At 44.8% G+C, this 67562-nt stretch overlaps 8 protein-coding genes across 14 annotated transcripts; 3 read left to right on the top strand and 5 right to left on the bottom strand.

The window, feature by feature from the left end:
* Positions 1 to 1400: 1400 nt before the first annotated feature.
* On the bottom strand, positions 1401 to 3982 carry bloc1s6 (biogenesis of lysosomal organelles complex-1, subunit 6, pallidin). The gene is made up of 6 exons (XM_062472057.1): positions 3842 to 3982; positions 3436 to 3578; positions 3006 to 3174; positions 2829 to 2916; positions 2320 to 2406; positions 1401 to 2144 (listed from the first exon to the last, which is right to left on the bottom strand). Exons 2-6 carry the CDS (start codon positions 3500 to 3502, stop codon positions 2025 to 2027), a joined length of 531 nt encoding a protein of 176 aa, XP_062328041.1. The 5' UTR covers positions 3503 to 3578; positions 3842 to 3982; the 3' UTR covers positions 1401 to 2024.
* A 41-nt stretch (positions 3983 to 4023) lies between these two features.
* On the top strand, positions 4024 to 9066 carry slc30a4 (solute carrier family 30 member 4). Of its 2 annotated transcripts, none has more exons than XM_062472049.1 (8): positions 4024 to 4164; positions 4710 to 5226; positions 5539 to 5685; positions 6458 to 6611; positions 6945 to 7170; positions 7414 to 7519; positions 7735 to 7869; positions 8133 to 9066. In XM_062472049.1, the coding sequence occupies exons 2-8, from the start codon at positions 4833 to 4835 to the stop codon at positions 8285 to 8287; spliced, it is 1317 nt and encodes a 438-aa protein (XP_062328033.1). In that variant the 5' UTR covers positions 4024 to 4164; positions 4710 to 4832; the 3' UTR covers positions 8288 to 9066. The 2 variants fall into 2 exon arrangements, with proteins under 2 accessions (XP_062328033.1, XP_062328032.1); XM_062472048.1 differs by lacking the exon at positions 4024 to 4164 and adding an exon at positions 4188 to 4345.
* A 2426-nt stretch (positions 9067 to 11492) lies between these two features.
* On the bottom strand, positions 11493 to 13584 carry c10h15orf48 (chromosome 10 C15orf48 homolog). The gene is made up of 5 exons (XM_062472059.1): positions 13411 to 13584; positions 13242 to 13309; positions 12952 to 13040; positions 12473 to 12533; positions 11493 to 11941 (listed from the first exon to the last, which is right to left on the bottom strand). The coding sequence occupies exons 2-5, from the start codon at positions 13278 to 13280 to the stop codon at positions 11873 to 11875; spliced, it is 258 nt and encodes an 85-aa protein (XP_062328043.1). The 5' UTR covers positions 13281 to 13309; positions 13411 to 13584; the 3' UTR covers positions 11493 to 11872.
* Positions 13585 to 14559: 975 nt separating this feature from the next.
* Positions 14560 to 18916, bottom strand: afg2b (AFG2 AAA ATPase homolog B). Its single transcript, XM_062472039.1, has 11 exons — positions 18771 to 18916; positions 17918 to 18528; positions 17433 to 17618; positions 17019 to 17303; positions 16654 to 16839; positions 16396 to 16554; positions 16077 to 16286; positions 15610 to 15837; positions 15360 to 15494; positions 15107 to 15232; positions 14560 to 14802 (listed from the first exon to the last, which is right to left on the bottom strand). The coding sequence occupies exons 2-11, from the start codon at positions 18512 to 18514 to the stop codon at positions 14665 to 14667; spliced, it is 2250 nt and encodes a 749-aa protein (XP_062328023.1). The 5' UTR covers positions 18515 to 18528; positions 18771 to 18916; the 3' UTR covers positions 14560 to 14664.
* Positions 18917 to 19414: 498 nt separating this feature from the next.
* Positions 19415 to 30557, top strand: LOC134028467 (NAD(P) transhydrogenase, mitochondrial-like). 2 transcript variants are annotated; one of them, XM_062472038.1, is made up of 22 exons: positions 19415 to 19567; positions 20160 to 20323; positions 21107 to 21336; positions 21488 to 21705; positions 21788 to 21875; positions 21961 to 22049; positions 22193 to 22380; positions 22485 to 22618; positions 22707 to 22898; positions 23338 to 23491; positions 23580 to 23741; positions 23844 to 23954; positions 24098 to 24243; positions 24416 to 24611; positions 25352 to 25585; positions 26153 to 26313; positions 26567 to 26746; positions 26840 to 26999; positions 28338 to 28419; positions 29282 to 29400; positions 29782 to 29897; positions 30139 to 30557. In XM_062472038.1, exons 2-22 carry the CDS (start codon positions 20188 to 20190, stop codon positions 30283 to 30285), a joined length of 3243 nt encoding a protein of 1080 aa, XP_062328022.1. In that variant the 5' UTR covers positions 19415 to 19567; positions 20160 to 20187; the 3' UTR covers positions 30286 to 30557. The 2 variants fall into 2 exon arrangements, with proteins under 2 accessions (XP_062328022.1, XP_062328021.1); XM_062472037.1 differs by lacking the exon at positions 19415 to 19567 and having other exon boundaries at positions 19966 to 20323.
* dtwd1 (DTW domain containing 1) lies at positions 30377 to 32819 on the bottom strand. The gene is made up of 5 exons (XM_062472052.1): positions 32500 to 32819; positions 31918 to 32242; positions 31617 to 31760; positions 31215 to 31488; positions 30377 to 31041 (listed from the first exon to the last, which is right to left on the bottom strand). Exons 2-5 carry the CDS (start codon positions 32224 to 32226, stop codon positions 30812 to 30814), a joined length of 957 nt encoding a protein of 318 aa, XP_062328036.1. The 5' UTR covers positions 32227 to 32242; positions 32500 to 32819; the 3' UTR covers positions 30377 to 30811.
* A 137-nt stretch (positions 32820 to 32956) lies between these two features.
* Positions 32957 to 55809, top strand: LOC134028470 (protein FAM227B-like). Of its 4 annotated transcripts, XM_062472045.1 has the most exons (16): positions 32957 to 33364; positions 33493 to 33724; positions 33833 to 33876; positions 33999 to 34031; positions 34216 to 34320; positions 35233 to 35331; positions 35546 to 35647; positions 35774 to 35900; positions 35982 to 36074; positions 52201 to 52358; positions 52542 to 52690; positions 53650 to 53736; positions 54090 to 54164; positions 54249 to 54318; positions 54498 to 54601; positions 54638 to 55809. In XM_062472045.1, exons 1-16 carry the CDS (start codon positions 33293 to 33295, stop codon positions 54654 to 54656), a joined length of 1569 nt encoding a protein of 522 aa, XP_062328029.1. In that variant the 5' UTR covers positions 32957 to 33292; the 3' UTR covers positions 54657 to 55809. The 4 variants fall into 4 exon arrangements, with proteins under 4 accessions (XP_062328029.1, XP_062328030.1, XP_062328028.1 ...); XM_062472046.1 differs by having other exon boundaries at positions 33602 to 33724; positions 54498 to 55809; XM_062472044.1 differs by having other exon boundaries at positions 54498 to 55809.
* On the bottom strand, positions 38892 to 51166 carry fgf7 (fibroblast growth factor 7). Of its 2 annotated transcripts, none has more exons than XM_062472055.1 (4): positions 50764 to 51166; positions 45536 to 46142; positions 40510 to 40616; positions 38892 to 40401 (listed from the first exon to the last, which is right to left on the bottom strand). In XM_062472055.1, exons 2-4 carry the CDS (start codon positions 45819 to 45821, stop codon positions 40186 to 40188), a joined length of 609 nt encoding a protein of 202 aa, XP_062328039.1. In that variant the 5' UTR covers positions 45822 to 46142; positions 50764 to 51166; the 3' UTR covers positions 38892 to 40185. The 2 variants fall into 2 exon arrangements, with proteins under 2 accessions (XP_062328039.1, XP_062328038.1); XM_062472054.1 differs by lacking the exon at positions 50764 to 51166 and adding an exon at positions 46657 to 47229.
* Positions 55810 to 67562: the final 11753 nt, after the last annotated feature.

Here is a 67562-nt window from a genome sequence, read left to right as displayed (position 1 = left end):
AGAGGTCTTGTGTTGATTCTCCTGGACCGGATCAGGCCACAGCCTCCCACTCCTCACCATCTGAAACACTGTTTACTTAGACGGGAAGGCTGCCTGCTACGACACCAGCTGCTGCCGCATGTCTGTGGAGTCGGTTGTGGCTTCGGCAAGGAGGGGTTTGTTTTTGTCCCCGACGGCCAAGTTTCTAAAAGCAGAGGCAAGTCTCAACCAGAGCCAGGGCCTGAGAGGAGCAGGGCCCAGCCTCGGAAACCACTGCTTCTGGGTCGTCTGACCCCTCACGCACACCCCCTCAGTCATCCTTTGGATCCTCAGAGCCTTGCCCAATCAAGCACACATACCCCCTCTCCTGGACAGGATGGAATATTCAGTCTCATCAGGCCCTGATTAATCGTGTCATAAAAAAAAAAGCTTGACCAAAGTGTTTACACATATAAGACAAAAAAACACACATTTGTCTGGTTTTGATTGTGTAAGGCTCTTGGTCTGGGCCCTTCAGTGGTACACACATGGTGGTGGCTGCTGGAAATAGCAGTGGGAAGGGGGCGGAGAACATAATGTTGACTTGGGATGCGTTTCCTGCCGTAGTAGTAAGAGTAAAATTAGAGTTTTATGTGAAGTCACGCAGGAGGTGGAGCAGACTCATGGGTGTCTTGAGGTGGTGAAGAATTTCACCTACTTTTTGTCAACAAGCTCTCTTGTTTGACGAGTTGATGTGACCCATAAAACAGTGATGACATGTTTATTATAATGACCATAAAGGATAAATCGCTCTAAATAAATATGCGAATAGTAGTCCACAGATTATTTCAGAGTACACTATCATGAATTAAAAATTGAATTTGTCATAATAAGAAGTTAGATACTGAGGTTGCCTACAGCAGGTGGCCTATTAATTGCCGGCAGAAACATATTTACAATGCTTTAAACGGCTTTTAACCTACATTTTTATTTTAACTTCCTTTCTTCTGAGATGTCTGCTATGACCCTGCCTCAATGTTCCAGGGTGAAAAAACATGTTACAGAAATGTCATGTTCATGTGCACTGGTAACTCCATATCAGTGAGGTTATGATGTTTATAGAATGTAGGAAGTCAGGTGGCTGAGCGGTTAGGGAATCGGGCTAGTAATCTAAAGGTTGCCAGTTCGATTCCCGGCCGTGCCAAATGACGTTGTGTCCTTGGGCAAGGCACTTCACCCTACTTGCTTCGGGGGACTGTCCCTGTACTTACTGTAAGTCGCTCTGGATAAGAGCGTCTGCTAAATGACTAAATGTAATGTACATGCTGGGGCAGAAACAAAAGTTAGAAGAGATAGTATGATTCTCTCCTGACATCTAGTGGACAACATTCAGAGAACAACTACGTTCTACAAGGGGAATAATGTTAACGCATGGGCTTAAACACAAGTACAAAGAAATATTTTCGATTTATTCAAACGTCTATATTCTCACAGCTTTTCTGTATCTTTCAATAGAAAGATACAAAAATGGCAGTGGACGACTCACACAGGTTCTCTAAAGTTAGTTGTAATAAAAAAAAAAAGGAGATCTAACAGGAAGATACAGACCTACATGTGCAATGATAGGATGATGTGTCAATCCTAGTAGTTATGACATTAAGATCTTCGGTACTTCTCAAATAGTGCTCAATAACCTATTGACAATGACCAGATATACAAGAGCAATATAACCTTGACAGCCAGAGCACATGACTGTTAAAGACCAAATCATTAAGACAGTTTGATATGAAAAAAACCCTGCTGGTCTACAATACTGCACAAAACTCCAGACTTAATTCAAAAATGGACACCATATATGCACTGATGCTCTTTCTGAACACATTCCATACTTCCAGACAGCAATGTTCTCTTCGGCATTGCCAACTAGGTCTCAATGGAGTATTGTAACCTAGTGGTCTTCAGAGGTCAGTGTGAAATGTTAACCGCCTGAAGTTACAGTCTATTTATTTGGTCTATAGGACTCTTAGCAATGACATAACAGATCCAGTTATTTGTTAATAGTACTGTTACAATCTTTTAGCAGGCTTCGCGATGAGTTGTCTCTCTCTCTCAAGTTCCTTTTCTCGTTGTTGCTCTTTCTCCAATGCCTCCTTCTGTCTCTGCTGCTGCAGCTTGAGCGCCCTCTTCTGTTCACAGAGAGGAATCACGTTCATACAAAATCAGCTCAACAGTGTCCAAATTTTCCACTTGAGAAAATATTTTCCAAATTGTGTCTTAATATGAGCTAAAATGTCTTTACACCATACTGCACTGTTCAGACATTCCTCCCTGGTGATGACGTTTGGGTTGTTTTGTACTCACCTTTAATTTGGTTGTCTTCTCGTGGAGCATAATCATCTCTTTCCGGATGTTTATCAGCTTACCGTGGTAAATCTTTGCCTCTGTAAACTGAAATAGACATTCCACAGTGGTGTATCAAGTGAGGTGTTTCCTGTGCCCCCAGCAGTCTGTTTTAGACGTGCCCAAACAACATAGACACGCTGGTAAAGAGATAGCACCCCACTCCAAACGAAAGGGACAGGACATTAAGGTAAAATACTGAGATGATGAGCTCTGATGCTACAGGTGGAGACAAACTCAGACACCAAAAGCAAACCTACTGTATGTACTGTACATACCCTCAAAGCCATCAACACTTACCAAGGACTAAATTAGTATATAGATGTATCACTTTTATTTAGGGTACTATCTAACAATGTGACGGCAACCCATGTAACTCAATAACTATTATATGATGAATATATTATATGAAATCACAATGTACTGGTATTCTTCTTTTAAATTTGGTTTTAACCAGAATAAAGGCTTACCAGTGAATTCAGATCCAGCAGAGCATTGCACTCTCTGAACTTGGTTACTTCCTGGTCCAGTGTTTCAAGTAAGATGACTTGGTTTTGCCTTGTCAAAAAAATACATTAAAAAAGGTATTAAAACCAAAAGGCTGCAGAAATCAGAGACAAAACGTAATCTGTCAAGGGAATACTAACGTGAGCTCTTGAAGAGTTTGTTTAGAGTTTTGTAAATCCGGCAGGTAGTGAGAGAGAAGTCCCTCTGTGAGGTTCTCTATCGCTTGCCTGTCCACCAACACAGCCTCCTCTTCATCTACAGGCACTGAGTTTACAGGTGGCAGAGATTCTTGAGACATCAATCTGTGATCTATGGAGGAAAAGATTTTAACACGGCTTTGAGTACACAAATTCCAGTTCTATCAAGCTACACATCTGCACTATAAGACCACTGAAGCAAGTTATATTAAGCCATATTGTTCTTCTTTTATTTTACATTGAAGAGTTGGCGGGAAGTGTAATTGCTCTTAACCAGAAACGAATCTGGCTGAGCATACAGTTGTCCCATAAAGGTACACAGCTCTTGAAAGAGGGCGATGGCGATGGTAGTAATACGGGAAGTTCACAATACCTATGTTTTGAGGAAGATTATTTTGAGAAGAGGAACCTTCCTCGGCTTCCCTTCTCTCTGCCTCCATGTATGACTCCACTTTCTTTATAACCGACGAGAAGAGGAGCAAGTGATCTCACAATACTGCACTATCAGCAAGTCATCTGCAACCAGAAAACCAAACTTAGTGGGTAAAGGGATAAACAAGAATTGCTGCAACGAGCAAGAATAAATTTCGTTCAATCTGGTGGGAGTAGGGTACACATTGGCTAGCACACAGTCCCTCGTTAGCAAATGGCTAGCTGTAGTTAAGTCCAGCTATGGCATATTTCGATGCTAATCAACCCCATGTGAGGTAGAAAAAGCGTCTATAAATTGCGACTGTGTAATGTTACTGTAAAATGGCTGATTACCAGATTGCATTTACCTTTTGACTATGACTGTCCATCAAGAATTGTTGGAGCGTCTGGAAAACATCATGTGACTCTTTCTGGCACTCACTCAATCATGTGATTGTATATATCTCCCGGCACTAGCTGTAGTACCCCAGTATCCCACACGTCCTGAATCAGGCTTTTGCGGTGACCAAACACTTAAATAAATAAAATAATGTATTTTAGACTCGGAGATCTATAATATTTGATAAGGTCGCTGCTAGTCCGTCTAGCAAAAGATAGCAATGTACGCAACAACTGCAGTGGAGGTTCTGTGATGTCTGTGCAACCAAACTTGCTACCACTAGCTCCCAAGGTAGGTAGCTCTAGCTGTCATGTCAAACCGGCTAGCTGTTGTGGTTATGACAATGTTATTACTTCCTGTAAGAGGAAAATAGCTGTGTCTGGTCTCGCAAACTAGCTACACAGTAGGCTACACTCTGTTTTGAAAACATGCTAGGTAGCTAGGTTAATAACGGACTGTATGGACAGTATTGGTAAGTATCTAAGCTAAAGCTAATTTTAGGTCGTACAAAATAGTTAGAGCTAGCTAGTGGAATAGACATCAATAGACTAGTGCTTGTAACAGTGGCTAAAGAAAAAGGTCGCCACAAACTAGCTAGCTTGTTACACCCTGCCTTCTAGTTTATGCTTCAGAGTCTGCTAGGAGTGACTCATTGAATGCTAGGAAAACCATTGGGACGACTTAGACTAGTTTAAAACAGAGTTGATGTATGACTAGATACCAGTTAGTAGCAGGGCAATCCACCTGGCTACGCTAGTCTAGGTACTTCGTTTGTAAAGTTATTTGGACAGTCAGTAGCTACTATTATTTGCCGTTTATTCTATTATTATCTACAGGTGTCTGAAGAGGACTGCGTTTACTGACAGCACGATGTCCTCTCGCCTGATGCGATGTATATGACGTCCACATGCTAACGTCAAATTCAGGTTTAGTTAGCTATACTCCTCCCAGAATTAATAATGTCAGGTGCGAGGATCATGACCAAGTTGCGGTCAGCCTTCAAGAAGGAACGTGATGATTGGGACCTGAGTGACACGGCACCGTTTGACTTTACCGACGAGCTGGTAGACGACGAAATCCCCAAATTCAACAAGCTGAAAGTGGTTGTTTCGGGGGATATGGAGGATTATTCCGCCGGAGCCTCGTCCAATGGAGTAGCTGTCAACACGCTGGTGGCAGACGACGACGACTCCTTGCTGGGCTCTTCCTCCAGTCTTGGTAGCCCTGGGCTCAACATGGACCCCTGTGAAAGTTGCATCAAGAAGAAAGAACAGATCAAAAGGAGGAGAGTGATGAAGAAACTGGGCTGCGCTGCTGTGCTCTATTTCCTTTTCATGATAGGTGAACTCATAGGTAAGATGGAGAATACAGGCCATTATATCTCCACCTAGGTCTGGCTCAGTGATTTATAGCTCTGGTCATTGAGAGTCTAAAATGTGAACACTAAGCTTGTTAATAATATCTTTAGTCGCCCGAAACATTACAGAAATGGTACTGTCTCATCTGCACATGCTGTAGTATGCTCTCATGTATTTGAGTATTACACCAATATGTCACACTGTCCACATCTTGCCCTATGTAGCGTATCTCACATGAAAAGTTTTGTAGGCTGTATGATGCTTTTTCAAGGTTCCAGAATTTTAACAACATTGTATTTGTCTGTAGGTGGTTATTTTGCTAACAGCTTAGCCATAATGACTGATGCCCTGCACATGCTTACGGACCTGGTGGGCATTGTTGTGTCTTTACTGGCTCTGTGGCTCTCTGCAAAACCTCCCACCAAGACGTACACCTTCGGACTGCATCGGCTGGGTAGGCCTGGCTTTTGTTCCTCACCAACACTCTGTCCCTCTCCTCTTTCACTCATTTACATTTGACGTTTTATTCATTTAGTAGACGCTTTAATCAGGGGGTCAGATGGCTGAGTAGTTAGGGAGTCAGGCTATTAATCAGAAGGTTGTTGGTTCGATTCCCGGCCGTGCCAAATGACATTGTGTCCTTGGGCAAGGCACTTCACCCTACTTGCCTCGGGGAGAATGTCCCTGTACTTACTGTAAGTCGCTCTGGATAAGAGCGTCTGCTAAATGACTAAATGTAATGTAAATGTAATCCGAAGCGACATACAAATAAACAAAAGCACAGCAGAAGTCCTGCTTTCACCTCCAGACCTGGAGTTGTCACAGGCAGATGTATTAAAATCTATCTATAGGAGGGTGTGTCCGGTCAGCAGGCAATGTTCTTACAGGTTACTGTAGCGGACACTATCAAATTACTGCAATGTTTTAGAACTGACTTGGGAGAAAAATGGGTTTCGTATTACGATCACCTGTAGAATTGACATGGTACACCCAACAGCACTAGATCCAGCTGTCCAGTAAATGTTTTGATTCAATGTAATCTGGTATATTTACTTGTAATGGAAAAGGTGTTGGGTCTTTTGATGTTCACAACGGATGCTAAAATTGTTCATCTCTTTGATAATACATGGTTTGAATAAGAAGCTGCTTGGTGGAGGCATGTGGTTTTAGTAGACTATTAGCCCCAGATCTTTGACATTTTGCCGTCTCCCATGTCCTCATCACAGAGGTGGTGTCTGCTGGCATCAGTGTGCTGCTCATCTACATCCTGACGGGAGTGTTACTGAACGAGGCGGTGCAAAGAACTGTACACCAAGACTTCTCCATAAACGGAGACGTCATGCTCATCACAGCAGCCGTAGGAGTGGCTGTCAACTTGATGTGAGTGAAATTCGCCAACGTAGGCAAATGCAAAGGAGTTTTTGTTTCAAAAGGTTCAAAATGTTGTAAACATCTAACCATTCAGTTCAAAGTTATTTTACTGCCCATCAAGTGACTTGGTGAGTTAGCTTGGCCTTCCTCTGCAAGTTAATCATAGTACAGGTGAGGTGAATTGACAGAATCTGTTACAACCCAAGTTGTACTACAACCCAATTCTTCATAACAAATGGAAAAATGCTTCATACAACAACAACAACACATACAGCCAATGCTAACTAATCGTCAAGTACAATCACAAGTTCTGTAACCGTGTGTTCATGTGCTCTACTGTAGAATGGGCTTTTTGCTGAATCAGAACGGCCACCTCCACTCCCACGGGCACGGGCATGGGCATGGGCACTCCCATGGTCCCCCCTCTTCCTCCGGCCCCCAGTCCTCAGGCCAAGGTCAGCAGAGGAGCCATGGGAGCCTGGCTGTCCGGGCCGCCTTCATCCACGCCCTGGGAGACCTGGTACAGAGTGTAGGGGTACTCATAGCAGCCTACATTGTTCGCTTCAAGGTAGGCTGCATTTTTTTCCACAAGAATATAATCGTTTACATTGAGATCTCATGTCATGACTGGAGCCTGTGTCTTCTACATTATAAATGACCAGAACATGACACCTAGTCATTTGCAACAAATAGTCCTCCCTTAGCACATGTATGTGGATGAGAAAGTTATTCCTAATCATGTCACTGAGATGAAGACAGTCTTCCGTCAACAGCAGTGATGCCATTGAGTTTGATACGTTTGACCCAACAGCCAGAGTACAAACTGGCGGACCCTATCTGTACCTATGTGTTCTCCATCCTGGTGCTTTTCACCACCATCCGCATCATACGAGACACAGGAGTCATCATACTGGAAGGTACGTATCACACCATACAGCACAGTAGTTATCAGTCATGATTTCTCTTCTGTCACGGCTGAACCGGTTTGACCTGTGGCCCACCTCTTCTGGTCCTGAATGTTGCATCAGTTGATCCCGTATCTCTGAATCAGTCTGTGTCGAAAGAGATGTGTGTTGCCGTGCTGTAAGTATATTACATCGGAACGAGGTGTCTGTTTTTCTGCCATGCTTAGGAGCCCCCATGCATTTAAACATTCAGCGAATCAAAGAAGACCTTTTGAAGATTGAAGACGTCCAATCTGTGGATGAGCTGAACGTGTGGGCGTTGACATCAGATAAGACCGTTGCGCTAGTACACCTACAGCTCCGTGAGTTAGCCTGACTTTAGACAAACTCCTCCCACTTACCAGCAGACAGGCAGTTAGAGGGGCACACATCTTGCATCAGTTACCTGGCAACATGTTTGTAGCATTGATGCAGTGTTTATAGTTTCACTTATAGTTGTCTCACTTTCATATTTTAAGAGACACTTTGAAAAGATATAGTCTAGCCTTTCGGCGAAAATGCAGCTTCACATTTTATGATGATTCGTATCTAAGGTCTCCAAAACCATGTGTTTGTGTGTTGATAGTGCCCTCTAGTGCCAGTGCGTGGGAGGACGTCCAAGCCAAGTCTAGGCACCTGTTGCTCCACACCTACGGTCTGTCCAGGTGCACCGTGCAGGTCCAGACATACAGACAGAGGCCCGTAAACACCTGCGGACACTGCCAGCTGCCCAGCACCTGAGGCCTAACACACAGGCCTCGCCTCACATACCTGCTTCCAGGTGAACCAAGTCCAAGACAGGCACAGCAGCATTCAATGGCACCAGTTCATCACAGGTCAGTGTTGCAGGATATGCAAGTAGACTGACACTTAGGTTTGTGCCAAAGGAAAGTAAACTGAACTGACGGTCAGCGGATGCAAATGTCTTACTTAAGGGTGGCTACTTCCTCCAGAGACTTTAACCTATGCCTGCAAAGCTCAAGCTTAATCTTTAATCACCATTAAAGCCTATGTTTAACTTTGTTCTTTTTTTTGTACTCATTTATTCAGTTGTTGGTGTTGAACTAAGCAAAAGCTTGTCAGATGTCATTTTATTGTTTCTCTTCCTCTTCAAACAAACTGTATTTGTTTTTAATTTTTGGTATTGAAATGAACAGGTGCCTCTGTCATGATATTATGTAATATGGTCTACAATGCATCCTGGGGCCTGTTCCATACAGCGAGTTTACTAAATAAGATGGGCTTATGTCAGGGAAAGTAACTGACATAAGCCTGGCTTATTTGGTAAATGCGTTTTATAGAACAGGCACCAGGTGTATTGAACACATTTTCATTGACTTGGATGCAGCAAGTAGTATACTCTTGTTTGACTTCTTCTTCTTGTTATGTATCCGATTCATATCATATCCACATGCTTTTGTTGATGTGTCTGAAAATGGCTGAAACTCATTCTAAGCTTTGCATGCACCAATTTTAGAGAGGGGAGTCTTTTTTGCCTCAGTAACCACATTAAAACAAAATTAACGTACATGTTTATTTACCAGCAGCTCAGTATGATTGAAAAACAGGAGACAATCAAAATTTGGCAGTATTTGATTTGTGTTTCACACAAGGGTTAAAGCGGATCATGCCTGGTCCTAATCTGTGCATAGGAGATGACATGAGTATGTGATTTGAATGTCTCGTTTTAACGTAATCTCTTTTCAGCAGACAAGTGAAAAGACATAAACATGTCAGAGATGTAGTATTTTCCAAAGAAACTCTACTGAATTGTAAGGTGTAGAATGTGCCATGTCATGTTATGGCCTACAAAAGGTTTGGTTTGGTTTCTTAAAGGATCAACAAACAAGCCTGAGATCATTGATATTGGGGTTATGAGATAAACTTTTTTCCATATGTTTCCCTTACTAGAGTAAAATCAGCTCATGCCTTTTTTGTGTTATTTAGTGATTTGCACATTCCTCCAACTTGAAACTTTTATGTTGCAGTATTTTTACAATACTAAATTGACAGTTTAATATTCTGTATCTACTTTGAACTAACATCAGATAATGAGGCACTAAACTGCCTATTGTCATGGTTCATTTTACTAACGGCACGAATATCACAATCTCTCAACTGGAATACTGATTGAATGAAAAAACAGTTGTTACATGCAGAATAAACCCTTTTGAACAATCAAATTGATTGGCCATTTTTGCTCATTTTTTTGTGTTATCCAGACATACTGGTGCTGCTGTCAGGAGAGTTTAACCCTCGTGCTGCCTTCGGGTCACATGACCCAAAGGTTCATAACGAACCATCGTTGTGTTTACCCAATTTTACCCAATACAAAAACAAATAAAAATAATTTTCTTTTAACCTTGGCAATGTGGGGGGTCTGAGACAGCCCAACGGTTAAAAGAAAATGCTTCACTTTGTTTTTGTATGCGGTAAAGTTGTCGCAATACGACGGTGGGTCACAATGACTGATGGGTCAGAACGACCCGAAGATAACACAAGGGTTAATGGATGGACATTGCCAATTTACAACCTGGTCAAGTTATTACAATTTACAACCTGGTCAAGTTATTACAATAAGTACAAGTACATTACTTCATTACTGTACTTAAGTAGATTTTTCTGGTGTCAACTTTTTACTTTAACTCCCTACATTTTTACACAAATATCTGTGCTTTCTACTTACATTTTAAGACTCATTGCATTAGTTTGAATATGTATTCGGTGGCATCAATATTATTTATTGTCATTGCGCATATTTTTGAAAAAATGTTGACAAAAAGTTTCAAAAGGTTTACAATATATGTATATATCGCTCTGGATAAGAGCATCTGCTAAATGACAATGTATTTCGAAAAAATAAATTGAAAGGTTGAAAAAATAGTTTTCGAACGGTTCAAAACATTTTGGAGGAAATAGTTTCAAAAAAAGTTTTGCATCATTGATGTTTTGAGTCATCACTATGTCAAATAATGGGTTGTGGTGATGACAAAGTGGGAGGATGTCATTTTGCTTTTCAAAACTTCACTTACACACAGGTCCTACTCTTCCTTCCTGCCTTCATATAATGTATCACAATTACATACCACAATTTTTTTCCGTCTTGTTTGTCGCTGCTCCTTGGTAATGTACACCATGTAATCAGTCACTTCCTCACATATTGTTATTTTATTATTGATAACATGCTTGTAGTTCTATTCTCATTATGGTAACTGTGATCTGGAGCGTGAAGAACTTGCTTAGCCAAATACCCTACAGGCTGATCTTTCTTACAGGCTGTGTGATCTATGTAACTGCGGTCTCATCTGCACAGCCAGAATATACACTCAATAACAGTGTGTAATAGCAATCAACTAAGCATGATGCCTTTAGTACCTATTGATTACTTATAATGGATAATTTATTGATTACTCATTGAATTTAGTTTCAACGTGATTTATTAACCCACAATTTGGGAATTGGTCCCTCATTTATACAAAACCTCATTTATTTCTGGATATACACCTAAAACAGTATATCTTAGTCGAAATAACTTAAATATACTCAACATTTTGCATTATTCTTTGATGAGTAAAACAGCATTCTTAAGCAATATTGCTTCTCTTTGTAATCACTCTGTCTAATCACTCCGGATCCTAAGTGGTTCATGCAATTTCAACAGACCATGTCATCAGAATGGAGGATTACTGTTTGCATTTTAAACAGTCCAGTATTTCCTCAAAATGATAAATGAACTATTGACTATGTGACTGGCCAGTCCCACAGCAGAGAATACCAGGAAGCTGATAGAGGCGCCACTCAGCCCAGACTAGTCCATTAGGGCTGTCGCTGTGAGCGGAACACTTGGGGATGAACGGAAGACGGAAGCTTTCCTTCTTCCTTTCATCCCCAATACAAAATTGAAAAAAAAAAATGGATATTCAAACACTGGATTAGACACAAAGTCGCAATTTTTTTTGGTTCTCATAGCTACGGTACAACATTTATTGTTGAGAGGTGTACATTTATACAGTATATTTTACACATTTTTAAATCCATTGTATGTACATGATGTATGGCAACAACAGCTTGGTGATATTGAGCACTACTGAACAATGGAAACGTCCTTGAAGACGTCCTTGATTAGAAGCAAGACAAAGCAGATTAAAAACCACATTGGTGTAGCAGAAGCATTTCCGCACAGTAAATGTCAAAGCTTCTAGTCTGTGCAGAAAGGATTCTGTTATACTGATGGGGTAATCAGGAAATGTGATTGATGGAAGAAGGTCAGATTTAGGTCAGGCCTGTGAAGGGTAGTTCTGGCCGGTTGGGTCTCTCGATGAAACCTCACTTGGTCATACTCTTCACCAATTCTAACGCCTCTATTGGTTTCCATTGCTGGTTTAGAGTGATCAGCTGCAAGATTTACATTTAGTCATTTAGCAGACGCTCTTATCCAGAGCAAATTACAGTAAGTACAGGGACATTCCCCCGACGCAAATAAGGAGAAGTGCCTTGCCCAAGGACACAACGTCATATCGCACGGCAGGAATTGAACCGACAACCTTCTGATTAATAGCCCGATTCACTAACCGCTCAGCCATCTGACCCCCCCCCACCCCCATCTGAAGATTTAAAAAAATGTACACTGTCTTCCCATCTATCATACCATTAGTAAATAGTCATGTAGAGGCATCAACAGTGGGCTACATCATTTAGAGTTTCAGAAATATACTTTATATTAGATGCACTAAGTAATTGCAAGAAGGTGCAATGATCGACAAACAGGTTTGTTATTTTGGTTGAGGCTTGGCAATGATGCTCCTCTTATGACTCAGGTAAGAACAGTATGTACTGTTCTGGCAGATCAACAACATCCCTGTATCATAAAAATATTCTATCAATTCAAACTATCATATCTGATTTGAACTTTTAAACAACAATTACCTTTTGGGGCTTTGATGGATTGAGTCTCTCCCAAGGCTCTGGGTTGTAGGTCTTATTCAAACTGAATATTAAAAAGATAAAGTCAAGTAAAATGGGATTGCATTTTACAAGCTCTCTGTTTGATCAAATGTGTCTGTCGGTAGCTGATGTATGGAAGCAAATCAGTTTGAATTTTAAAAGGCATTGGATACTTAATATTGATATTTAAACTACATCGAATTCACATATGAATCGATTTCAATGTAAAAAAAAAATTCTGATCCAAAAATTAAAGGCTCGGAATTCAGGTTGCTTAACTACGAACAGTAAAATGTAGATCCCCCAGATTCAATGTGTGAATTCGGTGTTGTTTAAATTTCTATATTAAGTATTCAATGCCTTTTCAAATTAAAAACATGGCACTGATTTGCTTCCATACTGATAAGAACCTTGCTGTAGATTAAGTCCTAGTTACAGTAAGAAATTTCATAAAGTCTCACATGACATCGGGTTTGGTGAGAAGGAAGTAGATTCCCGCAGAGGTTGCTCCTGTCGCAGCAAACGCCATAAAGCCAATCAGAGGGATCAACTAAGGACACACGAACGACACAGATGAAAGTTATAAGGCCCCCAGAACTGAATTTCTACCATCCCTATTCTCGCTCTAACACAAATAAAGATGGTCCAGACTGAATAGACCGCTGTATTTAAATGACATTTGAAATAATAAAATACATTAAAAATAAACCCATCTCCTAATTCACCTTGGCACCATTTTCGAGTCACTCACCTCTTTCCTCTTCCTCAGCATCTGGATAAAACTTGCCATTTTTGTCGAAATTCTCTTTGGGTAGGAATCTATAGAAAACAGTAAAAAAAAGAAAGAAAAAAAAAGAATGTTGAATCGATGTTATTCATCCATGATGAGCATCAAGTAATTGGAGCATTCCATATCTCACCTGTTACTCAGAATCCGAGATACTTTTGGATAGGAGCCTTCTGACAGCAGGTCTTTTGCGGAAGAGGTGATACGAGTAGTAAAGCACGTACACAAACCCTTGTCACTTATCACAATGACATCACCCTGTATTGACATCTATCGAAGGAGAGTCCCATTAAGTGAAACTAAAAGTACCACGCACTCTTTTATGTACGCAACGCCCCCGTGTGTTTGCTGAACATAGAGCGTGTTTCATAAAAAGCTTGACAGTCTACAATTTTTCGCAGTCATGTTAGGACATTGATGAGACATTAAAACACAGTGAAGAATCATGGAGAAGCGTTCTTTCATAGGCTACGTACGTGTTCAGTCAAGTAGAGGACCAGGGTCATTAAGTCTCCAGTTTTATTCGTTTCCACTGCTGGTTTATATTGATTAGCAGCAGGGGCACAAGAGATAAACAAGTCAGATGTAGGGGCATCGTAAAGGGGGTAGAAAGGGGTGAAGAATCAGAGGCCCCAGCTTGGACACATGGTCACCACTGATGTTCAGTAGATCTTATTTTTGGTTTCAAAGGTCCTGGCAATGCCATGGCTACAGTAGAAGATCTGGGAGTCAGATGGCTGAGCGGTTAGGGAATCAGGCTAGTAATCTGAAGGTTGCCAGTTTGATTCCCGGCCGTGCAAAATGACGTTGTGTCCTTGGGCAAGGCACTTCACCCTACTTGCCTCGGGTGGAATGTCCCTGTACTTACTGTAAGTCGCTCTGGATAAGAGCGTCTGCTAAATGACTAAATGTAAATATATGAAATCATATTGAACGTAATTCACACAAAAAGCTCTTTCACTTGGACAAAAAACAATTAATTCCCCTGTTTTAGCTTCCTCTGCATCTGGAAACATCCAGATTTTATTTGAAGTATTGACACATTCAGAGGAACTAAAACTATTGACATTTTTCTGTAAACAACACCCCCATGTGGTTAGTTCGGTGCACAACTATACCAAGATGCCACTACACTGTATGCTTCTTCTATGAAAATGCATTTATATTTCCAATATTCTTTATAGCAGCACAGATTAAATGAACATAATCACTATTACATTTTTACTAAGAAATGTAAAAACATTCGGAAAGGCATTTGAAACAGCAAATAGACACACCCAGGCATGCCAAGATACTATTTTATGTCAAAACCAAAGTTACAAAGTGACTGTAAAGATTTAGATACATATACATTCAACGTCTGAACTAGCCTACCAAGTGACGGTTTTCATCTGAGCGGGAATTGATAACTCTGAATCTGCTGTGTGGTGAGAGAGGGAGTCATCCGGTGAAGAGACCTGAGGAAGTGTTCACGTTTGATGGTGGAGGCCTCCATACCCTCCTCCTGGAGGGTCAACAAAGCAGCCTGGAACAAAAAGGAAATCCTACTGGATCAGAACTAGTCCCTGACTAGGGAGTCAGGTGGCTGAGCAGTGAGGGAGTCGGGCTAGTAATCCGAAGGTTGCCAGTTCGATTCCCGGTCATGCAAACTGACGTTGTGTCCTTGGGAAAGGCACTTCACCCTACTTGCCTCGGGGGAATGTCCCTGTACTTACTGTAAGTCGCTCTGGATAAGAGCGTCTGCTAAATGACTAAATGTAAATGTAGTCCCATTAGTCTGGGGCAGGTAAAGATGAAGGTCTGGTCAGGGCCTGTGTGGTAGATCATACCTCCTTGCAGAGCATCTCCAGATCAGCTCCGGAGAAGAGCTCCGTCTGAGAAGCCAACTCCTCCAGACACACGTCAGGGTCAAGAGGCATTCGCTCACTGCACACTTTCAGGATGGCCAGACGGGCCTAAATAAACACACATGCGTCAGAGAGAGAACGCTGATCACGATTAGTTTACTGATGGTTAGCAAGTCAAAAGTTATTTCACATTAGACAGAGTTAAGTGGTAATTGGTGGTAAATTCCTGTGGTACCGGTGGATCAGGTGGAGGGACGTAGATGATGTGGTCCAGTCTGCCAGGCCTGAGGAGGGCGCTGTCTATGGAATCTGGTCGGTTAGTCGCTGCTACTATCATCACCTCCTTGTTACACACTTCCTGACAGTCTACCTGACAGAAGCATTGGATAACATGTAGATATTAAGAGAGCACTGTACATTCACACCCAGCCACAAGACAGAAGTGTACATTACCCAAAAGTGAGAGTGTATATTATCAAACCAACTTGCTGCTGTGGCTGACTTTCCTCCACTCTGTCTGCCTGAAGGACCTTCCCTGCTCCCCTCCTCTCCAGGGTCTTAAAGCCCACCCCATCGAGTTCGTTAAGCAGCACTGAGAGGAGGCGTGTCTGAACACTCTGGGGTGTGTCGCTGCCAGACCGTGAGCCAATGAGAGTGTCTATCTCATCCAGGAAGAGGATGGAAGGAGAGCAAGCCCGTGCCTGGCGGAATAGCTGCGAGTACAACAAACTCTTAAAATCAATCAAGTCTAAAACGTCTATAAAAATGTCCCTTTTATTAAATCATACTACGAGGGATATGAATATAGATATATACAGTATTTAACTAACCCTACCAAAAACATACAACACCACAGACTACTCATGTAGGATCAGTCCTATGTAAAACTTACTTACTGTAAAAAGAACTGTTTTAAATGTGTTAATATTAGAGTTAAAGCAGCCAAGTTCACCTGGGCCAGAGCCTTTTCTGAGTCCCCTACGTAGGGAGAGTAGAGGTCGGCTCCACTGACGGACAGGAAGGTGCAGTGAGAGGAGGCGGCAGCAGCCCTCGCCAGGGTAGTCTTAGCACAGCCCGGGGGTCCGTACAGCAGCACCCCCCGGGGCCGACTCAGACCAAGACGCAGAAACGCCCCGGGGAACCTCATTGGCCACTCGATACTCTACGAGGCAAAGAGAAGTAAGTTAGGCAGGGACAACCTAATGTCAATCCTGAAGAGTGTCTGTGCTGCTAATGTTACTGAATGAATCGTTTGAATGCTGCAACTACACCTGTTGGAGTTTAAGTTTCACGTCTTCCAGGCCTCCTATTTGCTCCCAGGAGAGAGGGGACAGCTCTGTCCTGCCCAGACTTCCTCTCAGACAGGAAGGTCCAACGGCCTTCAGGGCCTCCAGGAAGTGCTCCGTAAACACAGCGTGCTCTCCTGAATCCTGAATGACCCAAACCAGGAAACACGAGTGTTCCTTTTAAATACCAGTTGAGTTGTGTGGTCCAGCCCTGGGGTGGTTTGAGAGGAATCGTTTCCCTACCTGGGTGTTGTGGCGTATGGCCTGCATGGCTGCCTCTCTGCAGAGGGCACTGAGGTCTGCTCCCACATACCCTGTGGTTCTCCTGGCCAGCTCTGCCATGTCCACGCTGGGACACACTGGCATCCTCTCGCACAGAACAGATAAGATGGCAGCCCTTTGCTCCACTGTAGGAGCCCCTATGATGACCTGTGAGGGACACATGAGAACAACTACAAAAAGGCAAATGGTATAGGGCACTAATGCATTATTTGGACATCGCTTAGGATAAAATTCTGCTAAGAGAATAAAATGTAAATATATAGTGCTCACCGGACATATTACCTTTCAAGAACAGCAAGGTCGTATTTTTACACAAACGCTCTCACCTCCCTGTCGAACCTGCCAGGCCTCCGTAGGGCCGGGTCCAGGCTGTCCGGCTGATTGGTGGCTCCCACAATGAGGAAGTGATCTGATTGGTCAATGCCGTCCATGAGGGTGAGCAGCTGAGCGACCAATCGATTCTCCGGGGCGGAGGAACCTGTTCGTCTGGGACAGAGGGAGTCCAGCTCGTCTAGGAACAGCACGCACGGCCCCTCGTCCGCAGCAGCCCTGGCCTGGTCGAACACTCCCCGTAACCTCTCCTCACTCTCCCCTGGCCGAGAACCCACCACCTGGAGACCAATCGGCGAAGGCCACAAATCTTACTGCAAATGAACCGTATGCAGAAACCTTGGCGATACTGACAGACACTGAAAAAAAACAACAGGGTTGTAGTCATTAACTGAAGTAGGTTTTTTTACCTCTGGTCCTCGGACCACCACCAGGCTGGCCCCCACCTGCGCCACCACACTGCGAACCAGCAGGGTCTTCCCTACACCTGGAGGCCCCACCAGGAGCACCCCTCTTGGGCAGGAGATACCCAGAGACCCCAGGGTGTCAGGGTAGAGCAGGGGAAGATGGAGCATCTCCCTCAGGGAGGCACTCACCTGAAATAATTTACATTTTAGTCATTTAGCAGACGCTCTTATCCAGAGCGACTCACAGTAAGTACAGGGACATTCCCCCGAGGCAAGTAGGGTGAAGTGCCTTGCCCAAGGACACAACGCCATTTTTGCACGGCCGGGAATCGATCTGGCAACCTTCTGATTACTAGCCCGACAATAAATAATAAAGAAAAGGCTGAGCAAATGATGCATCTTTCAGTTAAGAGGTCCATGTACTTTTCTTACTTTTGCCATCAGATTAAACGCTACCTAGATTCTTCCTTCATTCACCCTACACTCACCTCCTCTAAGCCCCCGAGAGGAACTCTTGGCTGGTCCTGTAGCCGTCCTTTATAGTGCCTGAGGCTCTGGGTGCCGATGATCTGCACACTGGTCTTAGAGGTGACCACACCAGCCTCCGCAGAATCCAGGTTGACACTCTCGATGACAATCATTTTAAGCTCAGTCTCAAAATATTCAACGTTAATCACATGCTTCTCATAGACATAAACACCTCTCAGCATGTCTTTCACAAGTTCCTGGATGAGCAGTTGAGGCGAGTTCTTTTTAAAGTCTGCATTCTGGATGACAGCAGTTACTTTGATGCTTCTCAGTTTGGGACAGGTGACAGGCCTGAGATGGCTGAGGGGCAGGCTCAGGTGAGAGAGAGGCTGGTTGATTAGGCTGGGAGAGGAACATTTGGAGTCTATTTGTATGAAGTTCTCCGCAAGGTCAGCTCTGGGCCAGGCTGTGCACAGGCAGGTTCCCCTGAGTAGGGACACCAGGACAGGGGACCCTAGCCCCAGCCCCAGGGTTGTCATCAAGCCTGGTCCCAGTCTGCATCTCTGTGTACCGCGGTCTGCTGGGTCCACCGGCAGCACTTTCAGAGACATATTCATTGTTCTCTCACGTCCTATTGTAAAAAGGATAACCGGTTTTATGTTCACTTTTATTAGTACGACACACAGGTCAAGTTGCATGCTAGAGTGGACAAACCCTGGAATTGTATACATTTTTCTTTTCGTTTTTTTTTTAAATTCCAGCCTATAGCATGCTGGCGTCATTCAATAGCCTACGTACTACGTACGTAAAACCCTAACATTACAATAACACCCAAAGAGCAGCACTAGTTACTTAGCCAGATAATGTACTTACCAGTTAATGTGTGTTGATATTTCGGAAATTTTTAGACGTTTCAAATACATTTATCCGGATTCAAACTTCAGGCTGTCAAGACCTGTGTTTACAGCAGCCATGTGAGCCAGATATACGTTGGCCAAACAAAAACGTCTCCGTAGTTTGGTGGACGCGTCCACATTTTAGGTTTTCTAAAGTTTATGATCTCAGTTTTGTTCCTATGGTCACATGCATATCCATATTCTTTGTCAAAAGACGAGGTAAAAGTATTAAATTGTTATACTCGTAGTAGTCCTAATAGTAAAAACCATCATTTTTAGTTTCTTCCTGCATAAAAGTAATCAATGTTGAACATGGTTTAATTGTAGTCGGCCATCTTTTGTGTTTTTTTATTTTATTAAATACAATATGCAAAACCTACAAAGTATGCAACTGCACCTTAGACATTATTGTAGTTTATTTAAAAAATATTATATAAACATACATATAGTTAATTTGAACAATGAAATATGCAGACCCTCTCTTGACATTTTCCTTGAGAAATGTTTCGCATTGACAATTCTGTTTTATTCCTCATCATCCGTAAAGCTACATGCGCATCATGTGACATGTTTAATTGTCGTTGTGAGTGGGATCACATGGTCTACTATTATAAGTGAGATAAAAGTGCGATTTCGAAACTTCACTCTCCCTTCCTGTTTCTAACGTGAAGGTCGCCGTGCTGTCCTGGCCAAACACTGATAGTCTAATTTAGCTCAAGAGCAACAGCTCCAGGGCCGTACAGGTGGTGAGAAGAAAGGCTAGGGGCATACAAGGTTAGTGCGAGTAATCTTATGGCTACTGTCGTGACATTCTGTGATATCATGTAAAGTTTGTAAGTCCATTGGACAGCAATGCCACTTGTGTACTCAGACAATGAATGAAATGCTATGAATGAAACCGTAGTTTTTGCAGATATGAATGAAGTACAATACACCTGGTATGCATGTTCTGCTAATAGTTTTTTGACAGCTGCAGAAGACAAGCGTTTGTGTGTCTGTGTGTCTGTATGTCAGTGGAATTACTTTGTCCCCTGAGCTCCTGTCCTGCCTGTACTCATAACATACTGTGTGTATAATGTCTCTGCTTGTGCAGCTGTGCCCTGGGCAGCAGGAGGGTCTTAGCACATTCCCACTTCACCGTCATATTTCCAGATCTCGCGAACTTGTCTGGCGTGTGTAACCAACCCTGGGCCCCGTATGTGCTTGTCCTGGAGAGCTGAAATGTCACACTGCTGTCTCTCTAAGCCTTGCAGCAGAGAGTGTGTGTGTTAGGGCTCAGGATTTTGGGGGGGAAAGTGAAATGTGCTTTGTGATCTGAAAGCCGAAGTTGAGTGGATCTTATCTGTGTGTTTTGTGTCGTGAAAAGTTGGCAAGGGGCAGCTCCCACAGAAGTCATGTCGACCCTGCTGCGCTGTGTCTCCGGGTCCTCTGTCACCTTGTTCCAGCAGGGTGTCCGGAAGAAGGTTCACCAGACAGGGAGGAGATGTTTCAGGACATACCCTGTGCTGTGGGACCAGCAGGCTACCAAAGGTAAGTTACAGCCTCTTATCTTTTAAGTCTGCAGTGGTTCGTTTAGCTGGGAGTAGTTAGGTCTCTCCCTCTGTATCATTGTTGAGCGACGACAAAATATTCTCTTTACAGCTGAATTAAGACTGGAAATGTTTGCACAAGGCTGTAGGAGAACTCACCAAAATAGCTCGGCACTTACACAAACATGTCTAGTTTTTACTCAGCTCTATTTCCAGTGCAAACGCGAGAGGTCAGTTAAAGGTGAAATGTAGATCTTGATTCTCTGTGTTTGTTTCTGCATATAAACACTTGCCCTGCGGGTCAGAGTAGGCGGTAGTGCACAAAGCGGTGTGTCTTGTGCGTTTGTAAGTTTTGGGAGTTTCTCATGAGCTTCAAGGGTAGGTTAACACTTGCCTGGAGAGGCAATGCAGGCCTCTCCATGGAAACTGGCTCAGAGCCAATCAGCTGCTAATAATGTCACTGCACTAGCGAGGTCATCAAGCCGTGTATGGAGAAATATTTGAAACCGGATTCCACCAAGCCTGTACCCTACCACTCAGTTGTACATGCTGCCCTGTTACGAGGAGCAGCATAAAACAGGGGAAGCTCAACCAGACCTTCTTGTCACTGAACTTATGCAATGCTTCCAACCAGAGTGAATCCTTCTAATCTGCCCAAGATGGCGCTGAACAAATGACAGATTTCTAAGGGTTTATATGACTTATGTATGCCCCCGTTGCAACCAAGCTGTATGTACACATTGGCATGCAATGTGAATCTGAGGCTGCAGGTGTGTTTCCCCAGGTGTGCTGTATAAGGACCTGGTGGTTGGTGTCCCTAAGGAGACGTTTCTAAATGAGCGCCGTGTGGCACTGTCTCCCGTGGGCGTTCAGGCTCTGGTCAAACAGGGCTTCAGCGTGCAGGTGGAGAGTGGAGCTGGAGATGAAGCAAAGTTCTCCGACCAGCAGTATGTAGAGGCTGGGGCCACAATCACAGACACCAAGGGGGCGTTCGGCTCAGACCTGGTCCTCAAGGTCAGTATCTCTACCATGACCTATTCGAACTGGCAGCAGATCTGACGAAGCCAAGCTCTGTCTCACCACTCAGATTATGTTGAGACAGAAACATGGAGTTCTATCGATGATCAAAATGCCGATCTAAATTATTTGAATTGTTTTTACGCAGGTTCGGGCCCCTGTCTTAAATGAGGCCCTGGGGACTCACGAGGCAGATCTTCTGAAGCCCAAGTCCACCTTGGTTAGCTTCATCTACCCTGCTCAGAACCCTGAGCTGATGGCCAAGCTGGCAGAGAGGGAGAGCAACGTGCTGGCAATGGACCAGGTGCCCCGAGTCACCATCGCACAGGGCTTTGATGCCCTCAGCTCCATGGCCAACATCGCAGGGTAAAGGACACACCCTGGCATGCACTCACTCACGAGCACATGGGGACTTGGGCACGTGACAGTTTGTCCTTTTGTTGTGCAGGTACAAATCTGTGGTTCTGGCTGCAAACCACTTTGGCAGATTCTTCACTGGTCAGATCACTGCGGCAGGAAAAGTACCCCCAGCAAAGGTAACCACCGTGCAATTGGAAAACAAAACCTAAACATAGTTGGTAGAAAGTGGGATGTCATCATGTGGCGTGTTACTGCCGGCAGGTTTTGGTTATTGGTGGTGGGGTGGCTGGCTTGGCAGCAGCAGGAGCAGCTAAGTCTATGGGAGCCATTGTCAGAGGGTTCGACACCAGGTACAGGACACTCTCTGTCTGACTGGTCTTGAGCCATGATGAGTGTTATTTTTAACCTTTTAGTTTGACCATTTTTGAGCGCTAGATTGACCATGTTAGCTGTATGCTACTTTTGAAATATCTTTTTTTGACACGCATCTCAGGCCGGCAGCCCTAGAGCAATTTAAGTCGTTCGGGGCGGAGCCTCTGGAGGTGAATGTGGCAGAGTCTGGAGATGGTGTTGGTGGCTATGCAAAGGAGATGTCTAAGGAGTTCATTGAGGCTGAAATGGCTCTGTTCGCCAAGCAGTGCAAAGATGTGGATATCGTCATCAGCACTGCTCTTATTCCAGGTAACTAAACCCCTCCTTCTCTGTCTATTTTTCTACTCTTTTTCCTCCCTTCCCGTCTCCATCCATTCATCCCCATCTATGTTACTTTCTCCATCTGTCCACAGGCAAGCGAGCTCCCATCCTGATCAAGAAGGAGATGGTGGAGTCTATGAAGGATGGCTCTGTGGTGGTGGACCTGGCTTCAGAGGCTGGGGGCAACATTGAGACCACCAAGCCGGGGGAACTCCACGTTTACAACGTGAGGTCCTAGCGATGCTGTCACATTGGAAGAACGGGAGTTTACCCAGAGTTGACAGTCTTTTTTAGATTTCTTTGTTTGTTTCCAGGGCGTCACACACATCGGATATACCGACCTGCCCAGCCGCATGCCCACCCAGGCCAGCACCCTGTACTCCAACAACGTGCTGAAGCTGCTCAAGGCCATCAGCCCAGATAAGGACTACTTCCACTACGAGCCCACTGATGAGTTTGACTACGGGACAGTCGCCCATGTGATCCGAGGGACACTGGTCATGCAGGTGATGTTTACGCCCCTCCCTCCCTCAGAGGAAATTTGTTTTATTCTGCTGTGCCAGGGAGACCAGCCAAACTGGCACCAGATAACTCCCTCATAGTTGGAACTGTAACAAGGATTGGGAATGTTATGAATTATAATATGTAGTTTTGTACAAGTTCTGACCTTGACACATTATTGAGAGCAGAAAGCGCAGGTATGTAACATATCTGCTTACCCTGTGCTAAACTCTGCATTATTCCTGAAAGATGTGAAAATTATTCTTTGACAGAATTGTTCTCCAAATGGTTCTCAAATCTTTTAAATTAAAAACAAGAATTGAACGTTACCCAATTTGACTATTGACCATCCATTAGGGCTTGAAAACAAAATAATCTAATTTAACATGGCACAGTTCCACAACACGCTTGTTTTACCCTCCATTCCTTGTTCTGTGTATCCAGGAGGGCAAGAACCTGTTTCCATCCCCCCTCCCTAAGACGGCGCCCCCTGCAGCCCCTGTCAAACACAAGACCATCGCAGAACTGAATGCAGAGAAGGCAGCTGAGATCTCCCCCTTCAGGCGCACTCTGAACTCCGCTGGTGTCTACACTACAGGTCAGACACACACACACACACACACACCACACACACACTAGTCGCATACACGCACACAAACGCTAACTGTGCACTTTGTCTTTTGCAGGGCTGTCTACGTGCTTGGCGCTGGGTATCGTCGCTCCCAACGCGGCCTTCAGTCAGATGGTGACGACGTTTGGCTTAGCCGGGATCGTTGGATACCACACGGTGTGGGGCGTGACCCCTGCGTTGCACTCCCCACTCATGTCTGTCACCAATGCCATCTCAGGTCAGAGGGTGGAAACGGAATCCAAACAATAGATCTGGAATGAGTTTTCATTGGCCGGTAGACATTCCGCTCAGTCAGATTTGTGGTAATTGTGTGTTTCAGGTCTGACAGCGGTGGGAGGTCTGGTTCTGATGGGGGGTGGCCTCACCCCCTCTTCTCTCCCTCAGAGCTTGGCTCTGGCAGCTTGTTTCGTGTCTTCCATCAACATTGCCGGTCTGACTCCGCTCACGCAAACACATGAAATGACTGTGATGTATACAGTTGCAAAAACAATATTATTCTACCAAAGATCCAAGAGTCAGCTTCTCTTCTATTATTTATCTTTTGCCGTTTTCCAATTGACTGTGTGTGTGTAGGTGGTTTCCAGATCACACAGAGGATGCTGGACATGTTTAAGCGCCCCACGGATCCGCCAGAGTATAACTACCTGTATGCGCTGCCAGGAGCTGCCTTCATAGGAGGCTATGGAGCTTCGGTTGCAGCTGGGTACAGCATCGAGCAGGTGCTGCAACACTCACATTGGTCTTCAGACATCTTACAAGATTCATATTTGCTATGCTGGTGGTGGTGGTGGGGGTAATATTCAAAGAGAGGAAAGTTACAAATGGTTTCTCCTGTTCTTTTGCAGACCGTGTTTTAGAACCTGATCGTGTTTTTTGCGGCTTGTTTTCCAGATGATGTATTTGGGCTCGGGAATGTGCTGTGTGGGTGCGCTGGCTGGTCTGTCGGCCCAACGCACTAGCCGCTTGGGCAACACCCTGGGCATGATGGGAGTGGCTGGGGGCATTGCCGCCACCCTAGGTGCCTTGAAGCCCTCCCCTGAGCTCCTGTCCCAGATGTCCCTGGCCATGGCCTCTGGAGGAACCCTGGGTATGTTGCCTCCCTCCTGCCCCTCCCTTCTGCCCCACAGCATCACATTTAGTCATTTCGCAGACGCTCTTATCCAGAGCGACTTACAGTAAGTACAGGGACATTCTCTCTCTCTCTCTGTCTCTCTATCAGCATCACTGATGGAGAGAAAACAATAAAGGAATACTATATGAAAAGGTCAGATGTTTTCCCTGTAACCCAGTACCACTGTTTAGAACTGGAGGGAAAACCGTGATAAATCAGTTAACGTGCTAGCACGCAATTGCGTTCGTTTACTATGATTATGGAATGGGTTTCGCAGTGTACGATTGAACATCAATCACCCTGTCAAGATTTAGATGATATTGTTGATATCTTCATTATGTCTGTGAAGCACTGTATCAGGGATGTTTGATAGAAATTTGATGAATTATGTTATTCTCTGTCTGGACACACACACCAAAGCAAGTGTGTTTACGGTTACCATATCCTCCTGAGAAGTAGTAATTTTTGGGGTTCTTTTGACAACACGTTTTGAGCGTGACTCTAGACAATTTGGCTGGCTTTGAACTTAATGCCCATTATGGATACAAAGGGAATTGAAAACAGGTGATATATTTTCTATCTATATAAATATATTTTACTTTGTGTTGGTTGGGTAAAAGTATGTGTGATAGATGGGTAAACTCCTTAAACTGTGGGGGGAAAAATGAACAGAGGTTTTAATGTGTGTGTGTGTGTGTGTGTGTGTTGGTCCCTAGGTCTGACCATTGCCAAGCGTATCGAGATCACAGACCTGCCCCAGCTGGTCGCAGCCTTTCACAGCCTCGTGGGGCTGGCGGCTGTGCTCACCTGCGTAGCAGAGTACATGATCGAGTACCCCCACCTGGAGATGCACCCGGCAGCCAACATGGTCAAGACCGTGGCCTACCTGGGGACCTACATCGGAGGGGTCACCTTCAGCGGGTCACTGATAGCCTACGGCAAGCTGCAAGGTATTGGGACATTCTGGAAAACAATTAATTTAAATCACGTCTGTGTATTTTTTTATTATTGCACATGAGCATCATAGGGTACATTCATCATTCCATTCAATCCAGCGTTCACATTAACCGTTTGCTCCCAGAAAGTTTCCGAGTGCAGTGAATGCTGTACTATGCGGACATGCACTTGTGCATACACACACATTCACACACACCTAGTAAACTCTGTCCTCTGGTGCTGATTACATCCTTTGATATTGCCAAAGCTAAAGATCCCTCTGATAAATCCTGGCTTAGTTATATTCGTGTGTGTGGTTCTCTATGTGGGCTGGTCTTGAGAGAATGACTGGCTGTTCTTTGCGGAGGGCTGCTGTCTGAGTTCTGGATGTAAGACGGTGACCCCATTAGTGGGGTTGGACTGAGAAAGACATTCCTGTGAGCTCAGAGACACTGCAGAAAGCCTGAGAAGTGCAGCTGGGGCCATCTCTTCTCTCAGTCCAGGGAAGACTGGATAGAATCAGATTTGCTCTCTTCAGCATGTACTGTTCTAATTCATGTTGGGACGTTCCCTGGTTTCAGGCGTTCTGAACTCCGCCCCCCTGTTGTTGCCGGGGCGCCACATGCTGAATGCTGGTTTGATGGCGGCGTCCATGGGTGGCATGGTGCCATTCATGCTCAGCACCAGTTACACCACAGGCATGGGCTGCCTCGTGGGGGTGTCTGGCCTCTCCACCATCATGGTAAGAGCTGCAGGCCTCAAAGAACTTCTGGGGGCTCATTGGTGGTTCACTTGTAGAGTGCATACCACATGTATGCCGCACAGGCCTGGGTTTGATTCCAGCCTGGGCTGTTTCCTGCATGCCATTCTCTCTCTCTCTCTCTCTCTCTCTCTCTCTCTCTCTCTCTCGCTCTCTCTCTGTAAAAAAATAAATAAAATAAACTGAACAACTCTCCCAAGTAACATGGAATTAACATGTGATTGTGTCGCTGCAGGGTGTGACACTGACCGCGGCCATAGGGGGCGCTGACATGCCTGTGGTCATCACTGTGTTGAACAGCTACTCTGGCTGGGCCCTCTGTGCAGAGGGATTCCTGTTGGACAACAACCTCATGACCATTGTTGGAGCTCTGATTGGTTCCTCGGGTGCCATTCTCTCCTACATTATGTGTGTGGTGAGTGTACACACACACACACACACTCACACACACGTTGTGTACAAATATATTTTTTATTCTTCCTCATTCCTTGTTTCCCCCTCTTCCCAGGCCATGAACCGATCTCTGCCCAATGTGATCTTGGGAGGCTATGGAACCACCACCACAGCAGGGGGTAAACCCATGGAGATTGTTGGCACCCACACTGAGGTCAACGTGGACCAGTCCATCGAGTTGATCAAAGAGGCCAGCAGCATTATTATCACACCAGGTACACACACACACACACACACACACACACACGCGGGTCAGTAAAGAGTCTCCAGGAAGGGGGTCAGTCACCCCTGAAACACACAATATCCAATGGCCATGCGAGGAGGAGATAGAAGTTTGGATTGAGATCAAAGAGATTGTAATCATACCCACGTGTCCTGTCAGACTGTATTTCTGCAGGGCTGTGTGTACTTCACTCAGATGAAGCTGCTATACCAGTCCTCCACTGTTTTTATCAGGCTCAATTTACGAACCATCGGATTTTAGTTGTCTTTACAATTGGTTAATGACAAACGATTGCAGGCGAATGGGAAAGTTGTTTTTAGGACAGTATTTTGATTGGTAATTGTGAGAATACGATGGCTTCGGAATGAATATCGATGTACTTATTACCTTTGTTAGTGGTTAAGCCTGACCAGATGCATATGTTCACCATAAGAGGGAGCTGTTTGTCTAAGTATGACCTTAGACACACACACACACACGCACTCTATCCCAGCCAATCTCCAAAACTACACTCACATTGTTCCCTTCAGCCAAACAGTCCCAACTTCCCTGGCAGTGTTTACACTTAGAGATACAAAGCATGTCCTGCCAATCGAACTGCTTACATACTGCCAAATACGGACAAATAGTTTTGGATGTTAGGGTTAAAGTTTGGCAATGGGGTTGATATGATGCAAAAAGAGAGCAAGAGTTGGCAGCAGCGGTACGCCTCAATTGATTTATTGATTTAGAGGATGGATTTGTATTAGTTTTGCAACCAAAGGGCGAAAAAAGGATGTTCATCAAAAAAAGTCACAGTGAGTCAAAAATGACTCAGCCATCAAGGACCATGTTCAAAACCCACAGCTTGCCTTGTTTCCATAGAATTTGTTTGGAACACCAGTAAAGGGCAAAACAGTCAGGTTAAACACATTGATGTGATTACTGCCTCGAGGGGGAGAGTGAACCATGATGAGACACTGAGTCAGACTCTATAACAGTGTGTCCCAGGAACATGATGGAGCAGAAGGCTGTAATTGCCCTGTGTGGGTCCGGGTGTACCGGTTAAGGGTTATGGGATTGAACTCTTCCAAAGGGACATGATTATAGCAGCGCTTTACTACTGTTGCAGCAGGGAGTGCTCACCTCTGACCTCCACCCAGATACCTGACCACCAGGGTCAGGCTAGGTTTACACAGACGCTGCACGCTCGGCGACACACACAGACGGAGGTATTGGCTCTGTCTGAATTCAGACAAACAGAACCAGTAGACAGAAATGTTAGTATCTTGGGGTCTTTCGCCCTCCTAAAGTGATTCCCAGGCTGTGTGTTGGTTGTGTTTTTGTCCAGGTTGGGGTCTGTGTGCGGCAAAGGCCCAGTATCCTATTGCAGACCTGGTGAAGATGCTGACGGAACAGGGCAAGACAGTCAGGTGGGTCTGCTACACCTATACACTCCTGGTTCACCTCCCTGCCATCATTCACTGCCTAGCTCGGTGTGTTGTTTACATGTGCAGGGCATGACGCATCCTCCCCACACTACGCTATGAGATAAGGACTGAAACGATTCGTGTTCTTGATAAATCTTTCATTGAGTTTCACAATTGCTTCAACTAACAGACCCTTTCCTGGTTTTGAACAGTCATAGAAAGGAAGACAAAACACATCTGGGCCTGATGTATTACACTGGGAAACATCTTTTAGTATCTAAATTAAGTGCAAAGCTGTGAAGCTCTATCTGAGTAGTTCCAGACAGTATTTATGAGGGCAGGGAAGACTGAGAAGGGACCAGAAGTGTTCTGGATCTGATCCTGTGGACCAGAGAATCAGGACCAGGGGTTTACTGATCTAAAGAAAATCACCTCTAATTTTCACTATCTGGCTTGCTAGTGAAGGGAATACACATTTTATGTTGTTCCTCTCTTTAGCTTTTAACCCGTGTTATCTTCGGGTCATTCTGACCCATCAGTCATTGTGACCCACCGTCGTATTGCGACAAATTTACCGCATACAAAAACAAAGTGAAGCATTTTCTTTTAACCGTAGGGCTGTCTCAGACTCCCCACATTGCAAAGGTTAAAAGAAAAATATTTTTGTTTTTGAATTGGGTAAACACAACAATGGTTCTTTATGAACCTTTGGGTCATGTGACCCGAAGGCAGCACAAGGGTTAAGTTAACAGAATGTTACCCTGTAGCTTGTGCTGCTGGATAGGCACATCTTGTAATTCTACTACTAACAAATGTTTTTTTGATTTAACTACAGAATAACCTGTGATTTTTTTTCTGTGGGCAGGTTTGGTATCCACCCTGTAGCAGGTCGTATGCCTGGCCAGTTGAATGTGCTGCTGGCCGAGGCTGGTGTTCCCTACGATGTAGTCTTGGAGATGGATGAGATCAATAATGACTTCCCAGGTAACCCCAGAAATACTCTGACTTATCGACTGGAAAGCTTGTTAGTTTGCCTGAAGAGAAAATAGATCTTTCATATCTATATCAGTCACGAGACAGGGTGGTGGTTCCACTCAATCAGAACATGTAATAAATACCGATCCTTTCATCTTAGTACAGAGCCAGTAATGTTCATTGCGTAATGATGTTTAGACATGCCATGTATCAGGACAACCGGCTGTTTTCATAGCAACCAGGCAGTCAGTTGAAGACACATGGTTCTGTTTATGAGAGGGAGATATGCGGGGGAAACCCGATCATGCTGCTTGTGTAGGCCCGATAAGTGCGCCTTTTAGTGTCTAATAGAACGGAATAGTTATTTATCTGACTGTGTTTGACGGGCAGAGACGGATCTGACGCTGGTTATTGGTGCCAATGACACTGTGAACTCGGCAGCACAGGAGGATCCTAACTCCATCATTGCCGGCATGCCCGTGCTCGAGGTCTGGAAGTCCAAGCAGGTGGGTCTCCTCCTTTCACACAGTCCCAATTCTCATTCCACACAGCTTGCACGTCATTCAGCTCTTCCTAAGCCCGCGACTCTCACAACCCCATGAGCAGGATGACCTGAGTACTTCGAAGGTTTAGACTGATATGGAATTTGGAAAGAGATGTCCTGACTGGTGCCAATTGTCACAACTGCATGCGTTTGGGCCGTGTTGCGTATGGTGTATTCAGCGGAATGCCCTGTCCCTCTTCCAGGTGATTGTGATGAAGCGTACCCTGGGTGTGGGGTACGCTGCCGTGGACAACCCCATCTTCTACAAGCCAAACACTTCCATGCTGCTGGGAGATGCCAAGAAGACGTGTGACAACCTACAGGCCAAGATCAGAGAGGCCTACTACTAGGACTAATACAAACTCCCCATAGGCTTACCCTCATGTATTTATTTCTCTTGAATCCAGATGCCAGAATAATTGTTCACTTTAGAAACATGTAGAATGTCTAGTAGTTTATTTGGGTCCTCCAGTAAATGTGATGACAATAGTGGTAAAGGAATATTGACAGTGACAATGTTTTACCAGAAGTGCCAAACATTAACCAAAATCATTGATTTGAGAAAAAAACTACCCAGTTGCATGTCCTGCCTGATTTGTAAATAAAAATGTTTAAGAGTTTACTATATTTGGGAATCTTTTGAATACACACAACGCATAAATATGAAGATTTAGAAATTCTGCCTGACATTGTAAGATGTCTCAGGAAAGTATTTGGTCAAACACAGAACTGTCTTTGCACCTCCAGTGCTCAACTGAAAAGTTTTGAAATTAGTTCATGTTACCATACTATTTCGAAAGGCTGAGCCCATTATGTTTTCAATGAGATTAGAATGACAAATCAAAGTTCAACTTGAAATCCATTTTTATTAAAGTGTCAGAGTTTTCCTGCAGAGGTCTTGGCCTTCGTGATGAGGGTGTGCAGGTAGGAATAGAAGAACAGCAGGTTGTCATATTCTCCTCTGTACTCCTGAGACAAGCACTGCTCATGATAGTCCTTCAGGAAATAGTAGATGGCTTCAATGGTTGCCAGGTAAGTGTCAGGTGATCCCTTCTGATGGCGCCAAAAACATGTCTTCCTGGTCTTGAGCTCTACCTGTAACAGGGCTGCACAGTGGAGAACCTCCATGAGACAATGTAGCAGTAAAGCCCACACAGGTGGCAAAGCACAGCTATGACTGACGTAACACTGGGATGAGGTAAGTTTCCACGAAACACTGTACAATGCTGAAAGCCTTTTGAGAAAGGTTCACTATGTAAAAGCAATTTGTCACAATTACCCTGAAGTCTCTCATCTGTGATGATTCTGTTGGTCTGGTTCCATGTGCTGTCGATGAAGACCACCCTCAGAAGAGGACCGGCCCCTGACCCAGGGCCTTCAGCCACATGTGGGGCCCCTAACCTTGGTTCCTCAGCTGGTGTCTTCCGACATTTCAGCCTCTTTGGGTGGGGCTCCTCAGGGGAATCAGCTGACCTCCTGCCAGCCATGTGCCTTAAACGCTGCTTCATGTCCTCCATGGAAACTGATCCAGGACCAGGGAACACCAGCACCACCTGGGAAGAGCATCCGAGCAGAGAGGGGGTGGATGATAGGGTCACACTCATCTCATCCCAACACAGGGTTTGTGATGACGACTGTGACTTGCACTCAAAATGTAAAAATCAAGGAAACGCAAACTAACTTTGTGCCTTTCACCTTCAAATTCAGGTATGCAGGGGTATGTGTATATGGTCACATCATCAGGGGCGAGGATTTTGGCGTGGACAGCAGTGCTCTTGCCATCAACTTCACTGGGGTGTTTGATGATGTCAATCTTCACCGGCAGCTGAAATTACATGTATAACAGTTTTGTTAACATACAGAGCTGAGTGAAAGATGAGTTGTTCATCTGTTCCAAGGTGGGCTGCCTGCACTAAGCGGTTATGTCCAACCCCCACACATGCAATGTTAACAATCAAGTTGAATCCCAACCTTTCACTGACCTTGACCGAGGGGATTTCTATGTGGCTGACACCCACTAATGAGCAGCATGTGTAGCAGAAGAACATCCTTGATCCCCCACATTTAGAGCACTTTACCCTTCCCCTCTGCTGCGCTTTCTCCAGCACTGCATGTGAAGCAAGACTCAGACCATGAAGAGGCTGATCAGGATGTTCGTGTCTGACAGATGGATTACAGGAGACTGTTTTGAGGTTGTCAGGACAGCCCTGACTCTGAGCTTCATCCAGGATTGTGTCTTGTTTTGGTGGTTCTGACAAATCCGTGCTGGTCAAAATCCCCGGACCCGACATACTGATAAAGTCCTGTCTGGAAGTCAATGACAACAAACAGACATTACCGGCTAGTTTTAGGGTTAGTCTAAAGAACGTATCCCACGAAGTTATAAGAGATAGTTCGGAAAGGTAGATAGCTAACTTTAAGTATGAGAGATCAAATGATATTATCTACATATCCAGGGCTGAATATATCAGCTGAAATGACTGGGACTCGAGTTGCAGCGTATGAAGAAGCTAGCGAGCCAGCTAGCTTAGCTTGGCTAACTATCAACGTTTTGCACCCCTTACCACAGAATTTCGATCCAAGCACGCTGTTCCTTATCCTCAAAACCTATTGCCAAAGTGACTTGACACCGTTGATCATTTAGGTATCTGACAACCAAAAACATATTTTGCAAGATGTATCAGCATGAATTGGGCCAGCATGCGTTGGTTCTTCTTCTACGCCGGATGTTCTTTCGACTAGTCTCTAAACAGGTGTTGCGCCCCCAGATGACCCCCGCCTGGAAAAGCCCCGCACAAACCACTCGAATCAAAAAGTTAACAATTTCGTCTTGATATCGCACCCAAACGGAGGGAGACAGCTTCTCACATTCACATTTTTTGTTAAGACAATAGAAGAGAATAACGTTGGTTATGTTCTTCTCAACACAAAATCCTTAAAACTCGTCATTCAAAACGAACACAAACCAATACCTTTCTTGCTCCACGATATTGCATTCTGAGGAAATATACCCCAGCTATGATTACCAAAGGAAATGTATTTAGTTTAGCAGGTTCAAAGTATTTCACATGGCTCTTCTTAGTACTAATGTAGGCTATAGGTTCAAAGGCATGCGTTTTAAATGCAGCTAGCCTGCGCGTAGGGTTTTGTGTGCGATATCAAGACGACATCTTTCACTTTTTGATTCGAGTGGTTTGTGTGCCCGCTTCGGCGAGGGGGTGCTTTTCCAGGTGGGGGTGCATCTGAGGAAATAACACCTTGTTCAGCTCTTCCGGCTGTTGCTCAGCAACCAAACACGTGTAAGGTGTTGACAAACAGAAAGGGAAGTTGCGGGTTGTCTATTATTTGTTTGAAAAAATGGATGAAGATGTAGAAGACGACGAGGAACTTATCAACAGCCTTAAAAAATATATGCAACATCAAAGATTGGTGAGACATAATATTCGAATCGCTAAATGGAGCATGTCCAACAGTTAGAGCTAATTTTCCTCTAGAATGGACTCAAATGGACAATTTTGTTTCGATTGGTTGCTAACAATTCAAATACCTTTTTACAGGTTGACTGGCCTGTGACTTTTGAGGAAAACATTGAATTATCAAGCTTCATTAGTTACAGTTCATCAAAGGATATATATATATTTTTAAAAGAGAATGTGCCTTTCCCAGATAATATTAATACTTCATTTTCCAATGACATTGAAGAGCTTTGGTCAAAAATCAAACAGCATGAGTTCATAATGTCACAAGCACAAAGGAAAGAGGCCAAACTGTTGGTTAACAGCAACAAGTGTAAGCAACTTATCGTTTGACACTGCATTCAGTAATTATAGCTTGACTTCATTATGTTTTAATAAAAGAGTATATTATTATTATTATTATTATCTCCATGTATTTCAGATAATGAATATGTTGAAAGAGCACGTAAAACCCTGAACGAAAAGGTAGGCTACAGGACGCTGATTTGAATTCACCAACAGTAGGGTTGTCCTTACATATGTAGGATTTCCATCGTCAGTGGTTAAAAACTATTAATTCAAAATACCATTGTGATTGTTATTTGAAGAGTAAGAAAGTGTCACGAAGTCTGGACATTAGGGTGAGTTATTTTATATATTTATTTAGCAACAGTAGCATTCTATTTGTACCTGCCCTTGTTTTTCGTCCACTGTTAACTTACTGTATGTGTTAAATGTGGAACTAAACAGATACCTACGTATGGGGAGGAATATATACATTGATGTATTTTAGATTGACAGGATTTATTTTAATTCTTTTTTCAGGACTATGACTATCCAGGGTTTGATGAAGTAGAAGGCACTGGTATCCCTGGCAACCCTGATGCCCTTCAACATTTGGACTTTGTCTCAGAAGCCCAAGGCTTTAATGTGGGTGTCTTATTTGTACAACCTCAATGTTAATGCATATATGGAGACTAATTTATGGTATCATGCTTTATCTCAAATGAACCTGAAATAGATTACTGCACAACTTTTGAACAATGTTAAATTGTTGCAAACAACTGGAAATGAGATATTCCAAAAACTTGCTTTTAGTGAATTATCTACCTATGCCCTGTTTATACTCTATCCACTTTTTCATGAGTAAAACCGCCTGAGTTTGAAGGTTGTTGTCAGTGTCTGACAGCAGTCTTTGAAAGCAGACCAGCCGTAGTATGGTTAGTGTTTTACTCCCTCCAATCACATGGGAATTCCTCTGGCAGGCTCTGCAACCAATCATCCTAACCTGAGAAACATACTTCTATTAAAGTCCTGTTTTATTAACAAAGTCCAAGATTCACAAATGACCTTTCTCAAATGTTGGCTCTTTAACAACAACAACAACAAAAAAGAAAGTTCAGGCTAAACCAGTTGAAGGTTTATTTATCACTGCATACACTAATATTCAGTCGTCATTCCCAGAGCCAGATGTGGTCAGTGTGATATGAAACAGACTTGTTATGTTATGTGAAGTTTGGGAGATACCTGAGCTGTCACACGTTTTTTACGAAAGAGAAAAGATCGCATGGGGGTTTGCATGTGAAGAACACGTGGACAGAATGTGGCCTTTTCAGTGCATGCCATCCTGCATTCTTGACACACATGATGAATCCACCACATGTATGGTGGGGTGCCAATCTCTAAGATTCTTAAGTTGTACAAAGATGAGTTATTAATGAAACCTAGAAAACGGACGCTCCAATTTGGTCGATGCCTGAACTTGTCTGAACTTGTGAAGGGATGAAGTCTGATATTTTGATGATGTATTAATCTCGCTCTCCACGCCTGTCCCCCCTACAGCCAGGCTTCCTCAAGATCTGGAGGCCATTCTTTTTATCGGGCCTCTCTGTGGCAGTGCTCAGAGACACCTTCTGGTGGTTCTTTCTTCATCGGTTTAAGGTGATTCTGACCTCCTGAAACATTCCTCCTTGTCAGCTGTGTTGCTCTGCTTTCTGCAGCGTGCGTGTCTGCAGCATTCCTGCACTGCAGAATATCCTGCAGTTCGAAGGGAGTCGGTCATTAGATTTTCCCTCCAGTAATTCCTGGCATATTCTGTCTGAAATAAATACCACCTATTCCCATACTAAAATGGTGTTCTGTTACTCTTTCTAAGCCCAGTGCTGAGGAGGAGAACAAACTGTTTGACCGCATTGCGAAGGCTTTCGTCTCTCTTTTCATAACAGTCCAGAGAGACCTGAAGGATAAGTTATTTATGGTTGGTCGGCTATGCTTCAACAAGTAAAAGGCATGTAGTGCATCTCAATATCCCAACTGAAAAGAATATCATGAATACAGTAAATGTGTCTGTGTCTGCATGTGTGTGTGTGTGTGCGTCTGCCAGGTGTATGCAGACTGCTTGGCCCAGGCAGTTTACACAGCATTTTATGGAGCTTTTCCGGAGTCAATGCAACAACTAAATAGTGATTTCAAGAGACACCTGGCAGACTGTATCTCTTTATGGGTATCAGGTAACTAACCAGTGTGTTATTGTGAGTTACATAGTAGGTCTCCTCGGTGCGATTTACTTGAGAGATCTGTGTGTGTTTCAGGTGTGAAGCCCAACCTGTTGTCATGGCAAAACTGGAACTTGGACTGGCTAAGTTCACAAGGAACTGGAGAGATCAAGGGCGAGTCTACATGGGGTGAGTCCTGTTACTCTGAATGTGTTTGTGCGCCTGCGTTTGTATGCCACAGTGTATGTACACATCCCACTAAATCCATTGATTCCGTGGACGCATTCCCGTGTGTGTGCGTGTGTGTGTGTGCGTGTGTGTGCGTGCGTGTGTGTGTGTGTGGGGGGGGTCATCTCCAGAATCTTATGTTAAGCTTTGCATGATTTTTTTCTGTATATGTAACTGATTATCTCCCAGTGTGGTTTTGATTTGTCATCAGAGAAAGTGTGAAATCGTAGTGAGCTGCTGGAGGTCTGGGTCTCCCGTCTCGCTGTTGGAATGTTCTAGTGTTTTCGGGGTTCCGTGCTAAGGCTGCAAACACAAGAGTTCCCCAGGTTGCACAACTGCATGCCTCCTCTGGGGAAAGGAAGGTTCACGGCCTTGAAATGTATCAAGTTCAGTTGCCTGGGCCTCCCAGGGCCTCCCCGGTTCTCCCACTGACGCCCCCCCTTGCCTCCCCCCGCAAATCTGCCTCTCCCCCGGCCCCTGATGCTGCTTTCACCTGCCCCCTATTTCACTGCGTTCTCCACTTGCCCCATGTCGCTACACATTCACCCCTGCCTATCACTCTCTGTCTTTTTCCTCACTCCCCCACCTCCATCAGACTCTGCACATGCTGTTGGTATTAAAGGACACATGTGGTCCTGTGTGTTCGTGCTATGTCCGCGGGCGCAAACTCGGGCCTACCACCGCTGCACTTAAACCATTGCACTGGATTGCTGTAAATCGTTCCTCACTTGACTTTTACAAGCGCAGGATTTGCTGTGCTACATCGACGTGAGCCGCCTCCAGTCAGCGCTGCCCTAGTTCCCGCGCCATCGTTACGCGACCGCTTCTTTCAATCAAAGTGGTGTTAAACACAGCATTCGCGATACAATATTTAGTGGCCTGTTCAGTGTTCTGCCAGATCAAGGGACTAACGCGTTGACTGACTCAGCATTTTTATCTGGCGACTTCCTGTGCTCTGTGGCTTTGGACCCCAGAAAGTAATGCAGTCCAGACTTAAAGGCGAGGGATTTTATTCGATTTGATGACTTGTGACTTGAGAGATCGTATCGATAACCATTTAATGAAAAATACTCATAGCTCAGTATCGCCTCTTTCATTCAAATGACATTGTAAGCAATAGTCTACTCCAAGGCTTTCTTTGACTAAGTCCAATACAAAGCTAACAAGCTCCTGTTGACTTCAGCCTTCCTCCAGTCCTTTGGGAATACAAAGCCTTGAGTCAAAAATGTGTTTACATTTTGAGCATGTTACAAATTATCTGCTAAGACTAACTTTGCGTGACTTGGCAGAAGCCTTCACCTTGCTTAGACTTTGTTTGGGTCAAACTTAGTCAGGGGTTTGGTCTCTCAATTTGACTGTCTTTATCTGACATGAGTTCTCTTAGCCAGATGTGAACCCAAACAGAAGGTAAAGCTCTCATCTCTCTGCCTCTCGATCTCTCTCGATCTGGCTCTCTCTTTTTTTCTCTCTCTCTGTGTATGTGTGTGTGTCAGCCATCCAGTATGTCTGCTGAGCTTCACTCTGACAGGAATCAAGTTTCACTCAATAAATTATAAACTTATGAGGGAATTATTACAACATTTAGCGGTGTTGACATATTTTTATCATTCCCTGCATCAGATGAATAGATCCAGGACTTGTATAATCATCTTGGCTTTACTTATCAGATTGAAACTTGTTATGCATATGTCTTAATACATCTTGGATAGTACAAGAACACTTATCTAAATGAATGTTTTCTCAAACTTTACTTCAAAATGTGTATTTAATCATTTTCAAAGATAAGGGCACCGAATTTCATTATCTTGTCAGTTAGTCATATCAGCCAGGAAATGGGCTGGTTAATATCTCTTGGGTTTCTCTACACAAATCTTTTTTCAGGAACATCAACAGTTACACAGAAATCTTTGAACTCTTTTTAAGTTAAAGGTTTTGCTTCCAAATCTTAGTAGAGGTCAGATGAAGATCATTGTTCTGTAAGGGTTCTCCAAGGGGTTCTGAAAAGGGCTCTAAATACAAGCTTGTTTCCAATTCTAAAAATATTACTAATCACTAAATAATAACCGGGCAATACCGGAGCAATGATGTAGTAGCAGTCATAGTATGATGTACTGATGTCTTTAGTATGAAAATTTCTTACGGAGAATGGATTATTATTGAAACATGATAGATTTCCATTTCTGCCTGGTGTCATCTGTAATAAAGCACATGATATTTGATCCTCTAGACACTCATAGTCTTATTATTAGTAACTATACACTTTACTTCTGTGTAAATCAAAATTATCATATGAATATGATGTAACTTGACCTAATATAGCACTAACTCATGGAATCACAATGGGACTGGACTGCTAATCCTAACGCTATGTGTTTAGGCTAATATGGATTAACATTTTATATTATCTGTTAATTTCAACTTTGTTCTTGATAATGCATTGTATTTAGTTTGAACACCTCTGTAGGAAAGAGGTTAGAAAACCTGCCAGTGTCGGTCTGCAGATAATGACAGAACAGTTCAGTCATCCAATTCAGTTTATTTTCCGTATGACAGCAGCACAGAGCATACCTCAAGAATTTGTGTAATTCTTAAAATGTGTTGGCTGCGAATGGTTACATTGTTCTTTTAAGTTTAGCTATACCCTGTGCTTAGCCTTGTTCAAGAGGCTCATGGTTAGTGGCAGAATGGGAACACGGAACACTGAGAAACAACTGACTTTAAACCACTGCTGAAAGCACATCAGAACACATTGTTAGAAAATGAGGCACACTCCAAATAAACAGATCTCGTCCTTGGCTTTTATATAAATAACACAAATAACTTACAACAATGAATTATAACACAAACTATTATACCAATATGGAGATATTGTAGACGTATTGAATGAAAGTTGAGAGTGGTTTAAAAATGTTTTGCTGAGAATGAGATGAGTATGTGAGTATTACTTTCATTTATTTCAGAAAAGGAATACAACTAAATTGAATAAATGAGTCCCTTTGTATGTTTTGCTGAAATGATTTGGCGAGCCTTAATTATGACTGGGTGAACAATGGAATGTCTTAAAATAAATTGTAGAAAAAAATGTATCCTCATATAAATACTTGATTAACACATAAAGGATAGAATGAAGTTCGACAATAACAATTTATATAATCATGACTTATACAAAATACAAAATCAATCCATAACATACACATTAAAATTGGGTTTCACACTGTATTTTAATCCGGATATTTTCCCATCAGCAGTAGCAGCGGTATATTCTTGCATTGTTAGATCGCACCTTAAAATGGATATGGAGTCAGTGAGCAGCTTTAACCCAAAGGACTAAGCACAGCCTTTCACAAATATATTTGTTGTACAAATCTCTTATCTGCTGTTTGTGGCTTTGCTGTAGTGTGTGCTTTAAGAATCTGCGCAGTGACAAGACAAGGCCAGCTTGCTTCCTTTACGTTGGTCAAGCCAACTCACTCTCAGTTCACTCCTGCTTTGAACCTTCTTTATCTATAATGTGGGAGTATAATTACAGGGCTGTCTCCATATTAACAATAATTATTTAAATTATTTGAATATTTTTATATGTGTATTATGCATGGTAAAATAATAGATTATTTTTCTTTGTTCATTGAGCTGGAGATCATTTAATTCTAAAATATGAATCAACCTCGCAACTTTTTTTGCAAACAATTTAAACATGCAGAAATGGTGTGCCGCAACAACAATAACTCCATCATTCAAAGGTGGCATGTTAACTGTGTTTTTGTTCACAAACAAGGTTACAGTTTACTTTTAACGGTTTACAAATCCTTTGAATGGTGGGTGTAAATTGCGCACTGTCACTGCAATTTTAGAACCTCCAAAGAAACCATTTCTATTTACAACATGGAGTAGGGTGACGTTTGTAAATAATTTCTAGTTTTCTCTTTGACTTTCCCTAGTGTTCTTTGTCAGCTTATATAATATGATGAAATGGTTAATGGATCCATCACTCATTCACCTCAATGTCATTTAATCCCAGCAAGGGATTCCACCTGCCTCTTCCTCCTCTTCCTCCTCAGTGCGAGCTCTCCTGTCAGTCTACTCTCTGCTCCTCCGCTTTGCACATCCTGGGGATAAAGTGAGATGCTATGTGCTCCCTCCTGGTCCTCTTCCCTCGCAGTGGCCTTCCCTTCTGAGACAGGGTTATGAACATCTCTTTGCCATTTTTTGTCCACTTCGCTGAGGCGTAAGCATTGAAGTAGTTTTCTAAGAAAACCTCCTTGAAGTTGCAGTTTTCATTGTAGATTTTCTGTGCAGGGGGAACAAAAATAAGGCTGAATGCAAGTATGTTTTTTATTTGATTGGGCTACAAAAACAAACCAAAAATAAATGAATGTCTGCTTAAAAGAGACATTACCTTGCCTTGCAGCAGTCCAGTCCGGTTCATAGAGATATAGTACTGACTCTTCACACCTTTAATGGCAAGCACACCGCCCTCTGACACAGTCCTGATCTCCAAGATAGCTGGGAGACAATCACAAAGATGACAGTTAAATACAGAACAAAACATCACAAGTTTGGGTGGGGGAAGAGAACAGTAGACTCCAGACTAAGGGGGTTAGAGTCACAGGATAAAACAGAACACTGGAGGCCTGTCCCAGCTACCAGTGCAGCGTAAGCCTGTGCATCTCAGTAGTATTCATCTTCATTAGCCAACAGGATGGAGGTTTCTGTGGCTAATCAGTCTGCGGTCCCCCTGGCTTCTCCCTAGCCCTGTTAACTGGTCTGGGTGGCCATTACACAAACCACAGCTCATGCCATGGCACATATGGGAGGCAGATTAGCCCTCCTCTCCCGGGACTGAGGAAACTACCTCCTTGCATGTGCTTTGCACGCTACACTTTAGACCTGCGACTCAACCCTCCTTTGTGGTTGTTTTATGACATTATGTTAAAACTACAGTTTGTAGGATTTTCATGAAAAGTGATTTTTTGAAAGTTGATGTCTGGCAGGTTATAACAAGGTAAATTCTCTCTTTATACCATAAAAGAACACAATCAACAATCATAATTAACATGATTTTGCGCACTCTGTGTACAAAGGCTGTATTATTTGTCTGGTCACTTCCTGTAGTAAGCCTTTTAGAATCATATTTATGAATGCATAAATATGATGCATAAATATAATGAATGCAGGAATTTGTTTAAAATATGTTTTATTTAGTGGTGTAAAGACCTACAGTATACTTTGCTTTCTTATCAAAACGTTAAACAATTAATTTTCTAATTTACTGGATCGTTAAACATTGAGTGAGTCAGATGGTGTTCATTATATTGACAAAAACAAAAACTGTAAACTCCTAACCAAAGGCTAATATGCTAATAAAACACAGTTGTAAATGGCAAACGATTTAGGGCGAACATGTGCATCTTCCACACAGCACACTATACTCTTTAAGTGATGCTGTGTTGATCAAAGCCTGTCTGCCGTTTCAACGTGTCTGTCTGTAGCTTTGCCAGCTCACAAAGGACGTTGTGTTTTTCAAGGCGTTGTGTTTGTCTGAAAGCAAAACTAGCTTCTCGTAAAGCTGTCTTTAATAATAACACAATAATTGAGTACAAATGACAGTGGAGGAGTTTAGTAAATTCTGATACTCTGTGTGTGTGTTTGTGTGTGTGCATGTGCATGCGAGCCTGCTCGTATCTGCATGTGTCTATTGGCAGTGTTGCGCCTCCTGTTTTTTTGCTCCGTGGCGCAGACAGACAGATACAGACATAGTTTCAGACAGACAGATACAGACATAGAGTTTCAGACAGACAGAGTTTCAGACAGACAGAGTTTTAGACAGACAGATACAAACAGAGTTTCAGAAAGACAAATACAGACATAGTGTTTCAGACAGACAGAGTTTCAGACAGACAGATACAGACACAGTTTCAGACAGACAGAGTTTCAGACAGACAGATACAGACAGAGATTCAGACAGACAGAGTTTCAGACAGACAGATACAGACAGACAGATACAGACAGAGATTCAGACAGACAGAGTTTCAGACAGACAGATACAGACAGAGATTCAGACAGACAGAGTTTCAGACAGACAGATTCAGACAGACAGATATTCAAACTCAAAGCAGACGCAGCAACCTCATCAAAGCTGGAATCTAGATTCATGTTGAGCTCTTTAAGCCTCAGCTTTTTAGATTGAGCAAATGACAACAGTGTCAGGGGCTGAAGTGGACCTACTATTAGAGCATTGCATGTTAGTGCTCCAACAGCGCTCAATAATAATTTGATACCACACAATTCTATGTAAATATTTACACTTACAAAACTGGGAACTCTTGTTATTTCCGAACAAGAGCAAGTTATTCCCCCAGAGCCTTGATATGATTTGTTAACCTGAGTCCCCAGTGTAAAATGCCTGGGTCCCCTGTGTAAAATGCCTGGCTCCCAGGACTAATTTGAGAAAATCTCCGGGCCCCATTTTTGGTTTCCTATAAATCAAGGCCTACACTGATGACAAGCTAGATTTGCGTGAAAACCTAAAGCTCCATGCGTGATCGTCAAGGTTACGGTCAGCCCTGAGTGAATGGCTTCCAGGAGGGAGCAGTAGGTGAATAACGCAGGCTGTTATTCATGTGGCTGTTGTACTTGTGAACGTGATGTTGCGTGCTCCAGCAGCCTGACTGATGTGTCTAAGGGAAGGCAGACAGAACGGCTGTCCTCTCGCAGCGCTCCAAAAAAAAAAAAAAGCTTTATTACTGCCGAGCGTTGTAACAACTGCAACTGTTTAGTGGACATAGGAAGACTGGTGCTCACTCATATGCACACATGTGGCCCTCACATGTCAGGGCTATAGCACATAGGAAGCCTGCTAGGCTTCCCCCAGCTTGAACAGATTTGCCTCCTCTATCGGGCCCTGCCCCTGGCTAGTAAACTAATTTGTGGGTGATCCTAATTCCATCCACCCAGGGTTGAGACTGCATCCACCTTGCTCTGATTTGCCCCTTGTTAAGAATGGATCTCTGGACCAGCCGACACTTGTCAAACACACACACAGAGGAGACGACAGACAGTGATACTTTTTCAGTTTTTGTGCAGTCTAAAATAAAAAACTGTTGTGACAGCACACAACTACCATACCGTACTTCCCGATTCATTATTATTGTGAATAAGTAGTGTCCATAAAATTGACTTTTATCACCCTATAGTAGAGAGGTTATTGAAACAGACTTGGGTTCATCTGAGGTTTAAGCCAACTGAACAAATTCATCTTACCCCCCTTTCTTCTGTGGTTCATTTGATCCACATTTTGCAGTGAATTGTGAATGAATAAGGGCACGACAAAGGTCATAGTTCCCTGTTTTCCTGGTGTTCAACCCGCCGACACCCAAAGCACATTACATTAAATGCCTGACTTGTCGAAGATTAATCTGATGTGTTTTATGATGTCAGGAGCAAGGGTTTGAGTCAGGTCCTGTAAGGTCAACCAGACGGAGACACACACAAACTCACCCCAGATTATTCTATGCCACGGTCATAGACATAACATAGCTGGGACCACCGGAGTGAGAAGTGAATATCATATTCCCTCAGTTTGGCCTGTGCTGCGTGTAACACACACCTCAAGCAGTGACGCTCTCTCCTTTGTGTCCACTCGTCTATTTCAGGCCTGCATGTGTTAGTGATTCCCAGCACAGATTACAACTGTCTGTGTGGTTGGGGGATTAGTGGTACCATTTGCCTTTATAGGACGTGTGTTTGTTTGGTTGTCAGGTTGTGTCAACGCACCAAGAGGCAGAGTGTCCATCCTTGGAGAGAGAGAGAGAGAGAGAGAGAGAGAGAGAGAGAGAGAGAGAGAGAGAGAGAGAGAGAGAGAGAGAGAGAGAGAGAGAGAGAGAGAGAGAGAGAGAGAGAGAGAGAGAGAGAGAGAGAGAGAGAGAGAGAGAGAGAGAGAGAGAGAGAGTGAGAGAGAGAGAGAGGCTTCGTCTACTTGTACCTGGTGTCCTTAGACACCAGGTACAAGTGCACTTAGATACATTTCAGCATGAGTCATTCCTTATAAAGTTCTTTCACTAATGTCTGAGTCAACGTTTAGTTTTGAGAAAGTGTTGAGAGTTGACTAACTTCCAGTCCAGAGTGCACGCTGCAGGGAAAAACCTAAGACTGCTGTCTGTGCTCAGACAAGCGTCTCTCTTGAAATAGGACAATAGATTTTTGTTCTCAGAGAGCAGACAGTCGTGCTGCTTCCAGTTTGTCTTTTTTCTGCCTCAGACTACGTGCTGTGGGCTTTTCAAGGCCAGTCTAGTAGAGAAATAGGAATCGGAGATGTATTCTATGTTATTCATGCACCTCACTGGTGTCTTCAGGGGAGAGCCTCTGTCCTGCCGTGTGCTTTCTACGTGCTACTGCCAGCCACATCTGGGTGGATCCATTTTTCATCTTTTCATCGCCAATTGTTACGCAAGCATCTTTTCCATCCAGACTGAGGCATCCTCTGTCACGCCAGCATTCCAGCCCCAGGCGCATGATCAGATAGGAAATGATAGCTACCTCGAAGGCCCTCACCGACAAACACTTGTCTTCTTCCGACCGATCTGTAATAGTGGCTAGGCAGCGCTGTTGAAGAATGCCACTCTATGTATTCTCCTTTTCTAACGTTTGCTTAATTTCTTGTCGAAAAGTCATAATCGGGGTAATGATGTCCAGACGTCAGACTCATTCCGTGTATTTTATCTCACCCTGACACTGTTTAAAAACAGTCCCCCCGTCAGCCCACTGTGAGTCACACGGGCTGGGCTGAGTCAGCCAGCGAACGCGGCAGAACACTGGTCCCGGCGCCGACCGGCCCCCTCGGTTTGCTCGATTCCCGCCAAGGCCCGCACCTGCTTTACTTTACCTCCGTCACGTTGGCTTGGTCAGTGGAGACTCATGACCCATTAACACTTGTGATTACGCTGAGGGGAATGCTGGACAGTAACAGCAGGCAGGGCCCAGGGGGGGACACACACGTTTGACCCTCTCTGACGTCCCCAAGACTCATTACTGTCCCTCTACGCACAGAGCTCATCAATAAGAGCAGTCAAGCTAGAAGTCTGCCAACTCTCTTTCTCTCTGTGTAACTAAACATAGGCTAAGCTAATTGAGCCCGGAATCGCATTTTTCTTTTCAGCTCGGGGAACCTTTTCTAATCCAGAAAACTGTTTTCAAAGTTTCCGAGCTTTATTTATTTTATTATTTTAAACCATGAAACTAAAATTCATCTTGAGCTAACTGTCCATGTCAGTCTATAGAGTCCAGACAGAGACTTGAGTGATCTGGTGACTCACCCGGGTAAATAAACCAGCAAGACACCAGCCTTATTGTACGCTGCATTCATAAGAAACAAGTCTAATTTCGTATTTTTTCACATTATAAGGAAAAGACAAAAGCAGTCTTACTGTAACAATTGGTGGAGTCTTGTGTCCCATTGATGTTGCCGTACTCGTCGATGGTGAGGAACCACTGCGTGCGGCTGAACAGCTGACGGATGCGCACGTCTCCACCCTCCATGTAGTCGTAGTTCCTGGTGTGACGCTCGTGCTTGGAGCAGTTCATGATGGCAGCCAGTTGCTCCGGAGTGCGGTCACTGCAGGCCACACACACGCTGCCCACCAGGAAGATCATTTGCACGTACAGTCCCGAGAGCACATTTGGCAGGTTCCATGTGAGCATCCATTTGCGCATTATAATGCACTGCAGTGGGACTTCATGAACAACATACTGAAATGTGAAATAGAGATCCGTGCGCTGTTGCTCGGCACCCCGTGACCCCTGGCCCCTGACCCCTGACCTCGGAGCCCTCACCCCTGACCCTGCGCGTCCCTCTCCCAGCAGCAGGGCCCCCTGGTGGGATGGTGGAGCGGGCTGGAGTGGCTGGAGCCTAGCAGAGGCTGGAGGGTGGCTGCTGACTGGTCTGTGGAGCTCTCTGTAATCCTCACTCTGTGTTTTTGTCTGGCGTAGAGGACCATAGTCCAACGGCGGACATCATCTTGTCTGTTTCAGGGCCTGGAGATGCAAAGGTTATGTAATGTTAAGAAAGGTGACATTTTGTATCTTTTGTAAAAAAAAAAGAAGAATACACAAACTTTTGAGAAATCTAATTTAGTGAATGAGGAAACAGCTTATGTGGATTAATGTGTGACTTAGTCTAATCAATTTCCTGAGGGAAAATGTATTCAGCTGCAAGGTTGAAATGTTGAACCATAGTAATGAGGAAACATCTGTTTAATTTAACTTTTACTTGAAAAGAGCCTTCTTTTAGCCCCTAACTAAACTCTGCCAAGAACCAGCCATAACGCTTTCCTCTCTAGACAGTGTTAAATATCCTAGGGTTGGTATCTCCCAACTGTCAACTCTTCATGTCTGTGGAGCTTTACCTGAATCAACAGCTATCTTACAACCAGCCTCTTCTAACCCAGACATCCACACCGTTTCTAACAAGCCCCGTAACTCAAAAAAAGACACTTCTAAAATGCTGTATGCCAAAGTAGAACATTTGTATCAGAATCGAACAACTTACTTTAGCTGTGAGTGACCAGAGATGTAAGTAGCGGTATTTCGTTTCCCTAGTGGTCTGCAGTGTAAGACTGCAGTGATCCCAATGATTCTGGTTAGCTAGGCACAAGCTCTCTGTGTTGATCTCTTCCCATGGACGTCTCACTGACTCCAGCAGGCTGGCCCTCTGCATCTTCCCCTGTTGTTGTGCGCTGTGCCTAGATAAATGCCTCTTGCTGACCTCACTTCAGAGCAATTAGGTCCCAGCCAGTCAGCTGTCCCTGGGTGAGATGCATGGGAAGAAACACCCTCTGCCTCTCTCTCTCTCTCTCTCTCTCTCTCTCTCTCTCTCTCTCTCTCTCTCTCTCTCTCTCTCTCTCTCTGTCAGGCACTCCCTGGACATAAGAGGGAGCCATAAACTTGAGAAATAGCTGCTTGGATGGTATGCACCCAGAATACCAGTGTAACATCTGCATGCGCACTGCCCTTACAACAACTGCATTTTCTTGATCGAAATATTTATGGTGTGCGTGCTCAAACTCTGTTTTGGTAAAACTTCAAGTGAAGTTTCTTTACACTTTACACTAAACACATCTTCAAAGAATTCCACCCTTTTATTCTGAATTCTAACTCATTGGGTGTTGTTACTTTGGGAATGATTGTCAGAAGTTCAAACACAGAAAACCAAACATCAAAGAATTGCCTCAATTCACACGCTGATTGAGAATGATGGGGGGAGCCAGTAAGTTACGGCTGGCAGGTAACCATTGAAGGAGAGCAAAACAGAAGACATGACAGCGCGTAGGTAGTCATCTCTGTCAGGGGTCGAGAACTCTTTCACTTTTAGTGTTTGTATTTAAGCTCCTAATTTATCACCCGGCATACCTGGCCCTCTGTTAGACTCGCCACTTCAAAAGTTTATATTGTCTCCTAATGACGCTCTCCCCCTGGGAAGGAGAAGCCTGTAACTGAGCGAGCGGGTCTGCAGCAGGACTCCCTCTCATCTACTAAACCGGTGGTCGTAAAGCCCTGGCCAATGAGGTGTCACTGGGGCCAGTTCATTTGCCCTCTCCATCACCTCAGACACAGTTCACAGACCAGGAGAGGGGGACACACACAACACACACAACACACACAACCCACACAACACACATAACCCCCGCAACACACACAACACACACCCAGCACCCGAAGAAACGCTGGGAACTCACCGAAAACACCGAGCTATACATCTCCTCCCATGTCTGACAGCCAGACTCTACATCCCTCAAATGAAGAGTGTTTGAGCGAAGTGAGTTTTTTTTAAACTAGCGAGCCAGATCAGAGGTTAAGGGGCAGGTCTTTGCTCGCACACGATCGTGGCACAGTTCATTTCTTTTGAAAAACAGAAGGGGGGTGAGGAGGGGGGGGCAGACTGGCTCGCTTGCTCTGCCTGGCAGGGGGAAACCTCCATGCTCCAGTAAAGCAACCGTTTATGAGCCACACTATAGAAAACACGAAACCATAACATTAACTGATAATAACCGGAATGGTTCATGTCATGGTTTATGCCAGAGTCGTGCCAGCATTGTTTGTGTGCTCTCAGCAGTAATGTTTTAGGAAACTCACAGTTCCCCAAATGAACATTACATCTCAACAAAATCGACATTGATTCAACTTTGCACCTCTAGGTCCTCAAGATGTATAAATCTGCTGTGGCCTCTACTGTAGCCAGCTATTACACATTAACACTGCGTTTTAATCTAACTCTCTGAGCATTTCAGTGATCATTTTCCCACGCAGGGCTGCTATTGGGTGGACATGGCTGTGTTGTTGGTCTGTGTACAGGTAGTTGTCTTTAAGGGCTGAAAGGCTGCCTGCTGCAGAGGATCAAAGAGCCAGAGCCGTCTGACGTTTACAGTAGCACAGGAAGTAGTGGAGCCGTCGGCAGGTTTGACGTGCGTGAGGAAGCCTCTTTAGTCGTTCGGGGACTGTCTCCCCTCCCTCTTCACATCTGCTACCTTGCTCTCTGGCTCTCCATCTCTGTCTGTCTGACTCTATCCTGCACTCTGTCTCTGCCTGTCTCTCTCTGCCTGTCTCTCTCTGCCTGTCTCTCTCTGTCTGTCTGTCTCTCTCTTACTGTCATCTCTCTTCATCCCTCTCTTCCTCTCTTCCCAGTATTATTAACTGATGAAAATCCAGGGCTCAATCTTTAAAGGCTCACCTCTCCTTTCTATTGAATCCTATTGTTGGAGCTGCCACAGCCAATAGAACCTGAGAGAGTTCAGATGATTGCGATGTGACACGCGAACCTGGGAGCTCACAGTGAACTCAAACCAGCCCCCTCTCCAGCTCCAGACCCTGTCTGTTCTTGTCACACAGACTTAGCACTTCCCTCCAAAAAACATGCACTACGCATTTATTTGTATCTGAGTCACCTAACTATATACTGTCTCTTGTCTATCTATTGGCATTCTACTTTAGTCTTTTCTTCAATAGATAGTTTACTTTCACCTCAATTTAAAACGCATATTTTGTGCAATGTTTGCTTTTTTTTACAAATCTGGCAAAGAGTTTACACAGTGTTTATAGTGAGTGATAAGACATTAAGCTGTTTTTGTTAGTGGACTTGTCAAACTGAGGGTGTGTTGCTTTCAGAAGTGCATAGCTCTGGTCTTCTATTTGCATACAGTAGAACGGAGGGGCATGCTTTTATAGGGTCTTGTCAGGGGTGTGTCTGGAGATGAAGAAGAAATATAAATCACACGCAGCATCCTCTGGTTTAGAAGACACATTTCTCAGAACTTTTCTTCCCCGTCTAATCATATAGATCAAACCGCTCTTGCGTGGAGCACTTCAGCCAGTCCCCATTGTCTCTGACTCAGAGTCTAAAGCGGCTATTAGATATAGATGTTTGTGCTTTCTAATCCCCCCTGGCAGGATTATCACCCTCTGGTTTACCTCGGGGGCTGTTTGCGGGAACCACTAGCTCTGTTGGCACACAATGTTAGATCTTGAATTTATGATAGTTTCCACTATTAGTCCAGTGACATCTGCCTTCTCACACAATCTGTTCAGCAAGCTTTAAAAGCATTCCTGGAAGGAGGAGCGTGTGTGTGTGTGTGTGTGTGTGTGTGTGTGTGTGTGTGTGTGTGTGTGTGTGTGTGTGTGTGTGGGTGTGTGTGTGTGGGTGTGTGTGTGTGTGGGTGTGTGTGTGTAGGTCTGTGTCTGTGTGTGTTATATTCTGCTGGCTCACTCTGTCTTGCAGTGATAAGAGTGAGTTTATGCTGGCAGAATGGATTATGTTTAAGGTCAGGTTATTCCTAGCGCTGGGTTTAGACTGTTTGGGTTTAGCTTTTGCTTTCTAAATTCCATCATAATTGGGGAGCTCTAGGGATGGAGCCTGCCAACATTAGCCCAAGTTATAAATAACCACAACATGGCTTGTATACACACACACACACACACACACACAATGTCTGGCCAACATACACATGCCCATACGCATACAAGCACACATGCGCACTATCAGGACAGCCCCCTAAGGACTACACTAGGTCACAGTTTGTTTTTAACCAAGAAAACAAAGCATGATACTGACTTCAACACGTTTAACCTGCACAGGGACCATTTGAGTTTTCAGAGACAACAGAGCTTATTTGAAATGTTGCAGAACTTCTACAGTTACCAGATCAACCAACCTCTTAATCAGTAGATATAGCCTACCATACAGACCCTTTCTCTCTCTCATACACACACACACACACACACTCCCTCCTGAGGTTAATGATGAGATGGAGAAACAGCTACTCAAACACAGTCCTGAATCTGATCATAAACTATTCACCTGTCACGGTTCCTTGTCTCACAGCCATCCTGTGTAAAGACCCTACTTGATCCAAATAACAGCGTTTACAGGATACGGAAAAAGGATAATAAATACAAATCTCAGTCACACATATATAGTAGAAGTCAAGCTAAATCTAATCTGAAATGTTTTGCTGTAATCTTATACAATTTGAACAATAGTTTGGTACAGGTGTAGATTTCAGTACTTAGCTTTAAATTCTTCACATGAGATATCTGGTATTGTGTAAAAAGCGGTTCTGTGATATTGTCATGTTGTGTGAGAAGAGAAGATGAAGCTGCTCACCATGAGAGGTCCAGTCATGAAGAATGAAGAAGCTCTGTCTGGGAGAGCAGAATGAAGAAGCTCTGTCTGGGAGAGCAGGCTCTGTTCTCTCCTTATGGCTGTGACACACACACACACACACCCTCGACAGCACACACTCGCAAACACACACCAACACACTGGCAGCAGTACACACTCACACACACACACTGACACTCACACACACGCAGACACACAAACTGGGGCGAAAGCACCTCCCTGACCACTCGTGTCACCGGCTGTCTTTGAAGTGCCTCTTCCTGGGCTCTGACGGGGAGAGTGTCACTGCAGTAAAAGGTGACACATGTTCTCAGCTCAGGTCACTGCTCTGAGGCAGACTGCTCCGAGGTGTGACATGGACACAGCTCATGGCCCCAGCTCATGGCCCCTCCCTGGACCCGTCCTCTGTCCTCCCCTTCCCTCCATCCTGTTAGCGTTGTCGCTTTACGGATTCCTTCCTACTCAGTGTGCTTCATCTGACTTTTCCTTACTAATTGTATGTATGAGTCAGTCACATTATTATGATAATTGTTGAGTTTCCACAGGGCAGATTACACACTCCAGCAGGGAATATAGGCTTGGTAACGAACATCATATCGATAATGGTTTTGTTAAAGTGACGATATCTAGCCATCAAGTTGGAATAGAATTCTACACGACTTTGCCTCAGAATGTACCTACATGCTTGTAAATTGACATGATCATGTGTGCGCGTTTCAGCCTGCATTAGAGACGGTGTAATAGGCCTTGTTAGAGAATGTGAACAGGCATGGTGTCCAGGGAATCTACTGATCCCGTCTAATGCAGGAACAGCTGTTAGGGATCTCAGTCTTAGCTGCTCGCTCCGCAGTATCATATCTGAGCATGGATCAGGAAAGAAAGCAGCGCCTTGCTTGTACAAACACACGCTGCTTTGTGGCTTTAAGACAGGGAGAGAGAGAGAGTCGAAAATAGCTAGTACACAGGTCCGGGTCAGGACGATGGTGTCGGGTTTAAAGTCCTCACTTTTAGCCCACTGTGGTTATGCTTGGAAGTTAACTGAACAAATAGCAAAAACCCTATAAAAAGCTAGTGTTACTGCTTCCGCACCTGTCTCTGTAGTTTTGTGTGTGTGTCTTAAGAGTGTGTACTGGTCTTAAAGTGTGGGTGTATTCAATTGTGGGAGTGTGTGTATGAAGCTGATCGTAAAAGAAAAAGAAGTGACCTCTTGTGTGTTTGTTTCACCTTGGCAGACTCTCTTTGCAGTGGAGTCACTCGGATTGCTTCGGGCACAGTCGCGCTGTCACAGATACAATACTTATTCTCTCCACATACAGTACTCAAGCACTACAGGACAATTGTTCCCTCTCTCGAAGCCTGAATTTGATGTAGCCAGAGGGACGGTGGTGTAGTCAGTAAGAGTGATCTGGCTGTTTGCAGATCTGCAGGAGGTGTTTGACGAGGTTGTGTCGAACATCAGGAAACTGAACGTGGCCACACCCCTCCCCTCCTCCGCCAGGGGAGGCAGAATGGCCACACCCCTCCCCTCCTCTGCCAGGGGAAGCATTGTGGAGGAAGTCGACGTCAAGAAGAAAGAGGTAGACAAGCTCTTCTCTGGAGTCTTCATCCTCAAAAGACTCAGTTCTGAAGACCTTGTTAGAAACCTTTCTATGAGTAACACTGAGATCCAGCCTCTCTCCCTCAGGGGAACCCTGCACATGTGTGTTTGCTGGATGGTTTTCAAGCATGTTTTAAGTCTGAGGTGTTCTGTATTTTCCCAGTCCAACTTTGTAGGCCCAGGTCCAGAGTTCCAGCATGTTCCTTTTAAGCTGTGTGGTCCAAGTCCTCTGATGCTGCGCTACCTCCATCTCCACAGCATCCCCGTGCCCCCGGCCTACGACACACGCAGGATCCAACGCACCGAGATCTCCTCCCTGCCATATCCTTCCACACCCCGACAACCCTCAGACTGAACGACCGAACTCAAGACCGTGTCTGATATAAGAGATACTCTGTTTCCAACCTTCCGTGAGGTTAATGACTCCTTCTGTGGGCGAGGAGGCTTCATGGGCAGCCTAGAATATGACCAGGTTTGTATTGAATGGTCCTGGACATGACAGGCTAACCTCAGTATAAAGAGCAGCCAGTTCTGCTGGTAGTTGTAGTCTTCCTGCGCTGTGTGCTGCTCCCAGCAGCACGAGAGGGAGGGTTATCTCCTGCTGACCTTATCTCCTAAGAGCCTCTCTTTTCTCAGAGACTTCCTCCTAGCGGAGATCATCACGGCTTCTTCCAAAACCACAAAACAATTCCAGATGAGTGTCTCCCCTCCCACCATACCTCTCCCTCTCCCTTACTTCTCCACTCTGCCCCAGTCTCTCTCTCTCTCTCTTTCTCCCTCTCTATTACGTTCTCTCTGTGTCTCTCTCTACCTCTCTTTCCCTATCTCCTCACAAGCCTCTCTACCTTCAGTGGTGTTGTGGTTGCTGTGCTGACATGTTCAGTCTGTGAACAACATGCTTATAAAAACATGCTGATGAATAACATGCTAATAAAATAGGAAGGCTGGTGTTGCAGTGGGCCTCTCAGGCTACAGTATGTGGGATTAGGAACAGCAGGGTGGGATAATAATAACATGAATGTAGTTCAGCCACACCAAGTCCATTAACTTCATGAAAGGAGACTTGCGTGGGACTGTGCTGAGGTAAATGGGCCACTTAATGATCCTGGCACAAGAACTTGTTTGGTGTGCGAAGGGGGTAAGCAGAAACCTGGTTGTATATGATTGCTGGGGGCTGGGGGGGTGGTTGAGGGTAGGGAGAGTGAGAAAGATGTCAGCCAGTGTGTTGGGGTTAGATAGACTGTTTTTTTCCTCCTGTGCTTCTCCTTGACGGCCGTTACTCCGTCTCATCCCACCTACCTGGAGGTGGTGAAGGAGGTGGAGGACAGGAGCCACAGACTCCACCAGGAGTACAAGATGTAAGGCCTTACTTTGAATGTACCCTTTTGTTTTTAAGATAGATGTTTGGACATTATACTGCTTTATTGTATAGGGACGGGTAGAGATAGACAGGAATATCAGGGAGAGAAAGGGGGTGACATGCCCGGGCAAGAATCAAACCCGGGTCCCTGTGGTAAGGCCTCAGCCCATATAGTAGGCGGTCTACCTAGTGAGCCACTGGTAGGGAGTTTATTCATTCAGCAGATGTTTCCATCCCAAACGACATACAAATAGTGCATGTAGTAAGTACAGCAGAATCCCTTCTATCACCACCATGGCCGCTGTCTTGTGTCGACAGCCTGACCTAGCTCCGCCCTCACCTGTTCTTCAGGAACTTCAAGAAGACCAAACGTGAACTAGCTGACATTCAGAAGGAAAGGACCCTCCACACCCAGGAGGCTAAGCGGTGAGTTTTGGACCCCAGGTGTTGATACTTTGTCAGTACTCTCTTGAGTATCATTTATCACGCCTCCTCTTGTCCTGTGACCAGGTTCATGAAGGAGGTCCTTAGCAACCCTGTTGAGGTGAAGATTGCCAGCGAGGGCATCATGAGTAAATGGGTAACGAGTCATTTTCTGCTCTAACATGAAAACCTGCAACTGATTTTACCACCTCATTCCACCAATCCACACACACAGATCTTTAAATGACTAAAGACTATGAACTAAAACATTTCAAAATCCCTAAACGTCAAATAATCACCTGGACGTCACCTGGGTGTGGGTTCCTCTGTGTTCAGGACCACCCCCCGTACAAACAGCGTCTGCGGAAGGGGGAGGGGGCTGGAAGGAAGACAGAGGAGGACAGGAACCAGGACCCGACACCCTCTGGTCCAGAGGACAGGAACCAGGACCCGACACCCTCTGGTCCAGAGGACAGCGAGTTGGCTGGCCAGTAGAACCACAGCCTCCAGCAAGCACGCTCTCTCCAGTCCTCTCCAGTAGTGTGTGTCGCTCTCCCAGACACCATGTCTATTTCATCCAAGCAGAATGATTCCAAAGCATGCATTTTGATTTGGATGAAAACTTTTATCGTTTGTGAGTCGGTGTTGTTATATCAATTACCATACGAACAGATTAGCTGGTTCTAAAATAATACAATAAATAGTTTAAAAAGTGATTCATGAGTGCTCTAATTCTCACACTGATGCTAATGAACTCTGCTAAACTGTTGGGCTGGTAGCATCCTCTCACAGTCCTCCAACTTAATATAAGAACATTTATCAAAGTCTGGAGCAAAACGAGTAGTTTACGTAGTTTTGTTTTCAGCCTTGAAGACAAAATTCCAGAGGCATTTCAATGTTTATTTGAGTGTACAAACAAATCCTCTCTCACATCTGTTTGTTTGTATTTACTTTCACAGGATGAAATGTGGCTGCATGTTGGATAGTGTCTGCGGCATGTTGTTTGTGCTTGAGTGGATGTTGTGCGTGGTTTATACAGTAGACAGGAGTCAGATGGCTGAGCGGTTAGGGAATTGGGCTATTAATCAGAAGGTTGCCGGTTCAATTCCTGACCGTGTCAAATGACGTTGTGTCCTTGGGCAAGGCACTTCACCCTACTTGCTTCGGGGGAATGTTCCTGTACTTACTGTAAGTCGCTCTGGATAAGAGCGTCTGCTAAATGACAATGTCAATGTAAGACAGAGAGAATCTGCACTTCACAACAGTGCTTCTCTCTGATCCCCAACATGCCCTCCATCTAAATCTCAGTGAGCAACTCCTAGCCTCTCACCCAAGACTGTGCTGTAATACTGTATCTCTGTCTCTCTCTCTCTTATTTCTCTCCCTCTCTCTTCTTCGTCAGTTTTACGTAAGAAACTAAAGTAATTTCATCCATCTCGCCTCCTCTCCTTTACTCATCTGTTTCCTCCAACAGCAGAGTCAGCTGGAAGCTAGCAGGGTCAGAGGTGAGACTCTCTGAAGTGTTTCATTAAACCCTTTCACAGCTAGAGACCTGAGAGGGAGAAACCGCTGCTCACAGAGGAACCGAGATTCCTGCCAGCAGCAGGTGGTAGCAAGAAGAAATAGTGTGTGTGCGTGTGGGTGACCAGGTGTGTGTGTGACCAGGTGTGTGTGTGACCAGGTGTGTGGGTGACCAGGTGTGTGGGTGACTAGGTGTGTGTGTGACCAGGTGTGTGGGTGACCAGGTGTGTGTGTGACCAGGTGTGTGTGTGACCAGGTGTGTGGGTGACCAGGTGTGTGGGTGACCAGGTGTGTGTGTGTGGGTGACCAGGTGTGTGGGTGACCAGGTGTGTGTGTGACCAGGTGTGTGGGTGACCAGGTGTGTGTGTGACCAGGTGTGTGGGTGACCAGGTGTGTGTGTGTGGGTGACCAGGTGTGTGCGTGTGGGTGACCAGGTGTGTGTGTGTGGGTGACCAGGTGTGTGCGTGTGGGTGACCAGGTGTGTGTGTGTGGGTGACCAGGTGTGTGCGTGTGGGTGACCAGGTGTGTGGGTGACCAGGTGTGTGTGTGTGACCAGGTGTGTGTGTGTGGGTGACCAGGTGTGTGGGTGACCAGGTGTGTGTGTGTGGGTGACCAGGTGTGTGCGTGTGGGTGACCAGGTGTGTGTGTGTGGGTGACCAGGTGTGTGCGTGTGGGTGACCAGGTGTGTGTGTGTGGGTGACCAGGTGTGTGTGTGTGACCAGGTGTGTGCGTGTGGGTGACCAGGTGTGTGTGTGTGTGTGACCAGGTGTGTGTGGGTGACCAGGTGTGTGGGTGACCAGGTGTGTGTGTGTGGGTGACCAGGTGTGTGCGTGTGGGTGACCAGGTGTGTGTGTGTGGGTGACCAGGTGTGTGCGTGTGGGTGACCAGGTGTGTGCGTGTGGGTGACCAGGTGTGTGTGTGTGGGTGACCAGGTGTGTGTGTGTGACCAGGTGTGTGCGTGTAGGTGACCAGGTGTGTGTGTGTGGGTGACCAGGTGTGGGTGACCAGGTGTGTGCGTGTGGGTGACCAGGTGTGTGTGTGTGGGTGACCAGGTGTGTGCGTGTGGGTGACCAGGTGTGTGGGTGACCAGGTGTGTGTGTGTGGGTGACCAGGTGTGTGCGTGTGGGTGACCAGGTGTGTGTGTGTGGGTGACCAGGTGTGTGCGTGTGGGTGACCAGGTGTGTGTGTGTGGGTGACCAGGTGTGTGTGTGTGGGTGACCAGGTGTGTGCGTGTGGGTGACCAGGTGTGTGACCAGGTGTGTGTGTGTGGGTGACCAGGTGTGTGTGTGACCAGGTGTGTGTGTGTGGGTGACCAGGTGTGTGTGTGTGGGTGACCAGGTGTGTGCGTGTGGGTGACCAGGTGTGTGTGTGTGGGTGACCAGGTGTGTGCGTGTGGGTTTGATAGTCTGTAAATAAAACAAGCAGCTTGACCTGTGAATATGTGCTTCTGTTTACATTGGTCATCTGCTTTCTAGAAGATGTCACGACCGCGACGGATAAACAGACTTGTTAATGATGTGCCAACAAAAAAAACATGCTATTCAGTGCTGTGTTTTAAGAGCCTCAAGAAATCAAAGAGTGAAAGAGTGGATCATTTTTGGGATAATATTTATATATTTTTTTATTTTTAGAAAAAATCCTGTTTCTCATTTTTGAAGGTGTGACCATTTCTCAGATGCATTATTTCAGACAGACTCACGCCAATGGTTGGGACAAACAAAAACGACAGAATGAGAAATTAAGACCAACCTGTATTGTCTGCATGCTTTTCCCATTTGCCAAAGAAGATGCTGTTCCCCACAAGAGAAGATGACATGCTTGAGGATGAAAACATTGAGTAAACAGCTCTGGCCAAATGGAGGGATAGCATGCATTTACAGATTAGGCCTTCCCACAGGGCGGAGGGGCCTGTTACACAATGTGCTTTCACTCAGTCCATATCTGAAGTTGCGTGAGAGATTTCCATATCTCACACACTCTTGTAAATCACAATTGAACAGTAGTAACTCAAAGAATGAACTCCAAACACGTCTGTTTTCAATTTGAGGCCGCAGGACTTGCCAGAGCTAGGGCGGGCTGAGAGACCACCCCTCAGAGCAACTTTACTGGCCACATCTCCTCACAGGACTGAAAGACTGCCTGCTCTCCTCACGTCACAGTCTCTCACACACTCACACGCATCACCTAATACCCTCACACCTCTTTGACTTTGTAGTCCCGTTTAATCATGCCTCATAGAAAGACAAACACACAGGGACGTTGATTACTAAATGATATAGCAGAGAAAATATTTCCTTCGCTCGTAAATATTTTTCTCATTCTTGGAGAGCAAGGCTGTCTGTCACTACATAATAATAAACTGCTGGAATCTGAATGAGACAGAGTACAATACAGAACGAACAGAATACGTATGCTTATCAACACTCATGACTGTCCACAGTCATGTTCTGTCACAAAAGAGATTCTTATCAACATGTTGCTGAGTGAATCTGGAATATTCTACAACCACGCCTGCTGCATCTCATAGGTGAAACGGACTTCGTTCCTACATGCTGACTCTCCCCATTCTTTAAAATCACACAAATCACACAGGGTAACGATTTACAGCCCGTCCTGCATAGGTCCTGGCCTTCCTCAGTAACATGACACCCTGGTTCTTATTGTGATCATGGACTTACTGCCTCATTCATCAACCTCTGGTCTTCCCCTGTGCTCCTCCGGTTGTTTCATTTTTTTCTGTCCTAATCGTAGTAGTCATTTATTATTTCAGTCCTTAAAAGTCAGAGTTAGGACACTGTATGCTGCTAAATTGTTTTCAGTTCTCCTCAAGCTCAACACATCCCAATCGTCATTTCAGTGGTTCGTGCCAAGGAACACTCTGTAGTTTTTACCAGACAAAGGGCAACATTAAACACAATGTAGTGGTATTTTAGTGGCTGTGAAGCAGTGAGTAGGTCAGGAGAGGTTCCTGAAGGTGACTAGTGCTGCGGTGTGCGTGCCAGCCTGCCAGCATGTTATTGGACATTCTTCAGCTGGCTGGTGTCGGGGAGGTCTGATGGAGGAGGAGCATTGCCAGGCTGTGATGAAACAGCGCGCTGCAGAGAGGCACACTGGGAAAGAAAAGAGGCTTGTCACTCGTCACGTAATCCTGAACATACACTGTTTGTCTTGTTGGGGATCAGACTGGGTTACTGTGAGGGTTGGGAGGTGTTTCCAAACTTCAGTTGGTAGGACTTAGTCGATTTTGCTTGTTCGAATAGTAATATCCTGAGTCATGTCCTGTCTTACTGTCCGGTTTCTGGGCGTCGGAACTTCTGCCTCAGAGTTGAAACAAACGGTCTGATGTGGCGTTCGGTCTGGCGCGTGCTGCAGGTCCTCCTAGCAGCACCACCAGTCTCCCCCACACCACACACTTCAGGCTGGCCCAACACACACCACTCCAGTCTCCCCCACACCACAGACCTGTCAAGAGCTTATCTGCTTCCACAATGTTACCGCAGTAAAAATGGAATTGCAATGCACAGGTATTGCTCTGTAGTTACATGGTGGTTAATGTAAAGCGCATGTGATTCAGGCCAGGCTTCAGAGAACAGGATGTTAAATGTTTAGCCAATCAAAGTATTCCATGAATTCCAGTTGTTCTCTGTTCACTGTTATGATATTTAATCTCACTTTGTCCATTATCCAGAGTGCTAATGAGGAGGTTTTGCACACTTTCGTCTATAAGTGTGTGTGTCCGAAAGCAACACTAGAGATGTTCCAAAACCACAGAAACCGAGAGGAAGGTGATAATTGAGTTGGTTTGAGTAAACAAGGCTGTGTGGTTGGGACTAGCACACCAGGGCTGTGTCAGACATGGAGGGGGTACCTCCTTCAACTACCCAGGAACACTTTGGTGCGTGTGAGACTGTGGACAACACCACATTAACAGATGTAAATACAGGGTTTCAACCCCTTGTGTCGCAAAAAGCGTCCTTCCTGTGCACTTCCTGACAGGAAGGCAGTGGATCATCTCACATGCAAGGATCCATGCAGCTCTCAGAGGTTCCTACTTCCCTATAAAACGTGAAGGATTTCTACTTAGCTGCATTACACAAAGAGAGGCTGTATCAAAACAAACTCCTGCTCTTTCAGCCCACTCTCCCAGTCTATCATGTAAAAGCATGACAAAAAAAATCGAAAGAACATGAAAAATAAGCTTACATCTGAGCTAAGTAGGAACAGAGGGTGGTGAATGTGTGTTTTGCTTTCCATTTTCAGCTCTGGCAGAGATTCAGGCCACCTTGTAGAATCTGAAAACCATTACCCAGGGCTGTTGGTCAAAAGTGCAGACTGTATAGGATATCACAGCCGCGCGCCTCATTGAGAGACACGTCGATGGAGGGAGGAAGGGAGGGGTGGGAGGATGAGGGGGACAGGGGAGAGGTAAAAGATATCGTGCGAGAGGGGGAAAGGAGAGACGAGCAGACCTTCAGCGTGCCTGGCTTCCGCTTAGATGTCTCAATTACAACCAGGCCCGTTGTCATTCACGGAGACATGTTTGCTTCCACGGAAACAAAGGGCATCCTCGCACGGTGACGTGATCCCGAGCAGACACACATGTACACGTTTGCGTGTGCCTGTGTTTGTGTGTGCGTGTGTTGGTGTGTAGACAGCACACCTTCAAGGTTATCAGACACGCCACCTCTTGCGTGCTATTTCAGACTAGGCCCAGACAGGCCTAGCGCTCTTTTTCTTTATTTTTCATACACACACGCACATGTACACACGCTACAGCATAGCGATTGTCAGTCACGCACATGAACACACATTATCCTTCTCTGTCTATGAGCTGCCCACTGACGGATGCCTCTTAAAGGCCAGACAGTGTTGAAGTCAGTTCCAAAGACTCGTTAAGTTCTTTTCTTCAATCATGGCAGGTGTGTTTGTGTGTGTTTTTGGCTTCACACTTGCGTTAATACACATGAGGGTTGTCTGTGTGCGTGTACAGGAGGAGAGTTGTTACAAAACAAGGCTTGACCAAAGTGTTGCGTTTCCGTGCTGTGTGGGTGTGTCTTTCAGACTCCCCATCAAAACAGAGTCCAAGTCCGGTGTCCAACTGACCCACCAAACATCCTACATCTATCAAACTTGTAAATGTGAGTTTAAAGTGTTCTCACAGGAGGAGACATGCTGTCCATTAGAGAGGGGGCTTAACAGTCCATTTATCCTCCTTTAATGAAAGGAAAATGGAACAATATCTTCTGAAAAATTAGATCATTATATGAGATCATCCTAAAGTAATCATCCCAAGATAGTGATCATGACAGATCTCCAGCAGTCTACCTTAAGCTCTCACGCTAATGCTCTCCTGTCAGCCCACCCTTCCTCTATGTGCAGCACTAGCTCACAAGTGTATTTCTTGAGCCAAAGATGTACATCCATATAATCACAGGCTTTTGCAATCAATAATCTCACATAAAAAAGAAGGAACCAAAGGGACTAGTACCACTTAATCAAGTGCTTTGCTGCTTTACACATAAAACTGTAGATCATATCCGACAAGTGATGATATTTGCCATCAAAATCAAGTGTGGAGCAATAAGGTTTTGCAACCAGAAAGCACTTTTTTTTTCATTCACTGACCACCTGCATCCTCCATATGTCATACTGGTGCCAGTTAAGACATAAAGTAAATGAAAGCCAGACTTGAGTCTCGGGGTCTAGTAAAGAGCTCTAAGGGGGGACATGCAATGGGAAAGCAGCACACTCCCTCTACACTGTACACAACAGTCATTAGGCAACCCATCTGCTTAACGCTCGCATGCTAAGCTGTAATTTGCAGACTCTGGCATGTGTGTATGTGTGTGTGTTTGCGAGAGAGAGGGCAGCGGTGCTGGGCTCAGAGCAGACGAGATGTGTGTGTGTGTGTGTCTGCTATTATCTGGATGTCATCATAACCACAGAAATCAGGCCCTGATGGTATCTCCCCCGCCCATCGCTCCCATCCTGAGCCACAAGTCACGAGAGCCGAGGGTCTCCTTCGACCACACACACACACACACACACACACACACACACACACACACACACACACACACACACAACATCACAGTTCTAGGTAAACATGTCCAGATTGGTGAACTGGTTTGGAAGTACTGCCATGGTGGGAAATGTGGCCAGAACCATTTGTAGGGCTTTTTCTCCGTCGTTTCTTAACTCTTTACAGATTTTAAAATGTTTCATTTCTTTAGTAGGTTACTCTACTTGTTTAGTCAATTAATTCTGTCCCACAGGACTGAAACAGCTATTTTAAATTACAACCCTTTAAATTAATATCATAATATTGAGCCCAAAATACTGTAAATTGGAGCAAATACACATGGGAGTATGACATTTTTCCATTTGATGAGGTATTTATGTGGTTCAAGGAATCCAAAGAATTCCTGATAATTTGATGACAACACAGTTTCTACTTATTACATCATATTTTCTCACATGAATTCTACAGATCTATCTTTATTCTTACCAGGACACCGGAAATTAAGTAATTTTTTTATTCTTTATTATAAATGTAAAGAAAAGACTACCAACACATGGTACTGCTGGCAGCCATCCAGATAACACTTTAATCTGGCCAAGGCTAAACCTAAGCCATATGCCTCATCTAAATTACTAATAGATTGTAATTTGTGTAATAACATTTGTTTTATTATACTTAGCACAAATCTTGCCCTCATAAATATGAAATGTTTGGCAACTGGAAGGGGTGCATAAAAATGTCTGCACGCAAATAGTTATTCAATGAAAGCCTCAGTTTCCTCCAGTATCTAACCCCAGCCTCTGCACCTACAGTATCTAGCCCCAGCCTCTGCACCTACAGTATCCAGTACCAGCCTCTGCACCTACGGTATCTAGCCCCAGCCTCTGCACCTACAGTATCTAGCCCCAGCTGGAGCCTCATGTCCAGCCTTGAGCCCAGCCTCTAGACCCAGATCAAACACAGCCCCTGTCTCGTCCTAAAATGGAACCACAGTAGTAAAGTGATTGGTTACAGTACGCGGTCCAACTCCAAGTTTTCCTAACTGTGATGGTGGGAATGCTGTGAACAACAACATCTAGTGAGGACCCGGCTGAGGATATCCTCTCCCTGTGTAAACACCCAGTGCTTCTCAGTGTGCAACTAAACGTTGATGGCAGATAAGGTCAATCAAAGCACTGTCCCTGTGAAGAAATGTGCTTCAATGCAATGGAAAGTTGCTATTTGTAACCGACCCCTCAGTGGAAAATCCCACAGACCTCCCTTGAAGCCGACCTCCAGGCAGAGTGTCCACAGGGGTGCTGCAGGGCGAGCTGGAATAGACTGGTGTTAAGACTAAATGGTCCAGGAGACAAACAGCCACAAACAGGGGCTGTTTGTTACTGCGGGCTTGAGATAAGGTCAGTATTGGATTAGGGTGTAGATGACTTGTGCTGCATAGGAAAATAGGTGGGATGAAGGAAGGTCTTGACCCCTTCTTCACATCCAACCCTAATCATTCGTACTTCCTTTTGGGTAATGGATAACAGCAACTCATTGCGCATGAAGACTGTTAAAAGATAGCAAGCGATAGCGAGAGAGGGAGAGAGAGAGGGAGGGAGAGAGGGAGGGAGGGAGGGAGGGAGGGAGGGAGAGAGGGAGGGAGGGAGGGAGGGAGGGGAGGGAGGGAGGGAGGGAGGGAGAGAGAGAGAGAGAGAGAGGGAGGGAGAGAGAGAGAGAGAGAGAGAGAGGGAGGGAAAGAGAGAGAGAGAGAGAGAGAGAGAGAGAGAGAGAGAGAGAGAGAGAGAGAGAGAGAGAGAGAGAGAGAGAGGGAGGGAGGGAGGGAGGGAGGGAGGGAGAGAGAGAGAGAGAGAGAGAGAGAGAGAGAGAGAGAGAGAGAGAGAGAGAGAGAGAGAGAGAGAGAGGGAGGGAGGGAGGGAGGGAGGGAGAGAGAGAGAGAGAGAGAGAGAGAGAGAGAGAGAGAGAGAGAGAGAGAGAGACCCTAGGGGGGATCCAGTGCTGCACACATGATCAACGTTCCGAGGAACTTCCAGAAAGGGATATCTGATCTGCGTTTACAGTACGCGGAAGCTGCAAAGACACGCAAAGCTTTCAACATGTGAAGAGTTACGTGCGGGCTGCAGTTTTATACCTCTATGTCTGACAGTGCTCTCAGGGATATGGCTCTTCTGAGTACAGCTATCTGCTGAAGGCATAAATCATTGTACTTACTCTGACTCAGTACTGGAGCCACAGTCAGTTCACCCACAGCAACAGCCAACACAACACACTGTGGGAACAGTATAATGACCGAATACGATACTTATGAAACTTTCCCATCTAAAACCATATACTCTCCTCTCCTGGGAGAAGGTTGGTCCAGCAGTGCCCATGGTTTTAAACGGTCTTAAAGTGTAATGTTGAAAACCACTGCTCCCATAGTCTCAAACTTGGCATGTGAAATATGTAAGCGCATCTATATATACCCTGTCTCCTAGTCTGATCTCTAAGCCACACTGACAGGGATGACAGGCTGAGGAGGGGCATAGGAGAGGAGAGGAGGAGAAGGGAGGAGGAGAGGGGAGAGGGGAGAGGGGAGAGGGGAGAGGGGAGAGGGGAGGGGAGAGGAGAGGAGAGGAGAGGAGAGGGGAGGGGAGGAGAGAGAGAGAGGGGAGGAGAGGAGAGGGGAGAGGAGGGGAGAGGAGTAGAAGGGAGGAGGAGAGGAGAGGGGGAGAGGAGAGGAGAGGAGAAGGGAGGAGGAGAGGAGAGGGGAGGGGGAGAGGGGAGGAGAGGGGAGAGGAGAGGGGAGAGGGAAGGGGTAGACGGGGGGGGGGGAGAGGAGAAGAAGAGGGGAGAGGAGAAATGGAAAGGGGGAGGCATGCAGAGTGGTGGAGAGAGGAGCCATTCCTTCATCCGAACTCTGACCAGAGAGAGAGACCAGAGAGAGAGACCAGAGAGAGAGACCAGAGAGTTACACTGAATCCTTTACACCACATCTGCTTTGATTTGGAATGGTGAAAAGGGGGGAAAAGCAACACTCGAATGGAAACAAGGCAGCCTGATATTGTAAGCCAGCCATCTCAAAGTTACAGGGAAGTCGCAGCATCAGGCAGAGATGGGTTATTATGATGTCCTGTGATGCAGGGTTAGTTTTGGCAGGCTTAACGCATCACAACGGTGATGTGTTTACAGCGATGCTGTCTGAAGACCCTTGGGACTGGACTGTGGGAGCAAAAACAACAACAAGCCACTCCACGGTCGAAGGGTCTTCATCCCCAGCCAAAGAAATATTAAACAGCACTTTCCTATAATTAAGTGAAAATCATTTTACCATCAAAAGCTTTGCATACAGCTTGAATAGTGGTTGAAAAGTCAGCAAGGAGAAGTATTAAGTAAAGAAGGAGGAAGATAATTGAAGGGAAAAGATTATGCTGCTTAATACTTGATGACAAAATCTGCTGTAATTGAGGTGAAGGGATCACTCTAAACTAAAATAAAATTCACTCACTTGAGACCAGCCGTATACCTTATTCATCCTAGTCCACTCTGATGAACTCTTATCTAATCAATTACTGTCACCTTAATCTAGGAAGGCAAACACACTGATCTCACCTCCCCACACATCTATGCCTACCCTTATACACACACTTCACAACGACCACAAACCCCAACCCACACACACCGCACACCAGGCACATACCACACAGTGCTAGCGTGCGATGCAGAGAGGGTGCGTGTGGACTTGGCTGAAGTGTGTTTCTACTTCTGGAACTAGGGCTCGCAATAACAGCCTCATCGGACCAGAATTGTTTTATAAAAGTGAGACACGCTTCTACCTTGTAAAACTAAAGGGAAAAAAAACGTAGAAACAGGCTCACAGAATGTCTAGTCACGCATCTTGAGTAGACCGATGAGTGAGCACAGCCACGATGACCTAGGGGAAAGTTGGCTCTAGAGCCATGTGTCTAAGTGTGTGTATGTGTGTGTATGTGTGTGTGTGTATATGTATGTGTGCGTGTACATGTGTATTAGTGTGTGTGTGTGTGTGCTTGTGTGTGTAAAGATCTAGAGGAGAGCTGGCACTAGTCGAAATAGAGTTAATGCTCTTCCGTGAGCTCTTACAGGAGAAACCCATTTAGGGAGAGTGTAAAAGCAGACAGCCTGCTGGGAGAGGCACACATGCCGTGGCTGCCAGATACCAATGCTGGAGACACTATAAAGACTGCTAATGTTTAAGGAACTGTCAAAAACAAGATTACATTAACTCTATTATGGTTATTAGGTTCTGCATAAAACAGTTTTTGGCAACCTAAAATTAAACGGCTGATAAAGCCTAGTGTATACATTAACGCCAGGGGAATAGTATCCCTGTTATAGTTTTTATTAAATGGATCACCGCTGAACAGAGGCCACTCTAAGATGTTTATAATTGTGAACATCATCCTTTTAGACTCTATATGGGTTAGTATAGGGGGTTTGGGGGTTTATATGAACAGGTTGAATACCTGTTAAATGAAAGGACGATGTTTGTCAGATTCAATCAAGACCTCAATGCCCTGGGTCAGTGAGATAGATGGGCCTCGGAGACAGATGGCTGGTCTGAGCTGGTGTGTCTTCCCCTAAACTTGAATCCCTGCTTACTCTCCAGAGCTCAGCTGGTATCCATGCAAATGCCTGCTTCAAACGTGTCTGTCTCCATCAATCACTTCAATAGAGTTGAAAGTATAATTTAGGTTTTTACCACAGATCTACCACTTTGTAGATTGTACTGTAGAAAATCAGTGTAATTGGTATTTTGACACCAGCTGTACACTGCAGAGTAGGAGAGAGGGGTCTGTTCTGTTTGACACAAACAGCACTCCGTAGTCCCCACCTGTACTTCTTCACTCATACGTATTCCTGTTGACAGAATCACAACACGATTAGTGAGCCTCAGACGACACACACACACTATTTCTGACGGGATGATGAATCACACACTCGCAAACACGTAGCTGCACACACACACACAGACTCACAGGCCTACAGATGCACGCGAACGCAGACCTGCTGAATGACAGTTATTCCAGCATGATTTATTGTGAGAACAGCAGGCACCGGCAGCCATTTTACTGCGTATTAGTGAGTCAGGTGGCTGAGCGGTTAGGGAATTGGGCTAGTAATCCAAAGGTTGCTGGTTCGCTTCCCGGCAGTGCAAAATGACGTTGTGTACTTGGGCAAGGCACTTAACCTTACTTGCCTCGGGGGGAATGTCCCTGTACTTACTGTAAGTCGCTCTGGATAAAAGTGTCTGCTAAATGACAAAATGTAATTAATGTCCTTCTGATGTGTGAACTGTGGAAGCATAGAGAAACATGATCACAGTCAAGTGATTTCCCTCCTGACTCATTCTGTTCTACTATAGTATCCCCCCATTTCGATATCTCTTTTCACACGGACACACACGTACATATCGTGACAAATGAGACCTTTTTCATATTACTAGTCGGCTGACACCCTCCTCCCTTAGTGTTGGGGTCACTGAAGGATACTGTAAATATTATTGTGCAACTGGCTACACAGGACTAGAAATATGAAGTCCACCTCACAGTCAACTCTGTCTTCCACAATAAAGTTATGAAACATGTCTCAGACTGCTAAGTAGGTTTGAAATCAGTCTTACAATACGAATTCTCTTTGATAATAAAATATTTAACTGAGTCTGATGTGAAATGACCCCCTCAGCGAAGGAGAAAGATTGTAGAGTGAATTCTCTGTGTGTGGCAGCCAACACTGTTTAAAAACATTCATGAAATATATTTAACACAAACCTGATCCACAGGGTTGAGTCAAGTATGAAATTCACTCCCACTGTTATCACGCAATGTTTGTTCAAACTTATA

Source organism: Osmerus eperlanus, chromosome 10 (assembly GCF_963692335.1).
Source record: "Osmerus eperlanus chromosome 10, fOsmEpe2.1, whole genome shotgun sequence".
NCBI lineage: Eukaryota > Metazoa > Chordata > Actinopteri > Osmeriformes > Osmeridae > Osmerus > Osmerus eperlanus.
Note: the sequence above shows the minus strand (reverse complement) of the source record. Positions and strands in the feature narration are given on the sequence as shown.

Bases quoted from the DNA above. Each gene is read 5' to 3' on its own strand.
- c10h15orf48 (XM_062472059.1), bottom strand. From the start codon at position 13,280: ATGGCAAGTTTTATCCAGATGCTGAGGAAGAGGAAAGAG. The intron at 13,041-13,241 runs GTGAGTGACTCG...GTGTGTCCTTAG, and splicing joins TGCTGAGGAAGAGGAAAGAG to TTGATCCCTCTGATTGGCTT. The intron at 12,534-12,951 runs GTGAGACTTTAT...TTTAATATTCAG, and splicing joins CTCACCAAACCCGATGTCAT to TTTGAATAAGACCTACAACC.
- afg2b (XM_062472039.1), bottom strand. From the start codon at position 18,514: ATGAATATGTCTCTGAAAGTGCTGCCGGTGGACCCAGCAGACCGCGGT. The intron at 17,304-17,432 runs GTAAAAAAACCT...ATTGGTCTCCAG, and splicing joins TGGTGGTCCGAGGACCAGAG to GTGGTGGGTTCTCGGCCAGG. The intron at 16,555-16,653 runs GTAGGGAAACGA...TGGGTCATTCAG, and splicing joins CCATACGCCACAACACCCAG to GATTCAGGAGAGCACGCTGT.
- dtwd1 (XM_062472052.1), bottom strand. From the start codon at position 32,226: ATGTCGGGTCCGGGGATTTTGACCAGCACGGATTTGTCAGAACCACCA. The intron at 31,489-31,616 runs GTTAGTTTGCGT...TGCTCTTCCCAG, and splicing joins TTGAAGGTGAAAGGCACAAA to GTGGTGCTGGTGTTCCCTGG. The intron at 31,042-31,214 runs GTAATTGTGACA...TCCACTGTGCAG, and splicing joins CACAGATGAGAGACTTCAGG to CCCTGTTACAGGTAGAGCTC.
- slc30a4 (XM_062472049.1), top strand. From the start codon at position 4,833: ATGTCAGGTGCGAGGATCATGACCAAGTTGCGGTCAGCCTTCAAGAAG. The intron at 6,612-6,944 runs GTGAGTGAAATT...GCTCTACTGTAG, and splicing joins GGAGTGGCTGTCAACTTGAT to AATGGGCTTTTTGCTGAATC. The intron at 7,520-7,734 runs GTACGTATCACA...TGCCATGCTTAG, and splicing joins AGGAGTCATCATACTGGAAG to GAGCCCCCATGCATTTAAAC.
- LOC134028470 (XM_062472044.1), top strand. From the start codon at position 33,293: ATGGATGAAGATGTAGAAGACGACGAGGAACTTATCAACAGCCTTAAA. The intron at 33,725-33,832 runs GTAAGCAACTTA...CATGTATTTCAG, and splicing joins GTTGGTTAACAGCAACAAGT to ATAATGAATATGTTGAAAGA. The intron at 35,648-35,773 runs GTTGGTCGGCTA...TGCGTCTGCCAG, and splicing joins TGAAGGATAAGTTATTTATG to GTGTATGCAGACTGCTTGGC.
- bloc1s6 (XM_062472057.1), bottom strand. From the start codon at position 3,502: ATGGAGGCAGAGAGAAGGGAAGCCGAGGAAGGTTCCTCTTCTCAAAAT. The intron at 3,175-3,435 runs GTATTGTGAACT...TTTCCTCCATAG, and splicing joins TAATCTTCCTCAAAACATAG to ATCACAGATTGATGTCTCAA. The intron at 2,917-3,005 runs GTTAGTATTCCC...TTTTTTGACAAG, and splicing joins CAAACTCTTCAAGAGCTCAC to GCAAAACCAAGTCATCTTAC.
- fgf7 (XM_062472055.1), bottom strand. From the start codon at position 45,821: ATGCGCAAATGGATGCTCACATGGAACCTGCCAAATGTGCTCTCGGGA. The intron at 40,617-45,535 runs GTAAGACTGCTT...ATTGTCTCCCAG, and splicing joins AGACTCCACCAATTGTTACA to CTATCTTGGAGATCAGGACT. The intron at 40,402-40,509 runs GTAATGTCTCTT...CCCCCTGCACAG, and splicing joins CTGGACTGCTGCAAGGCAAG to AAAATCTACAATGAAAACTG.
- LOC134028467 (XM_062472038.1), top strand. From the start codon at position 20,188: ATGTCGACCCTGCTGCGCTGTGTCTCCGGGTCCTCTGTCACCTTGTTC. The intron at 22,050-22,192 runs GTACAGGACACT...CACGCATCTCAG, and splicing joins GTCAGAGGGTTCGACACCAG to GCCGGCAGCCCTAGAGCAAT. The intron at 24,612-25,351 runs GTATGTTGCCTC...GTTGGTCCCTAG, and splicing joins GGCCTCTGGAGGAACCCTGG to GTCTGACCATTGCCAAGCGT.